This window comes from Spea bombifrons, chromosome 3 (genome assembly GCF_027358695.1).
Source record: "Spea bombifrons isolate aSpeBom1 chromosome 3, aSpeBom1.2.pri, whole genome shotgun sequence".
NCBI lineage: Eukaryota > Metazoa > Chordata > Amphibia > Anura > Pelobatidae > Spea > Spea bombifrons.
Genome location: NC_071089.1, coordinates 2,363,452 through 2,424,399, shown reverse-complemented (window position 1 = coordinate 2,424,399; position 60,948 = coordinate 2,363,452). Strand labels below are relative to the sequence as shown.

The 60,948-nt window shown below is 45.9% G+C and overlaps 19 non-coding genes across 19 annotated transcripts; all 19 read left to right on the top strand.

Annotated features, from left to right (window-relative positions):
- The first annotated feature begins 418 nt into the window (after window positions 1-418).
- LOC128488163 (U5 spliceosomal RNA) lies at window positions 419-533 on the top strand. The gene has a single exon (XR_008353599.1). It is a non-coding gene; the product is annotated as a U5 spliceosomal RNA (small nuclear RNA).
- Window positions 534-8,077: 7,544 nt separating this feature from the next.
- LOC128488246 (U5 spliceosomal RNA) lies at window positions 8,078-8,192 on the top strand. The gene has a single exon (XR_008353676.1). It is a non-coding gene; the product is annotated as a U5 spliceosomal RNA (small nuclear RNA).
- Window positions 8,193-9,816: 1,624 nt separating this feature from the next.
- Window positions 9,817-9,931, top strand: LOC128487896 (U5 spliceosomal RNA). The gene has a single exon (XR_008353342.1). It is a non-coding gene; the product is annotated as a U5 spliceosomal RNA (small nuclear RNA).
- A 1,623-nt stretch (window positions 9,932-11,554) lies between these two features.
- On the top strand, window positions 11,555-11,669 carry LOC128487895 (U5 spliceosomal RNA). Its single transcript, XR_008353341.1, has one exon. It is a non-coding gene; the product is annotated as a U5 spliceosomal RNA (small nuclear RNA).
- A 1,623-nt stretch (window positions 11,670-13,292) lies between these two features.
- LOC128488166 (U5 spliceosomal RNA) lies at window positions 13,293-13,407 on the top strand. The gene has a single exon (XR_008353602.1). It is a non-coding gene; the product is annotated as a U5 spliceosomal RNA (small nuclear RNA).
- Window positions 13,408-21,324: 7,917 nt separating this feature from the next.
- LOC128488181 (U5 spliceosomal RNA) lies at window positions 21,325-21,439 on the top strand. The gene has a single exon (XR_008353616.1). It is a non-coding gene; the product is annotated as a U5 spliceosomal RNA (small nuclear RNA).
- A 1,623-nt stretch (window positions 21,440-23,062) lies between these two features.
- LOC128487893 (U5 spliceosomal RNA) lies at window positions 23,063-23,177 on the top strand. Its single transcript, XR_008353340.1, has one exon. It is a non-coding gene; the product is annotated as a U5 spliceosomal RNA (small nuclear RNA).
- Window positions 23,178-24,800: 1,623 nt separating this feature from the next.
- LOC128488194 (U5 spliceosomal RNA) lies at window positions 24,801-24,915 on the top strand. Its single transcript, XR_008353627.1, has one exon. It is a non-coding gene; the product is annotated as a U5 spliceosomal RNA (small nuclear RNA).
- A 1,623-nt stretch (window positions 24,916-26,538) lies between these two features.
- Window positions 26,539-26,653, top strand: LOC128488192 (U5 spliceosomal RNA). Its single transcript, XR_008353625.1, has one exon. It is a non-coding gene; the product is annotated as a U5 spliceosomal RNA (small nuclear RNA).
- A 1,623-nt stretch (window positions 26,654-28,276) lies between these two features.
- Window positions 28,277-28,391, top strand: LOC128488179 (U5 spliceosomal RNA). Its single transcript, XR_008353614.1, has one exon. It is a non-coding gene; the product is annotated as a U5 spliceosomal RNA (small nuclear RNA).
- Window positions 28,392-30,014: 1,623 nt separating this feature from the next.
- Window positions 30,015-30,129, top strand: LOC128487892 (U5 spliceosomal RNA). Its single transcript, XR_008353339.1, has one exon. It is a non-coding gene; the product is annotated as a U5 spliceosomal RNA (small nuclear RNA).
- Window positions 30,130-31,752: 1,623 nt separating this feature from the next.
- On the top strand, window positions 31,753-31,867 carry LOC128488191 (U5 spliceosomal RNA). The gene has a single exon (XR_008353624.1). It is a non-coding gene; the product is annotated as a U5 spliceosomal RNA (small nuclear RNA).
- Window positions 31,868-33,490: 1,623 nt separating this feature from the next.
- LOC128488227 (U5 spliceosomal RNA) lies at window positions 33,491-33,605 on the top strand. Its single transcript, XR_008353658.1, has one exon. It is a non-coding gene; the product is annotated as a U5 spliceosomal RNA (small nuclear RNA).
- A 1,622-nt stretch (window positions 33,606-35,227) lies between these two features.
- LOC128487891 (U5 spliceosomal RNA) lies at window positions 35,228-35,342 on the top strand. Its single transcript, XR_008353338.1, has one exon. It is a non-coding gene; the product is annotated as a U5 spliceosomal RNA (small nuclear RNA).
- A 1,622-nt stretch (window positions 35,343-36,964) lies between these two features.
- LOC128488209 (U5 spliceosomal RNA) lies at window positions 36,965-37,079 on the top strand. The gene has a single exon (XR_008353641.1). It is a non-coding gene; the product is annotated as a U5 spliceosomal RNA (small nuclear RNA).
- A 1,623-nt stretch (window positions 37,080-38,702) lies between these two features.
- Window positions 38,703-38,817, top strand: LOC128487890 (U5 spliceosomal RNA). Its single transcript, XR_008353337.1, has one exon. It is a non-coding gene; the product is annotated as a U5 spliceosomal RNA (small nuclear RNA).
- Window positions 38,818-40,439: 1,622 nt separating this feature from the next.
- LOC128487889 (U5 spliceosomal RNA) lies at window positions 40,440-40,554 on the top strand. Its single transcript, XR_008353336.1, has one exon. It is a non-coding gene; the product is annotated as a U5 spliceosomal RNA (small nuclear RNA).
- Window positions 40,555-42,173: 1,619 nt separating this feature from the next.
- On the top strand, window positions 42,174-42,288 carry LOC128488110 (U5 spliceosomal RNA). Its single transcript, XR_008353547.1, has one exon. It is a non-coding gene; the product is annotated as a U5 spliceosomal RNA (small nuclear RNA).
- Window positions 42,289-43,910: 1,622 nt separating this feature from the next.
- Window positions 43,911-44,025, top strand: LOC128487888 (U5 spliceosomal RNA). The gene has a single exon (XR_008353334.1). It is a non-coding gene; the product is annotated as a U5 spliceosomal RNA (small nuclear RNA).
- The last annotated feature ends 16,923 nt before the right edge of the window (window positions 44,026-60,948 follow it).

Below are 60,948 nucleotides of genomic sequence, written 5' to 3'. Positions count from 1 at the left end.
CAGCCCAAAGAATGTGTGCCAGGAACTTCTGGTGGCTGCAGCAGAAGGGGAAGTTGCGGACCCCCGTAGGTAAGCGGTGGGGGAGTTACAATCTTCAGCTTTTCTTTTCTTAACGCAAACAACATTGTTTCAAAGAAGCAACCTCGTGCCCCAGTCACTAAGACTGCTGGAAGGTTTGTTTGAGCTGCCGCCTCATTTGAATACCCATGATGCACCGAGAAACGCCCCGCCTTATTGTTAGTTTAATAAGACTTTAAAACAGCCCAATATTAAATAGTTCCAATCCCTTTGCAATTGTGTTTTGCATGTGTTAAAGGTTCCAATGATCAGGCAAGAGCTGGGTGGGATTAATTAAACACACCTTAACCTCGAGGAGCACTGCCTGTGGCCGGGCCGTTGCCCTGCGGCATGCTTGGGTATACTCTGGTTTCTCTTCAAACCGAATAAATCTTTCGCCTTTTACTAAAGATTTCCGTGGGGAGGAACGACCATGAGTCTTAATCAATTGTTTGATGCCTGGCGTTTGCTGGGCTTCTTTGCTGTTGTTAACGATAGATCAAAAAGATTGCTTGCTTTAGTCGCAAGCTTTGTTCTGGCTAAGGGCTGCGTCGCATCCAGAAGCGCAAAATATCCTGCCTGTGTCATGCTATGTACTGTTTGGGGTTGTAGAAATGCTTTAACGAGGCAGAGTTAGACCACGCCCTCTAGGCTGTATGCAAATAAGCCTGTACATATGCTTTCAAGCATATTCCCAATTGTTCTTTATGATAATAAACAAACCAAAAAAAAAAAAACAACTGTCCTTAAATGTTTAACATTGAGATCTCTGTTCCTCACATGTGCAGTTGTATTATTCATTTCCTCAAATATCAATAGTGAAACATCTGGAAAAAGTACTCACCACACGCTTAAGGGGCCGGTTTTCAGCATGGAAAGGACTAATGCGCCCTCTGTACGTTCAGTGATCATAGCTTTTTTGCTATTTGTTTAAAAGCTTTCCGACACGAGTTGGGAAGCTCTATGCGTGTGGAAAGATCAGGTTGCAGACTTCATTTTTGGCAAAGTGTCTAGTCTGCCGTGTTTGGATTGACTTTTGCCGCTCCGATGCCGTGCTGCGCTCCTTCTTTGTGGCGGTGCTGGGGAGTCCGGTCGTCCGTGCGCTGCCGTTAGTGAGCCTTTTGCTCGTTCGTCGCAAGGCCGTATGGTGAACTGTCCGAGATTTTGTGCGTTTTCTTCCCGCCGCAGTTTTATTACAAAAACAATTTTGTTAGGTACTTTTTATAATCTTAGGTGCAAAATGTTGGCACTGGCGATGCTGCTTAAGACAAAAAGAAATTGAAGGAAATCAGGCTTTTTTGGTGTTTGTGAAAAGGATGGGCTAAACACGCCACAATGGGGAAGGATTCTAAGCCTTACCTAACCCTAAACTGTCAACCGTAAACCATTAACAGTACTCCGACGCTAACTGTAACTGGGCCTCTTCAAAGCCATGAGCTTAACCCGCCCCTAACCCAAGCTCCATCACCAAGCCTTTCCATGCTTAAACGTTTCTAACCGCTAACTTTGGAAAGGTGGTTTAATTAGAAAGATTGGATCTTCTCTTTTCCAGTTCTCTACGCTTTCCCAGCCAGACCCGACGAGGAGCGAAAATGGCAACCCAGACCTCTGAAGCCCAACAACCCAGCCAGGCCACCGGAAGCCGAGTCCAGCCTGCAGCGACCCCAGGGAGCCCACCTCCCCTGGAGACCTGGATGAGGCAGACGGTGGTCCTAAAGTTAAAGGAAGTGGAGGGCCGCACCCCTGACATGGATGTGGACACCTTCAGCAAGAAGGTAGTGCACGAGGGAGCAGGCTTCAGCCCAGCAGAAACCCTGAGCGTCCAGTCGTTTTTGAAGGGAATGTTCTACGTAACGTTCATTTCAGCGGCGGTCTGCAAAAGGTTCTGGGAAGCCTTCAGGTCGGCGAAACCGGATCAGGTCCTCTCCCGTTTCTACGGAAACAGCCCCATCCACAGGGAGGAGAGACCCGTGACGGTCTCGATGCGGAACCCCCACACCCCAGGAAAAGACGTGGCAACTTTTCTGGGAAGATACTGCCACATCGTGAAAGAACCGACCAAGATCCTCAACCAGTACGGCTTCTGGACAGGAAGATGGTCCCTCGTGATCCGTCTGAAGGCAGACTCCACCTCGCCGGACGGGCTCCAACACCTCCCGCAGAGCTTCGCCCTGGGGAATTCTACAGGCATGCTTTTCTACCCTGGTCAGCCCACAACCTGCAGACGATGCAGCCAACTGGGTCACAAGGCGGAGGAATGCCAACAGAAATCCTGCAGGCACTGCAGGGTGGTGGGGCACGAGACCAAAGACTGTCCACGAAAGAAGACCTGTAACCTGTGCGGCGATCCTGACCACATCTACAAGGATTGCCCCAAAAGATCAAGGTCATACGCAGCGGTAGCAGCAGCCAAGGCCCCGGCCAAGGTCCCCTCGTCGGCCCCGACCAAGGCTCCAGCCAAGGCGCCGGCACCGCAGACACCCTCTCTGGCAACCCCGAAAGCGAAACCCAGGAAAGGTAAGAAAGCAGCTCCCCCCCCTGCCGAGACTGCCGTGGCCCTGCCCACTGTCAAGGCTCCCCCTCCTCCCCCAGAGGCAGCGCCATCCCTCCCCTGCGCTGCCTCCGACCCTCCCTGCTTCACCCCCTTCTCCCTCCCCCCACTCCTCCCCCTCTCTGCAGCAGCTCTAACCCCGTCCCTAGCTGCTGCAGACCCCGACCCTTTCCCCCCTCTTGTTTCCGCTGCAGACAACCCCCTGGAGATGCCGCCAAAAGGAGCCGGAGCCAGAAAACGCAAACATAGCGGCAAGAAGGAGGAGGAGGACGAGGACAGCGAGACTGAGACGAGCCCCACCAGGATCTCTGTCCAGAAGAGGGCGCCACCACCAGCCCCCACCGTTCCCTCCCCCTCTCCTCCCGAGCCCGCAAATGACAACGACGACACGCTCGAAAAGATGGTCCAGGACCTGACCCCGTCGGATGAGCCAGCCACCGAGACCGAGGCTCTGATCCTCAACCAGCTGGACATCGACAACCAGGTCTCCCTCCTGGAACAGCTGCTAGACGAGGCGGTCTGGACCCCCGTGAACCCCATCGACCACGGCGGGGAAGATCCTCCCCCACCAGGGGGAGGAGGCGGTAACTAGTGCCTCTGTTTGAGCTGACCTTCTTTTTACTCCCAACTAATGGCGTCAATTTCTATTTTCTCCATTAATGTGAGGAGCATGAAGGACCAGTTCCGGAGGCGCGGTTTACTAACCTTCCTTTCTTCACAGCAGTGTGATGTATATATGTTGCAGGAATGCGCTTTACCCTTCTCTCGTTCTTATCGCCATCTATGCAGGGAATGGTCCCACGGCCCGTCCTTTTGGTCCGGTGGGAACGGCTGCAAGTCGGCGGGGGTTGCTATCCTGATCCGAGGAGGCAACTTCATGGTGGACGCTGTCCAGGAGATGGTCTGCGGCAGACTTCTGGTCGTGGACGGATCCTGGGCGGGGGAGCCTGTCAGGCTCATCACCGTGTACGCCTCCCCGGAGAAGAAGCAACGCCTGGAGCTTCTCCAGAACCTGCGGACCCAGCTGACTACCACCAGGGCCATAGTGATGGGCGGGGACTTCAACTGCCCGATCGAGGAAGGAGGGCGCACTTCCACCCACGCAACAAACCTGGACGTGACTTCGAAACTGCTCAGAGAGATTGTCACAGAGGCATCCTTAAAGGACGCTATGGGCTCCATCGGGACCGGCTCCGTGAACTATTCTTGGAGCCGGCCTGATGGCTCTGTGCGTTCCCGGATAGACTTTGTGTTCACCTCTCGAGCGGTAGAGCATCAGCAGTGCTCCATGGTGCCCTGCTACTTCTCAGACCACAGGGCTGTTCGGCTCCAGTGTGCCCTGGGCAAAGGGTTTCCTCCCGGTCCAGGCTCCTGGAAGCTGAACTGTGCCCTGTTAGAGAGGCAGGAAATCGTGGATGAGCTGCGTAATGTATATTCTGATTGTGTCAGTACCAAGTATCTGTTCCCCACTGTAGCCCAGTGGTGGGAGTTTACTAAAGTAAAGCTGCGCTCTTTCTTTCAGGCTAAAGGAAGACTCCAGGCGTGTGAGAGGAAGAGGAAATTCAGACGGCTGCAGCGCAAGCTGCAGTCCCTGTTGGACCTCCAACAGTGCGGATGGGACGTGGACGAGGAGCTGGAGGAGACCAAGGAGGGCCTGAAAAGGCACTTTGAGGAGGAATCCAAGCAAATCGTCTTCCGTTCCAAGGTGGAGAACCTGGAGAAGGGTGAGAAATGTAACTCTTTCTTTTTCAGGAAGCTCCACTCCGCCCACACGCCCCTGACGGAAATGAGAGACAGCGAAGGTGTGGTACGACAGGGGAAGGAGGAGGTCCAGAAAGTGGTCGTCGACTACTACCGGGATCTCTACTCCCCCAAAGACACAGACCCGGAGGCTGCTGAACGGTTCCTGTCAGGTATCACTAACACCATTGATCCCGCAGGTCGTGCAGCCACGGACGCCCCCTTGACGCTGGAGGAGCTGCACTCTGCCGCCAAATCCTTCAGGAAGGGCAGGACACCGGGCAGTGACGGCCTCCCAGCCGAGTTGTACACAACGCTGTGGGACCTCATTGGCCCGGACCTCCTCGACCTGTACGAGGAGATGGTGGTGGAGGGCAGGATGCCCCCCACGCTGAGAGAGGGAATGATCACGATCCTGTATAAGCGGAAGGGGGAGAGATGCGACCTGAAAAATTGGCGTCCCATCTCTCTCCTGAACGTGGACTACAAGATCCTCGCCAAGGTACTAGCCACCAGGTTGAAGAAAGTCATCGGGCAGATCGTCCACCCCGACCAGACCTGCGGCATCCCAGGGCGCCGGATCGCGGACAGCCTGGCCCTCATCAGGGACACGATCTACTACATCAAGGACCGCAACGTCCGTGCCGCTCTGGTCACCCTAGACCAAGAGAAGGCATTTGATCGGCTGTCTCATGGTTTTATGGGTCAGGTACTGTGGAGGTTTGGGCTGGGGGAGATGTTCTGTTCTTATGCTAACCTGATGTACCTTGATATCCGCAGCTCGGTGCTGGTGAACGGCTGGAAGACTGACCCCTTCCAGGTCCTCTCTGGGGTCAGACAAGGCTGCCCTCTTTCACCTCTTCTTTTTGTCTGTTGTATAGAGCTCTTCGCCGAGTGCATCAGACGGAATCCAGAGATCAGAGGGATCACCGCGCCGGGCAGAGACAAGAAAGAGATAAAGTGCTCGCTCTACATGGACGACGTGACCATCTTCTGCGCGGATCGCCGGTCGGTGAGAGCGCTCGTCCAGACGTGCGAGGACTTCAGCCGGGCTTCAGGCGCAAAGGTCAACTGCGGGAAGTCGGAGACCATGCTGTTCGGGCAGTGGGACCTGACTTCTGAGCCGATCCCGTTTCCCGTCAAAACCGACTTCCTAAAGATCCTGGGAGTCTGGTTCGGCAGAGACGGCGCGGCCCTGAAAAGCTGGGAGGAGAGACTCAACAAGGTAAAGCAGAAATTTGGGCTGTGGAGCCTCAGAGACCTTACCATCGAAGGGAAAGTGCTGGTGCTGCGCAACGAGATTCTTCCCGTGCTGCAGTACGTGGCTCAGGCGTGGCCCTTGCTGGTCACCATCCACCGAGCCATCAACCGAGCAGTTTTCCACTTCATCTGGGGCTCCAAAATGGACAGAGTAAAGCGCGCAGTGATGTACAAGGAACCCGGCAAGGGAGGCAAAGGAGTGCCTGACATCCCTACCATGCTGAGGACCTTCTTTGTGTGCAACTGCGTGCGCAGGACTCTCAGAGACGTAGTGAAAGGCTCTGCTGGAAACTCCATGTCTCGCTTCTTCCTGCTGCCCCTGTGGAGGCAGCTCAAGTGGGAAAAGTGGGACAGCTCCGTCCCTTACAATTGGACCATGCCCTGGTTCTACTCGGACGTGGGCAAATTTGTAAGGGAACACCAACTGGAGGGAGTTAAACCAGACCTGTGGCTACCCCGTGTGATCCACAAGTTCATCAGAGCCAAAGACACTATCGAGAACATCCCAGGGCTCCCCGACGCCACAGCCAAGACTGTCTGGGCTAACGTGTCGTCGAGCAGGCTAACCAACAGACATAAAGACATGGCATGGATGGCCATTCAGGGAGGCCTCCCCCTAAGGACATTTATGCATGCCAGGGGGCTGTGCAGATATAGACACTGCCCACAGTGCATTGTGGAGGAGGAGACTTCCCTCCACTTGTTCTGGCAGTGCCCGTTTGCACAGGCTTTGTTCAGAGCCCTGGAGCTGGATCTCAAGGACTCTATCGAGAGAAAGTACCTGTCCTACCATTCGGTACTTTACGGACTTTTCCCAGGGACACACACGGAGAGCGCCATTGAGGATGCTTGGCGCCTCATGTGCTGCGTAAAGGACGCTTTATGGTTTGCCAGGAACCGCCTGGTGCTGAGGAGGGAGCAGGTCACAGTCCGTGACTGCCGCAGGCTTATCCACAGCCTGCTGAGAGACTACTCTCTCAAGGACAGTCTAGAGGCTGAAGACTAGCCCCTTCTCCTCGGCCCCCTCTCCCCCCCATTTCCCCAGGTTATGTTCCACTAAGTGCTAACCATATGTGTCACGTCTGGGAATGTAATTGTACACTGCTTCTACTGAGCTTTCCGTAAACTGAAGTCGTACTGTAACGTGTATTGCCCTGCGCTGCGTCGCAGTACTGCTTATCGTCTATCTGTACCAATATTACTGACCTTTGTATTCCTGCTAAAACAGGGTGATGTCTGTTTTATCATAAGCAGTTTTGTATAATAAACTTAAATACAAAAAGCTTTTTTGCTGTTTGTTTAAAAGCTTTCCGACACGAGTTGGGAAGCTCTATGCGTGTGGAAAGATCAGGTTGCAGACTTCATTTTTGGCAAAGTGTCTAGTCTGCCGTGTTTGGATTGACTTTTGCCGCTCCGATGCCGTGCTGCGCTCCTTCTTTGTGGCGGTGCTGGGGAGTCCGGTCGTCCGTGCGCTGCCGTTAGTGAGCCTTTTGCTCGTTCGTCGCAAGGCCGTATGGTGAACTGTCCGAGATTTTGTGCGTTTTCTTCCCGCCGCAGTTTTAATACAAAAACAATTTTGTTAGGTACTTTTTATAATCTTAGGTGCAAAATGTTGGCACTGGCGATGCTGCTTAAGACAAAAAGAAATTGAAGGAAATCAGGCTTTTTTGGTGTTTGTGAAAAGGATGGGCTAAACACGCCACAATGGGGAAGGATTCTAAGCCTTACCTAACCCTAAACTGTCAACCGTAAACCATTAACAGTACTCCGACGCTAACTGTAACTGGGCCTCTTCAAAGCCATGAGCTTAACCCGCCCCTAACCCAAGCTCTATCACCAAACCTTTCCATGCTTAAACGTTTCTAACCGCTAACTTTGGAAAGGTGGTTTAATTAGAAAGATTGGATTTGTGGAAAAGATATATTTGCTTTCAAAGGAAACAGCATCAGGCAACTTGGTATTTGTGAAGCCGATGGGTTCAGCACGCCACGATTGGAAAAAAGAGTAGTAATCAGATTCCATCCCGAAGCCTTACCCCTAACCTTGTAACACAGCCCAAAGAATGTGTGCCAGGAACTTCTGGTGGCTGCAGCAGAAGGGGAAGTTGCGGACCCCCGTAGGTAAGCGGTGGGGGAGTTACAATCTTCAGCTTTTCTTTTCTTAACGCAAACAACATTGTTTCAAAGAAGCAACCTCGTGCCCCAGTCACTAAGACTGCTGGAAGGTTTGTTTGAGCTGCCGCCTCATTTGAATACCCATGATGCACCGAGAAACGCCCCGCCTTATTGTTAGTTTAATAAGACTTTAAAACAGCCCAATATTAAATAGTTCCAATCCCTTTGCAATTGTGTTTTGCATGTGTTAAAGGTTCCAATGATCAGGCAAGAGCTGGGTGGGATTAATTAAACACACCTTAACCTCGAGGAGCACTGCCTGTGGCCGGGCCGTTGCCCTGCGGCATGCTTGGGTATACTCTGGTTTCTCTTCAGACCGAATAAATCTTTTGCCTTTTACTAAAGATTTCTGTGGGGAGGAACGACCATGAGTCTTAATCAATTGTTTGATGCCTGGCGTTTGCTGGGCTTCTTTGCTGTTGTTAACGATAGATCAAAAAGATTGCTTGCTTTAGTCGCAAGCTTTGTTCTGGCTAAGGGCTGCGTCGCATCCAGAAGCGCAAAATATCCTGCCTGTGTCATGCTATGTACTGTTTGGGGTTGTAGAAATGCTTTAACGAGGCAGAGTTAGACCACGCCCTCCAGGCTGTATGCAAATAAGCCTGTACGTATGCTTTCAAGCATATTCCCAATTGTTCTTTATGATAATAAACAAACCAAAAAAAAAAAAACAACTGTCCTTAAATGTTTAACATTGAGATCTCTGTTCCTCACATGTGCAGTTGTATTATTCATTTCCTCAAATATCAATAGTGAAACATCTGAAAAAAGTACTCACCACACGCTTAAGGGGCCGGTTTTCAGCATGGAAAGGACTAATGCGCCCTCTGTACGTTCAGTGATCATAGCTTTTTTGCTATTTGTTTAAAAGCTTTCCGACACGAGTTGGGAAGCTCTATGCGTGTGGAAAGATCAGGTTGCAGACTTCATTTTTGGCAAAGTGTCTAGTCTGCCGTGTTTGGATTGACTTTTGCCGCTCCGATGCCGTGCTGCGATCCTTCTTTGTGGCGGTGCTGGGGAGTCCGGTCGTCCGTGCGCTGCCGTTAGTGAGCCTTTTGCTCGTTCGTCGCAAGGCCGTATGGTGAACTGTCCGAGATTTTGTGCGTTTTCTTCCCGCCGCAGTTTTATTACAAAAACAATTTTGTTAGGTACTTTTTATAATCTTAGGTGCAAAATGTTGGCACTGGCGATGCTGCTTAAGACAAAAAGAAATTGAAGGAAATCAGGCTTTTTTGGTGTTTGTGAAAAGGATGGGCTAAACACGCCACAATGGGGAAGGATTCTAAGCCTTACCTAACCCTAAACTGTCAACCGTAAACCATTAACAGTACTCCGACGCTAACTGTAACTGGGCCTCTTCAAAGCCATGAGCTTAACCCGCCCCTAACCCAAGCTCCATCACCAAGCCTTTCCATGCTTAAACGTTTCTAACCGCTAACTTTGGAAAGGTGGTTTAATTAGAAAGATTGGATTTGTGGAAAAGATATATTTGCTTTCAAAGGAAACAGCATCAGGCAACTTGGTATTTGTGAAGCCGATGGGTTCAGCACGCCACGATTGGAAAAAAGAGTAGTAATCAGATTCCATCCCGAAGCCTTACCCCTAACCTTGTAACACAGCCCAAAGAATGTGTGCCAGGAACTTCTGGTGGCTGCAGCAGAAGGGGAAGTTGCGGACCCCCGTAGGTAAGCGGTGGGGGAGTTACAATCTTCAGCTTTTCTTTTCTTAACGCAAACAACATTGTTTCAAAGAAGCAACCTCGCGCCCCAGTCACTAAGTCTGCTGGAAGGTTTGTTTGAGCTGCCGCCTCATTTGAATACCCATGATGCACCGAGAAACGCCCCGCCTTATTGTTAGTTTAATAAGACTTTAAAACAGCCCAATATTAAATAGTTCCAATCCCTTTGCAATTGTGTTTTGCATGTGTTAAAGGTTCCAATGATCAGGCAAGAGCTGGGTGGGATTAATTAAACACACCTTAACCTCGAGGAGCACTGCCTGTGGCCGGGCCGTTGCCCTGCGGCATGCTTGGGTATACTCTGGTTTCTCTTCAGACCGAATAAATCTTTCGCCTTTTACTAAAGATTTCCGTGGGGAGGAACGACCATGAGTCTTAATCAATTTTTTGATGCCTGGCGTTTGCTGGGCTTCTTTGCTGTTGTTAACGATAGATCAAAAAGATTGCTTGCTTTAGTCGCAAGCTTCGTCCTGGCTAAGGGCTGCGTCGCATCCAGAAGCGCAAAATATCCTGCCTGTGTCATGCTATGTACTGTTTGGGGTTGTAGAAATGCTTTAACGAGGCAGAGTTAGACCACGCCCTCCAGGCTGTATGCAAATAAGCCTGTACATATGCTTTCAAGCATATTCCCAATTGTTCTTTATGATAATAAACAAACCAAAAAAAAAAAACAACTGTCCTTAAATGTTTAACATTGAGATCTCTGTTCCTCACATGTGCAGTTGTATTATTCATTTCCTCAAATATCAATAGTGAAACATCTGGAAAAAGTACTCACCACACGCTTAAGGGGCCGGTTTTCAGCATGGAAAGGACTAATGCGCCCTCTGTACGTTCAGTGATCATAGCTTTTTTGCTATTTGTTTAAAAGCTTTCCGACACGAGTTGCGAAGCTCTATGCGTGTGGAAAGATCAGGTTGCAGACTTCATTTTTGGCAAAGTGTCTAGTCTGCCGTGTTTGGATTGACTTTTGCCGCTCCGATGCCGTGCTGCGCTCCTTCTTTGTGGCGGTGCTGGGGAGTCCGGTCGTCCGTGCGCTGCCGTTAGTGAGCCTATTGCTCGTTCGTCGCAAGGCCGTATGGTGAACTGTCCGAGATTTTGTGCGTTTTCTTCCCGCCGCGGTTTTAATACAAAAACAATTTTGTTAGGTACTTTTTATAATCTTAGGTGCAAAATGTTGGCACTGGCGATGCTGCTTAAGACAAAAAGAAATTGAAGGAAATCAGGCTTTTTTGGTGTTTGTGAAAAGGATGGGCTAAACACGCCACAATGGGGAAGGATTCTAAGCCTTACCTAACCCTAAACTGTCAACCGTAAACCATTAACAGTACTCCGACGCTAACTGTAACTGGGCCTCTTCAAAGCCATGAGCTTAACCCGCCCCTAACCCAAGCTCTATCACCAAACCTTTCCATGCTTAAACGTTTCTAACCGCTAACTTTGGAAAGGTGGTTTAATTAGAAAGATTGGATTTGTGGAAAAGATATATTTGCTTTCAAAGGAAACAGCATCAGGCAACTTGGTATTTGTGAAGCCGATGGGTTCAGCACGCCACGATTGGAAAAAAGAGTAGTAATCAGATTCCATCCCGAAGCCTTACCCCTAACCTTGTAACACAGCCCAAAGAATGTGTGCCAGGAACTTCTGGTGGCTGCAGCAGAAGGGGAAGTTGCGGACCCCCGTAGGTAAGCGGTGGGGGAGTTACAATCTTCAGCTTTTCTTTTCTTAACGCAGACAACATTGTTTCAAAGAAGCAACCTCGCGCCCCAGTCACTAAGACTGCTGGAAGGTTTGTTTGAGCTGCCGCCTCATTTGAATACCCATGATGCACCGAGAAACGCCCCGCCTTATTGTTAGTTTAATAAGACTTTAAAACAGCCCAATATTAAATAGTTCCAATCCCTTTGCAATTGTGTTTTGCATGTGTTAAAGGTTCCAATGATCAGGCAAGAGCTGGGTGGGATTAATTAAACACACCTTAACCTCGAGGAGCACTGCCTGTGGCCGGGCCGTTGCCCTGCGGCATGCTTGGGTATACTCTGGTTTCTCTTCAGACCGAATAAATCTTTCGCCTTTTACTAAAGATTTCCGTGGGGAGGAACGACCATGAGTCTTAATCAATTTTTTGATGCCTGGCGTTTGCTGGGCTTCTTTGCTGTTGTTAACGATAGATCAAAAAGATTGCTTGCTTTAGTCGCAAGCTTCGTCCTGGCTAAGGGCTGCGTCGCATCCAGAAGCGCAAAATATCCTGCCTGTGTCATGCTATGTACTGTTTGGGGTTGTAGAAATGCTTTAACGAGGCAGAGTTAGACCACGCCCTCCAGACTGTATGCAAATAAGCCTGTACATATGCTTTCAAGCATATTCCCAATTGTTCTTTATGATAATAAACAAACCAAAAAAAAAAAACAACTGTCCTTAAATGTTTAACATTGAGATCTCTGTTCCTCACATGTGCAGTTGTATTATTCATTTCCTCAAATATCAATAGTGAAACATCTGGAAAAAGTACTCACCACACGCTTAAGGGGCCGGTTTTCAGCATGGAAAGGACTAATGCGCCCTCTGTACGTTCAGTGATCATAGCTTTTTTGCTATTTGTTTAAAAGCTTTCCGACACGAGTTGGGAAGCTCTATGCGTGTGGAAAGATCAGGTTGCAGACTTCAGTTTTGGCAAAGTGTCTAGTCTGCCGTGTTTGGATTGACTTTTGCCGCTCCGATGCCGTGCTGCGCTCCTTCTTTGTGGCGGTGCTGGGGAGTCTGGTCGTCCGTGCGCTGCCGTTAGTGAGCCTTTTGCTCGTTCGTCGCAAGGCCGTATGGTGAACTGTCCGAGATTTTGTGCGTTTTCTTCCCGCCGCAGTTTTAATACAAAAACAATTTTGTTAGGTACTTTTTATAATCTTAGGTGCAAAATGTTGGCACTGGCGATGCTGCTTAAGACAAAAAGAAATTGAAGGAAATCAGGCTTTTTTGGTGTTTGTGAAAAGGATGGGCTAAACACGCCACAATGGGGAAGGATTCTAAGCCTTACCTAACCCTAAACTGTCAACCGTAAACCATTAACAGTACTCCGACGCTAACTGTAACTGGGCCTCTTCAAAGCCATGAGCTTAACCCGCCCCTAACCCAAGCTCTATCACCAAACCTTTCCATGCTTAAACGTTTCTAACCGCTAACTTTGGAAAGGTGGTTTAATAAGAAAGATTGGATTTGTGGAAAAGATATATTTGCTTTCAAAGGAAACAGCATCAGGCAACTTGGTATTTGTGAAGCCGATGGGTTCAGCACGCCACGATTGGAAAAAAGAGTAGTAATCAGATTCCATCCCGAAGCCTTACCCCTAACCTTGTAACGCAGCCCAAAGAATGTGTGCCAGGAACTTCTGGTGGCTGCAGCAGAAGGGGAAGTTGCGGACCCCCGTAGGTAAGCGGTGGGGGAGTTACAATCTTCAGCTTTTCTTTTCTTAACGCAAACAACATTGTTTCAAAGAAGCAACCTCGCGCCCCAGTCACTAAGACTGCTGGAAGGTTTGTTTGAGCTGCCGCCTCATTTGAATACCCATGATGCACCGAGAAACGCCCCGCCTTATTGTTAGTTTAATAAGACTTTAAAACAGCCCAATATTAAATAGTTCCAATCCCTTTGCAATTGTGTTTTGCATGTGTTAAAGGTTCCAATGATCAGGCAAGAGCTGGGTGGGATTAATTAAACACACCTTAACCTCGAGGAGCACTGCCTGTGGCCGGGCCGTTGCCCTGCGGCATGCTTGGGTATACTCTGTTTTCTCTTCAGACCGAATAAATCTTTCGCCTTTTACTAAAGATTTCCGTGGGGAGGAACGACCATGAGTCTTAATCAATTTTTTGATGCCTGGCGTTTGCTGGGCTTCTTTGCTGTTGTTAACGATAGATCAAAAAGATTGCTTGCTTTAGTCGCAAGCTTTGTCTTGGCTAAGGGCTGCTTCGCATCCAGAAGCGCAAAATATCCCGCCTGTGTCATGCTATGTACTGTTTGGGGTTGTAGAAATGCTTTAACGAGGCAGAGTTAGACCACGCCCTCCAGACTGTATGCAAATAAGCCTGTACATATGCTTTCAAGCATATTCCCAATTGTTCTTTATGATAATAAACAAACCAAAAAAAAAAAAACAACTGTCCTTAAATGTTTAACATTGAGATCTCTGTTCCTCACATGTGCAGTTGTATTATTCATTTCCTCAAATATCAATAGTGAAACATCTGGAAAAAGTACTCACCACACGCTTAAGGGGCCGGTTTTCAGCATGGAAAGGACTAATGCGCCCTCTGTACGTTCAGTGATCATAGATTTTTTGCTATTTGTTTAAAAGCTTTCCGACACGAGTTGGGAAGCTCTATGCGTGTGGAAAGATCAGGTTGCTGACTACGTTTTTGGCAAAGTGTCTAGTCTGCCGTGTTTGGATTGACTTTTGCCGCTCCGATGCCGTGCTGCGCTCCTTCTTTGTGGCGGTGCTGGGGAGTCCGGTCGTCCGTGCGCTGCCGTTAGTGAGCCTTTTGCTCGTTCGTCGCAAGGCCGTATGGTGAACTGTCCGAGATTTTGTGCGTTTTCTTCCCGCCGCAGTTTTAATACAAAAACAATTTTGTTAGGTACTTTTTATAATCTTAGGTGCAAAATGTTGGCACTGGCGATGCTGCTTAAGACAAAAAGAAATTGAAGGAAATCAGGCTTTTTTGGTGTTTGTGAAAAGGATGGGCTAAACACGCCACAATGGGGAAGGATTCTAAGCCTTACCTAACCCTAAACTGTCAACCGTAAACCATTAACAGTACTCCGACGCTAACTGTAACTGGGCCTCTTCAAAGCCATGAGCTTAACCCGCCCCTAACCCAAGCTCTATCACCAAACCTTTCCATGCTTAAACGTTTCTAACCGCTAACTTTGGAAAGGTGGTTTAATTAGAAAGATTGGATTTGTGGAAAAGATATATTTGCTTTCAAAGGAAACAGCATCAGGCAACTTGGTATTTGTGAAGCCGATGGGTTCAGCACGCCACGATTGGAAAAAAGAGTAGTAATCAGATTCCATCCCGAAGCCTTACCCCTAACCTTGTAACGCAGCCCAAAGAATGTGTGCCAGGAACTTCTGGTGGCTGCAGCAGAAGGGGAAGTTGCGGACCCCCGTAGGTAAGCGGTGGGGGAGTTACAATCTTCAGCTTTTCTTTTCTTAACGCAAACAACATTGTTTCAAAGAAGCAACCTCGCGCCCCAGTCACTAAGACTGCTGGAAGGTTTGTTTGAGCTGCCGCCTCATTTGAATACCCATGATGCACCGAGAAACGCCCCGCCTTATTGTTAGTTTAATAAGACTTTATTTTGAAATTAAAAGTTTTTATTATTCATCGGAAAACGGGTTACAAATAAGGAGTCGCGCAGGACCCAAGACAAATAACATCCGACACGCAGGACGGAACTTGTATCAGTCGGACCGCACGGCGATCTACAAGACAGATCATAAAATAGCAAGTAAAATAATGCGCAGAGGAACGACAGTTCACATCAGTCGGACTCATAACAGAAACCGATACCGATGAAGATTTTTCAGTTTTACTCAAAACATACAAGAACCATAACGTGGAAGCAACAAGACCACCTGCAATACAGTGTGATATAAATGGCGTATGATGAGTGGAGATGTATAGCGCAAGTGATCACAAAAGCAAAATAAATATAACATAAACAAACCAAAACAAAAACGAATCAGTGATACATCAGACGGCCGAGGCCGCAGAACAGCGGGCACAAAAATAGCACGCGACATCCTACCAAAACAACAGAGTGCCGGCCGGGTGTGGTCGAAGGCAAGCGATTAACAATAATCAGAGAGGACCTGGCTAGCAAGCCAGGGAGTCCAGACTTTCAAGTATAGATGAGACGTGCAAGACGAGTCATGGGACATTTTCTCCAAGACCCTATGCCTCTCAGTGGTGGAAACTATTTCATCGACGGTAGGAGGGAGAGGCGCTTTCCAGTGTCTGGCAATGCATAATTTAGTGGCAAGGAGAATGTGTATGAGAAGCTTACGTGTCGAGGAGGGGATAGGATCGGGGAACACATGTAGTAAAGCAAATTCCGGAGAAAAATCAAAAGGGCAGTGAAAAATGCGGCGGAGCAGGGCAAATATCTCCAACCAAAGCGGCTTCAGAACTGGACAGCTCCACCATATATGGAGCATAGAACCAGATCGGCCACAGCCCCTCCAGCAAAGTTTGGATTGGGATGGCCACATGCGAGAAAGACGAGCCGGGGTGAGATACCAGCGACAACTGAGCTTCTTTTGGAGCTCTATGTGATTGGTGCAATGGGTGACCCCCCGCATCGCCTCCTCCGCCTCCAGCCATGTATCTAGTGGGAATTCCTTTCCCAGCTCCCTCTCCCAGGCAAGCATATGAGGCAGCTTATGGGCAGAGAAACGGGACAGCAACACCGAGTACCAAATAGAGATACCCCCTGGAAACCTGGGAGCTGAGCCGCATAAGGCGGCCACCTGGCGGAGGAGCGGGGTAGAGTGACACACCGGCGAGGGCAAGGAGCCCAGGAGATGACGGACCTGAAGGTAGCGAAAGAAGTCGTGATGTGGAATATTGTGTGTAGATGTGAAGTGTGAAAAAGGGCGCAGAGTCCCGTCCTCGAAGAGATCCCCCAGGGAGGAGAGACCTGGGCGAACCCAATGGGAAATAGAAAAATCAGGAATGAGCAACTCCAAAACCCGTAAGGGAGCAATATGTGTAAGGCGATGTAGAGTAGGGAAACGTTTGGCCACCTTATCCCATATGTCAATAGTGTGCCTAGTAGTCGGGGGCAGAGGCAGAAGGCGCGGGCGTCTAGAGCGGGGCAGCCACAGGAGCTGGTCAACAGTAAGAGGAGAAATAACATTATTTTCTTGAGCCGTCCAAATAGGAGGGCGGATGGGCGAAAGAAAAGGGAGAGTTTGCGCCAGAACGCAAGCCTCATGATAAGATTCTATATGGGGAACACCCAAACCCCCCTGCAGCCGAGGCACAAACCGGGTACGATTCGCCACTCTAGACCTGCTTCTGATACACGTGAAGGAAACAAAAAATTTCTGAATAGAACCTAAGAGCCCCCGCGGGGGTCTAACCGGGACCGTCCGAAACACATATAACAGTTTCGGGAGGGCTGTCATTTTTAAGGCGTTAACCCTACCCAACCAAGAGAGCTCATAGCCCCGCCACCTAACGATGTCTCGCCTCACCGAGTCCCATACCCTCACAATGTTTAAGGCGTTTATATCGTGAAGTGACTTGGGCAATCGAATACCCAAGTAGGAGAGATGGGACGTCCTCCACTCAAATTTATAGATAGAGGAGAGACGAGCCCTACAACCCGGGTCCAGATGGAGACACATCGCCTGCGTTTTAGAGATGTTAATAGAATGATAAGAAACAGCAGAATAGCGAGAGAATTGAGCGAAAAGAGCAGGAAGAGAGCGCTCCGGGGAGGTAACCGACGCCAGAATGTCATCCGCGAATAGTCCAAGCTTGCTCTCATTTCCGTTGGGCAAGGGAAACCCAGAAATCATAGGATCCGCACGTATGTTAGCCGCTAAGGGTTCAAGCGCGAGCGTATAGAGTAAGGGGGAAAGGGGGCAACCCTGACGGGTGCCATTCGTGATGGAAAACGGGGAGGAAAGAAAACCCATCATGGAAATGCAAGCAGTGGGAGACGCATAGAGCGCCAGGACCCCCTGTATAAAGGGGGGGGGGAAATTAAATTTAAGAAGAACTCTCGACAAAAACACCCAGTGAAGTCTGTCGAACGCCTTTTCGGCGTCGAAAGAAATAAAAAGGCTGGGGCATTTACGCTTAGCTGCGTCCCAAAGGGAATTCAGAAACTTGCGGGTATTGTCGGAGGGCTGACGGCCCAAAACAAAGCCTACCTGATCAGGGTGGAGAAGGGAGGGTAGGAGCGGGGCAAGTCTATTCGCCAATATTTTCGCATAAATTTTCAGGTCGGTATTAAGAAGAGAAATGGGACGAAAGTTAGGACATACCGTGGGCGGCTTACCGGGTTTGGGCAAAGTGACTACATGCGCTCTAAGATTCTCAGAGGGGACGACGCCAGATGACATAAAGGAGCGGAAAAGAGAAAGCAGATGAGGTCCTAAAGTAGGTAAGAAAGAACGATAATATGCTGCAGTGAATCCATCCGGACCCGGGGCCGAGCCCTTTTTAAGATGACAGATGGCCCTCTCAATCTCCCTCAACTCTATTGGCGCGGCAAGTGACTCAGAAAGTTCAGGCGCGAGGGTAGGTAAGTGTGTAGACTCCAGATAGGTGGTAATGTCTGTGAGTGAGGGTTGAGAAATGGTGGTGTCGCGATGCAAGTTGTACAATTTGGAGTAATAAGCAGCGAAAACCTCTACCATCTGCGAAGGATTACGAATCTCACGACCCCCACTATCAATAATGTGAGAGGGACGGGATAGAGACACAGTTTGTTTAAGTTTTCTGGCCAGAAGGGAGTCAGCTTTATTGCCTTTCGCGTAGAACTTTTGTTTTAATTTCAACAGCATGTATGCTGTGGAACGGGCATTGATTTCCGCTAATTGGGATTTAATGTGTTTGATTTTGCGCAACAGGGAGTCAGATGGATGGCGTTTGTGGAGAGTTTCCGAGTCATAAAGTTGCAACAGCAGGGAGGATTTATCCGCCAAGTGTTGCTTCTTAAGGTGAGAAGCCAAACTGATAAGCCTGCCACGTATAACCGCCTTATGAGCGTTCCACACTGTCTCTGCAGAGAGATCAGGGGAAGAGTTGTCGTGAAAGTAATCAGTGAGATGCGCTTGAATTTGCTCTCTATGTGCGGGAGTCAACAACAAACTGTCGTTAAGGCGCCAACTGCCCCTGCCCGAGACCGGATAGGAGAGTGCAAGGGTAAGTATAACCGGGGCATGGTCGGACCAAGAGATGGACCCTATGGAGCACGATTTGGCCGATTGCAAAGTAAATTTGTCCAGAAAAAAGTAGTCTATACGGGAGTATGAAGTGTGTGGTGCAGAAAAATATGTGTAATCTCGCTCGGAAGGGTGTAGGACCCTCCAAGCGTCGAACAGTTGATTGGAGTGTAGCAAAGAGGACAACGTGGAGCCAAGCGTGCGTGTGCGAGAAGTGTGTGTGGAGGACCTATGACTGGAGCTGTCCAGCTCGGGGTATAAAGTCGCGTTCAAATCACCACATAAGATGACCTGACCCTGCCGTAGGGTATCCAATTTAGATAAAAACGAACTAAAAAATTGAGTGTGGGAGGTGTTGGGGGCATAAAAAGAGGCTATAGTGTAGCGAACGGAATTAATGTCGCAAACCAAAATGAGGAAGCGTCCCTGCGGGTCAGGGCATTTACGTATCAAAGAAAATGAAAGGGCATTAGAAAAGAGGAGCGAGACTCCCGCCTTTTTAGAGGTGGCCGTGGAGTGATACTGCCATGGAAAGCGTTTGGAAAATAAATTAATCTTGCTGGACTTTTTAAAGTGGGTTTCTTGAATGCAAACAATATTGGCTCTGTGTGACTGGACCTCAGACCACAAGGAGTTGCGTTTCTGAGGAGTATTAAGGCCCTTGGCGTTAATGGACAGGAGAACTAGATCAGCCATTTATATAACAATAAATAAAAAAAAAAGGGAAAAGAAAAGGGAAGAAGGACCCGCAGGGGAGCCAGTCCCCAAAGTGGAGTGAGTGGAGACAACGCATGAGCAACCACACCCGACCCGGCAGGACACGAGAATAAAAAGACATAATAAAATGTATCGGAGGAGCATCACTGATTACAAACAAAAAGAAAAGTACATATAAGGAACACAAACAATGGAGAACCAGGGCGGAATGCCCAAACATACTACGCAAAGAGCGTGCTAAAGATGTAAATAGCACTTGGGGGGCGAGAAAGAGTGAGTGAGAAGGACTCATCCGGCGGGAGACCGCGCAGCCTAAAAAAATGCGTGACAGCATCACGCGGCTGTAGATGAGGGCCCGAGAAAAATGTGTGTGTAAATAAAGAAAATAAAAAAGATAAATAACGTATGAAAATAAAAGTAATGTATGAAATAAGGTGTATGGTGCAGTGCAACGTATCCCTAGCGAGGGACAATATCTAATGCCCGCGAATGGGCTAAGCCAAAACTTGTGAGGGGCTCTGACCCAAATGCAGCCGGCGTAGCCGAAGTCGTGGGAGAAAATGGAGTGCAATTATGTAATGCGCTCTTGGTGTGTAAACAATAAAACTTAAATAAGGCGTAAATAAAAACGACGGCGGAAATAAAAACGACGGCGGAAAAAGGCGGCGAGACATAAGTAGAAAAATGAAAAAAAAAAAATAATAGAAAGTCCCTGTGTAGCATGCAAAATGTAGGCGACAGTCAAAGGCCCAATAGGCAAAAATGTACTGGTTACCATCCTGCAGACAAATGAAGGCCGTCAAGTCTTCGTGGACCAGTCCCTCTTCAATTTCTTCTGCGGGGAGACCTTGTCTTTCGTAGCGGAAGAAGGCAGCGGCGCAGGATCAGCAGCCGAGTCGAGACCCCATTTATGCAGGAGAGCCATGCCGTCCTCCGGGGTGAGGATAGAAGATGCGGAGCCATCCCTGATAACAATAAGCCTTATGGGGTAGCCCCATCTATAGGGGATATTGTGCGATCTCAGGAGGCTCGTCACCGGAGCGAAGGAACGACGTCGCTGGAGGGTAAGTTGAGAGAGGTCGGTTAAAAGCATGATGTTCTGGAAACGAGGAGGGAGATCAGGCTTGCGCCTGGCCGCTTGCATGATTTTTTCCTTGATGTCGTAAAAATGCACCCTAGTCAGAACGTCCCTAGGGGATTTTAAGGATAGCGCCTTGGGCCGCGCGGTACGATGTAATCGGTCGAGACGTATGTCAACGTTGTTACCTTCTCCCAGGAGATGCTTGAAAAGGTCAATCACGAAATCTTGCAGGGCCTCCTGGCCCATATCCTCCGGAATGCCCCGCAGGCGTATGTTGTTGCGTCGGGAGCGATCCTCCAGGTCCATCACTTTCTCCCTGAGATGCATCACCTCAGATTTGAGTGCAGTATGGTCATCCGCGAGGGTGTTGTGTGCGTCAGCGAACTCCTCCATGCGCCTCTCTAGATGATCTGTGCGATCCCCCAGGCCATCCAGGTCGCGACGGATAGAATTAGCGATATCTTGAAAGTCTTGGCGGAGCTGTTCCCGCATTTCGCGTAACAGAGACTTCATAGTGTGTGAGGTGAGTGCGTGCGTGTCTTGACCCGGGTCATCTCTTTGAATGTCGGATGGGGAGGGAGGCCGAGAGCGGGAAGACAAGGCAGGGCCTGTAGAAGTATCAGAGTCTTCCTCCTGGTCACGTGGTAGGCCCGACGTGCGAGATGAGTGCTTTTTCCGGCCCTTCGGCTCAAAAAAGTTTGGCATTTTCGCAGATTTCTTCGTGCGAGGACCCGACATAGACAGTAAGCAGACGGGAGGAGGCAAAACGGCGAAAACAGCCACCGATGGATGCGGATAAAATGCTGGTAAGGCTAGTTAAACGCGGAGCTCCCGCACCCTGCGTCCGTTCAGTACGCCATCCAGACCACGCCCCCAGTTTAATAAGACTTTAAAACAGCCCAATATTAAATAGTTCCAATCCCTTTGCAATTGTGTTTTGCATGTGTTAAAGGTTCCAATGATCAGGCAAGAGCTGGGTGGGATTAATTAAACACACCTTAACCTCGAGGAGCACTGCCTGTGGCCGCGCCGTTGCCCTGCGGCATGCTTGGGTATACTCTGGTTTCTCTTCAGACCGAATAAATCTTTCGCCTTTTACTAAAGATTTTCGTGGGGAGGAACGACCATGAGTCTTAATCAATTTTTTGATGCCTGGCGTTTGCTGGGCTTCTTTGCTGTTGTTAACGATAGATCAAAAAGATTGCTTGCTTTAGTCGCAAGCTTCGTCCTGGCTAAGGGCTGCGTCGCATCCAGAAGCGCAAAATATCCTGCCTGTGTCATGCTATGTACTGTTTGGGGTTGTAGAAATGCTTTAACGAGGCAGAGTTAGACCATGCCCTCCAGACTGTATGCAAATAAGCCTGTACATATGCTGTCAAGCATATTCCCAATTGTTCTTTATGATAATAAACAAACCAAAAAAAAAAAACAACTGTCCTTAAATGTTTAACATTGAGATCTCTGTTCCTCACATGTGCAGTTGTATTATTCATTTCCTCAAATATCAATAGTGAAACATCTGGAAAAAGTACTCACCACACGCTTAAGGGGCCGGTTTTCAGCATGGAAAGGACTAATGCGCCCTCCGTACGTTCAGTGATCATAGCTTTTTTGCTATTTGTTTAAAAGCTTTCCGACACGAGTTGGGAAGCTCTATGCGTGTGGAAAGATCAGGTTGCAGACTTCATTTTTGGCAAAGTGTCTAGTCTGCCGTGTTTGGATTGACTTTTGCCGCTCCGATGCCGTGCTGCGCTCCTTCTTTGTGGCGGTGCTGGGGAGTCCGGTCGTCCGTGCGCTGCCGTTAGTGAGCCTTTTGCTCGTTCGTCGCAAGGCCGTATGGTGAACTGTCCGAGATTTTGTGCGTTTTCTTCCCGCCGCGGTTTTAATACAAAAACAATTTTGTTAGGTACTTTTTATAATCTTAGGTGCAAAATGTTGGCACTGGCGATGCTGCTTAAGACAAAAAGAAATTGAAGGAAATCAGGCTTTTTTGGTGTTTGTGAAAAGGATGGGCTAAACACGCCACAATGGGGAAGGATTCTAAGCCTTACCTAACCCTAAACTGTCAACCGTAAACCATTAACAGTACTCCGACGCTAACTGTAACTGGGCCTCTTCAAAGCCATGAGCTTAACCCGCCCCTAACCCAAGCTCTATCACCAAACCTTTCCATGCTTAAACGTTTCTAACCGCTAACTTTGGAAAGGTGGTTTAATTAGAAAGATTGGATTTGTGGAAAAGATATATTTGCTTTCAAAGGAAACAGCATCAGGCAACTTGGTATTTGTGAAGCCGATGGGTTCAGCACGCCACGATTGGAAAAAAGAGTAATAATCAGATTCCATCCCGAAGCCTTACCCCTAACCTTGTAACACAGCCCAAAGAATGTGTGCCAGGAACTTCTGGTGGCTGCAGCAGAAGGGGAAGTTGCGGACCCCCGTAGGTAAGCGGTGGGGGAGTTACAATCTTCAGCTTTTCTTTTCTTAACGCAAACAACATTGTTTCAAAGAAGCAACCTCGCGCCCCAGTCACTAAGACTGCTGGAAGGTTTGTTTGAGCTGCTGCCTCATTTGAATACCCATGATGCACCGAGAAACGCCCCGCCTTATTGTTAGTTTAATAAGACTTTAAAACAGCCCAATATTAAATAGTTCCAATCCCTTTGCAATTGTGTTTTGCATGTGTTAAAGGTTCCAATGATCAGGCAAGAGCTGGGTGGGATTAATTAAACACACCTTAACCTCGAGGAGCACTGCCTGTGGCCGGGCCGTTGCCCTGCGGCATGCTTGGGTATACTCTGGTTTCTCTTCAGACCGAATAAATCTTTCGCCTTTTACTAAAGATTTCCGTGGGGAGGAACGACCATGAGTCTTAATCAATTTTTTGATGCCTGGCGTTTGCTGGGCTTCTTTGCTGTTGTTAACGATAGATCAAAAAGATTGCTTGCTTTAGTCGCAAGCTTCGTCCTGGCTAAGGGCTGCGTCGCATCCAGAAGCGCAAAATATCCTGCCTGTGTCATGCTATGTACTGTTTGGGGTTGTAGAAATGCTTTAACGAGGCAGAGTTAGACCACGCCCTCCAGACTGTATGCAAATAAGCCTGTACATATGCTGTCAAGCATATTCCCAATTGTTCTTTATGATAATAAACAAACCAAAAAAAAAAAACAACTGTCCTTAAATGTTTAACATTGAGATCTCTGTTCCTCACATGTGCAGTTGTATTATTCATTTCCTCAAATATCATTAGTGAAACATCTGGAAAAAGTACTCACCACACGCTTAAGGGGCCGGTTTTCAGCATGGAAAGGACTAATGCGCCCTCTGTACGTTCAGTGATCATAGCTTTTTTGCTATTTGTTTAAAAGCTTTCCGACACGAGTTGGGAAGCTCTATGCGTGTGGAAAGATCAGGTTGCAGACTTCATTTTTGGCAAAGTGTCTAGTCTGCCGTGTTTGGATTGACTTTTGCCGCTCCGATGCCGTGCTGCGCTCCTTCTTTGTGGCGGTGCTGGGGAGTCCGGTCGTCCGTGCGCTGCCGTTAGTGAGCCTTTTGCTCGTTCGTCGCAAGGCCGTATGGTGAACTGTCCGAGATTTTGTGCGTTTTCTTCCCGCCGCGGTTTTAATACAAAAACAATTTTGTTAGGTACTTTTTATAATCTTAGGTGCAAAATGTTGGCACTGGCGATGCTGCTTAAGACAAAAAGAAATTGAAGGAAATCAGGCTTTTTTGGTGTTTGTGAAAAGGATGGGCTAAACACGCCACAATGGGGAAGGATTCTAAGCCTTACCTAACCCTAAACTGTCAACCGTAAACCATTAACAGTACTCCGACGCTAACTGTAACTGGGCCTCTTCAAAGCCATGAGCTTAACCCGCCCCTAACCCAAGCTCCATCACCAAACCTTTCCATGCTTAAACGTTTCTAACCGCTAACTTTGGAAAGGTGGTTTAATTAGAAAGATTGGATTTGTGGAAAAGATATATTTGCTTTCAAAGGAAACAGCATCAGGCAACTTGGTATTTGTGAAGCCGATGGGTTCAGCACGCCACGATTGGAAAAAAGAGTAGTAATCAGATTCCATCCCGAAGCCTTACCCCTAACCTTGTAACGCAGCCCAAAGAATGTGTGCCAGGAACTTCTGGTGGCTGCAGCAGAAGGGGAAGTTGCGGACCCCCGTAGGTAAGCGGTGGGGGAGTTACAATCTTCAGCTTTTCTTTTCTTAACGCAAACAACATTGTTTCAAAGAAGCAACCTCGCGCCCCAGTCACTAAGACTGCTGGAAGGTTTGTTTGAGCTGCCGCCTCATTTGAATACCCATGATGCACCGAGAAACGCCCCGCCTTATTGTTAGTTTAATAAGACTTTAAAACAGCCCAATATTAAATAGTTCCAATCCCTTTGCAATTGTGTTTTGCATGTGTTAAAGGTTCCAATGATCAGGCAAGAGCTGGGTGGGATTAATTAAACACACCTTAACCTCGAGGAGCACTGCCTGTGGCCGGGCCGTTGCCCTGCGGCATGCTTGGGTATACTCTGGTTTCTCTTCAGACCGAATAAATCTTTCGCCTTTTACTAAAGATTTCCGTGGGGGGGAACGACCATGAGTCTTAATCGATTTTTTGATGCCTGGCGTTTGCTGGGCTTCTTTGCTGTTGTTAACGATAGATCAAAAAGATTGCTTGCTTTAGTCGCAAGCTTTGTCTTGGCTAAGGGCTGCTTCGCATCCAGAAGCGCAAAATATCCCGCCTGTGTCATGCTATGTACTGTTTGGGGTTGTAGAAATGCTTTAACGAGGCAGAGTTAGACCACGCCCTCCAGACTGTATGCAAATAAGCCTGTACATATGCTTTCAAGCATATTCCCAATTGTTCTTTATGATAATAAACAAACCAAAAAAAAAAAACAACTGTCCTTAAATGTTTAACATTGAGATCTCTGTTCCTCACATGTGCAGTTGTATTATTCATTTCCTCAAATATCAATAGTGAAACATCTGGAAAAAGTACTCACCACACGCTTAAGGGGCCGGTTTTCAGCATGGAAAGGACTAATGCGCCCTCCGTACGTTCAGTGATCATAGCTTTTTTGCTATTTGTTTAAAAGCTTTCCGACACGAGTTGGGAAGCTCTATGCGTGTGGAAAGATCAGGTTGCAGACTTCATTTTTGGCAAAGTGTCTAGTCTGCCGTGTTTGGATTGACTTTTGCCGCTCCGATGCCGTGCTGCGCTCCTTCTTTGTGGCGGTGCTGGGGAGTCCGGTCGTCCGTGCGCTGCCGTTAGTGAGCCTTTTGCTCGTTCGTCGCAAGGCCGTATGGTGAACTGTCCGAGATTTTGTGCGTTTTCTTCCCGCCGCGGTTTTAATACAAAAACAATTTTGTTAGGTACTTTTTATAATCTTAGGTGCAAAATGTTGGCACTGGCGATGCTGCTTAAGACAAAAAGAAATTGAAGGAAATCAGGCTTTTTTGGTGTTTGTGAAAAGGATGGGCTAAACACGCCACAATGGGGAAGGATTCTAAGCCTTACCTAACCCTAAACTGTCAACCGTAAACCATTAACAGTACTCCGACGCTAACTGTAACTGGGCCTCTTCAAAGCCATGAGCTTAACCCGCCCCTAACCCAAGCTCTATCACCAAACCTTTCCATGCTTAAACGTTTCTAACCGCTAACTTTGGAAAGGTGGTTTAATTAGAAAGATTGGATTTGTGGAAAAGATATATTTGCTTTCAAAGGAAACAGCATCAGGCAACTTGGTATTTGTGAAGCCGATGGGTTCAGCACGCCACGATTGGAAAAAAGAGTAGTAATCAGATTCCATCCCGAAGCCTTACCCCTAACCTTGTAACACAGCCCAAAGAATGTGTGCCAGGAACTTCTGGTGGCTGCAGCAGAAGGGGAAGTTGCGGACCCCCGTAGGTAAGCGGTGGGGGAGTTACAATCTTCAGCTTTTCTTTTCTTAACGCAAACAACATTGTTTCAAAGAAGCAACCTCGCGCCCCAGTCACTAAGACTGCTGGAAGGTTTGTTTGAGCTGCCGCCTCATTTGAATACCCATGATGCACCGAGAAACGCCCCGCCTTATTGTTAGTTTAATAAGACTTTAAAACAGCCCAATATTAAATAGTTCCAATCCCTTTGCAATTGTGTTTTGCATGTGTTAAAGGTTCCAATGATCAGGCAAGAGCTGGGTGGGATTAATTAAACACACCTTAACCTCGAGGAGCACTGCCTGTGGCCGGGCCGTTGCCCTGCGGCATGCTTGGGTATACTCTGGTTTCTCTTCAGACCGAATAAATCTTTCGCCTTTTACTAAAGATTTCCGTGGGGGGGAACGACCATGAGTCTTAATCGATTTTTTGATGCCTGGCGTTTGCTGGGCTTCTTTGCTGTTGTTAACGATAGATCAAAAAGATTGCTTGCTTTAGTCGCAAGCTTTGTCTTGGCTAAGGGCTGCTTCGCATCCAGAAGCGCAAAATATCCCGCCTGTGTCATGCTATGTACTGTTTGGGGTTGTAGAAATGCTTTAACGAGGCAGAGTTAGACCACGCCCTCCAGACTGTATGCAAATAAGCCTGTACATATGCTTTCAAGCATATTCCCAATTGTTCTTTATGATAATAAAGAAACCAAAAAAAAAAAACAACTGTCCTTAAATGTTTAACATTGAGATCTCTGTTCCTCACATGTGCAGTTGTATTATTCATTTCCTCAAATATCAATAGTGAAACATCTGGAAAAAGTACTCACCACACGCTTAAGGGGCCGGTTTTCAGCATGGAAAGGACTAATGCGCCCTCTGTACGTTCAGTGATCATAGATTTTTTGCTATTTGTTTAAAAGCTTTCCGACACGAGTTGGGAAGCTCTATGCGTGTGGAAAGATCAGGTTGCAGACTTCATTTTTGGCAAAGTGTCTAGTCTGCCGTGTTTGGATTGACTTTTGCCGCTCCGATGCCGTGCTGCGCTCCTTCTTTGTGGCGGTGCTGGGGAGTCCGGTCGTCCGTGCGCTGCCGTTAGTGAGCCTTTTGCTCGTTCGTCGCAAGGCCGTATGGTGAACTGTCCGAGATTTTGTGCGTTTTCTTCCCGCCGCAGTTTTAATACAAAAACAATTTTGTTAGGTACTTTTTATAATCTTAGGTGCAAAATGTTGGCACTGGCGATGCTGCTTAAGACAAAAAGAAATTGAAGGAAATCAGGCTTTTTTGGTGTTTGTGAAAAGGATGGGCTAAACACGCCACAATGGGGAAGGATTCTAAGCCTTACCTAACCCTAAACTGTCAACCGTAAACCATTAACAGTACTCCGACGCTAACTGTAACTGGGCCTCTTCAAAGCCATGAGCTTAACCCGCCCCTAACCCAAGCTCTATCACCAAACCTTTCCATGCTTAAACGTTTCTAACCGCTAACTTTGGAAAGGTGGTTTAATTAGAAAGATTGGATTTGTGGAAAAGATATATTTGCTTTCAAAGGAAACAGCATCAGGCAACTTGGTATTTGTGAAGCCGATGGGTTCAGCACGCCACGATTGGAAAAAAGAGTAGTAATCAGATTCCATCCCGAAGCCTTACCCCTAACCTTGTAACACAGCCCAAAGAATGTGTGCCAGGAACTTCTGGTGGCTGCAGCAGAAGGGGAAGTTGCGGACCCCCGTTGGTAAGCGGTGGGGGAGTTAAAATCTTCAGCTTTTCTTTTCTTAACGCAAACAACATTGTTTCAAAGAAGCAACCTCGCGCCCCAGTCACTAAGACTGCTGGAAGGTTTGTTTGAGCTGCCGCCTCATTTGAATACCCATGATGCACCGAGAAACGCCCCGCCTTATTGTTAGTTTAATAAGACTTTAAAACAGCCCAATATTAAATAGTTCCAATCCCTTTGCAATTGTGTTTTGCATGTGTTAAAGGTTCCAATGATCAGGCAAGAGCTGGGTGGGATTAATTAAACACACCTTAACCTCGAGGAGCACTGCCTGTGGCCGCGCCGTTGCCCTGCGGCATGCTTGGGTATACTCTGGTTTCTCTTCAGACCGAATAAATCTTTCGCCTTTTACTAAAGATTTTCGTGGGGAGGAACGACCATGAGTCTTAATCAATTTTTTGATGCCTGGCGTTTGCTGGGCTTCTTTGCTGTTGTTAACGATAGATCAAAAAGATTGCTTGCTTTAGTCGCAAGCTTCGTCCTGGCTAAGGGCTGCGTCGCATCCAGAAGCGCAAAATATCCTGCCTGTGTCATGCTATGTACTGTTTGGGGTTGTAGAAATGCTTTAACGAGGCAGAGTTAGACCATGCCCTCCAGACTGTATGCAAATAAGCCTGTACATATGCTGTCAAGCATATTCCCAATTGTTCTTTATGATAATAAACAAACCAAAAAAAAAAAACAACTGTCCTTAAATGTTTAACATTGAGATCTCTGTTCCTCACATGTGCAGTTGTATTATTCATTTCCTCAAATATCAATAGTGAAACATCTGGAAAAAGTACTCACCACACGCTTAAGGGGCCGGTTTTCAGCATGGAAAGGACTAATGCGCCCTCCGTACGTTCAGTGATCATAGCTTTTTTGCTATTTGTTTAAAAGCTTTCCGACACGAGTTGGGAAGCTCTATGCGTGTGGAAAGATCAGGTTGCAGACTTCATTTTTGGCAAAGTGTCTAGTCTGCCGTGTTTGGATTGACTTTTGCCGCTCCGATGCCGTGCTGCGCTCCTTCTTTGTGGCGGTGCTGGGGAGTCCGGTCGTCCGTGCGCTGCCGTTAGTGAGCCTTTTGCTCGTTCGTCGCAAGGCCGTATGGTGAACTGTCCGAGATTTTGTGCGTTTTCTTCCCGCCGCGGTTTTAATACAAAAACAATTTTGTTAGGTACTTTTTATAATCTTAGGTGCAAAATGTTGGCACTGGCGATGCTGCTTAAGACAAAAAGAAATTGAAGGAAATCAGGCTTTTTTGGTGTTTGTGAAAAGGATGGGCTAAACACGCCACAATGGGGAAGGATTCTAAGCCTTACCTAACCCTAAACTGTCAACCGTAAACCATTAACAGTACTCCGACGCTAACTGTAACTGGGCCTCTTCAAAGCCATGAGCTTAACCCGCCCCTAACCCAAGCTCTATCACCAAACCTTTCCATGCTTAAACGTTTCTAACCGCTAACTTTGGAAAGGTGGTTTAATTAGAAAGATTGGATTTGTGGAAAAGATATATTTGCTTTCAAAGGAAACAGCATCAGGCAACTTGGTATTTGTGAAGCCGATGGGTTCAGCACGCCACGATTGGAAAAAAGAGTAGTAATCAGATTCCATCCCGAAGCCTTACCCCTAACCTTGTAACACAGCCCAAAGAATGTGTGCCAGGAACTTCTGGTGGCTGCAGCAGAAGGGGAAGTTGCGGACCCCCGTAGGTAAGCGGTGGGGGAGTTACAATCTTCAGCTTTTCTTTTCTTAACGCAAACAACATTGTTTCAAAGAAGCAACCTCGCGCCCCAGTCACTAAGACTGCTGGAAGGTTTGTTTGAGCTGCTGCCTCATTTGAATACCCATGATGCACCGAGAAACGCCCCGCCTTATTGTTAGTTTAATAAGACTTTAAAACAGCCCAATATTAAATAGTTCCAATCCCTTTGCAATTGTGTTTTGCATGTGTTAAAGGTTCCAATGATCAGGCAAGAGCTGGGTGGGATTAATTAAACACACCTTAACCTCGAGGAGCACTGCCTGTGGCCGGGCCGTTGCCCTGCGGCATGCTTGGGTATACTCTGGTTTCTCTTCAGACCGAATAAATCTTTCGCCTTTTACTAAAGATTTCCGTGGGGAGGAACGACCATGAGTCTTAATCAATTTTTTGATGCCTGGCGTTTGCTGGGCTTCTTTGCTGTTGTTAACGATAGATCAAAAAGATTGCTTGCTTTAGTCGCAAGCTTCGTCCTGGCTAAGGGCTGCGTCGCATCCAGAAGCGCAAAATATCCTGCCTGTGTCATGCTATGTACTGTTTGGGGTTGTAGAAATGCTTTAACGAGGCAGAGTTAGACCACGCCCTCCAGACTGTATGCAAATAAGCCTGTACATATGCTGTCAAGCATATTCCCAATTGTTCTTTATGATAATAAACAAACCAAAAAAAAAAAACAACTGTCCTTAAATGTTTAACATTGAGATCTCTGTTCCTCACATGTGCAGTTGTATTATTCATTTCCTCAAATATCATTAGTGAAACATCTGGAAAAAGTACTCACCACACGCTTAAGGGGCCGGTTTTCAGCATGGAAAGGACTAATGCGCCCTCTGTACGTTCAGTGATCATAGCTTTTTTGCTATTTGTTTAAAAGCTTTCCGACACGAGTTGGGAAGCTCTATGCGTGTGGAAAGATCAGGTTGCAGACTTCATTTTTGGCAAAGTGTCTAGTCTGCCGTGTTTGGATTGACTTTTGCCGCTCCGATGCCGTGCTGCGCTCCTTCTTTGTGGCGGTGCTGGGGAGTCCGGTCGTCCGTGCGCTGCCGTTAGTGAGCCTTTTGCTCGTTCGTCGCAAGGCCGTATGGTGAACTGTCCGAGATTTTGTGCGTTTTCTTCCCGCCGCGGTTTTAATACAAAAACAATTTTGTTAGGTACTTTTTATAATCTTAGGTGCAAAATGTTGGCACTGGCGATGCTGCTTAAGACAAAAAGAAATTGAAGGAAATCAGGCTTTTTTGGTGTTTGTGAAAAGGATGGGCTAAACACGCCACAATGGGGAAGGATTCTAAGCCTTACCTAACCCTAAACTGTCAACCGTAAACCATTAACAGTACTCCGACGCTAACTGTAACTGGGCCTCTTCAAAGCCATGAGCTTAACCCGCCCCTAACCCAAGCTCCATCACCAAACCTTTCCATGCTTAAACGTTTCTAACCGCTAACTTTGGAAAGGTGGTTTAATTAGAAAGATTGGATTTGTGGAAAAGATATATTTGCTTTCAAAGGAAACAGCATCAGGCAACTTGGTATTTGTGAAGCCGATGGGTTCAGCACGCCACGATTGGAAAAAAGAGTAGTAATCAGATTCCATCCCGAAGCCTTACCCCTAACCTTGTAACGCAGCCCAAAGAATGTGTGCCAGGAACTTCTGGTGGCTGCAGCAGAAGGGGAAGTTGCGGACCCCCGTAGGTAAGCGGTGGGGGAGTTACAATCTTCAGCTTTTCTTTTCTTAACGCAAACAACATTGTTTCAAAGAAGCAACCTCGCGCCCCAGTCACTAAGACTGCTGGAAGGTTTGTTTGAGCTGCCGCCTCATTTGAATACCCATGATGCACCGAGAAACGCCCCGCCTTATTGTTAGTTTAATAAGACTTTAAAACAGCCCAATATTAAATAGTTCCAATCCCTTTGCAATTGTGTTTTGCATGTGTTAAAGGTTCCAATGATCAGGCAAGAGCTGGGTGGGATTAATTAAACACACCTTAACCTCGAGGAGCACTGCCTGTGGCCGGGCCGTTGCCCTGCGGCATGCTTGGGTATACTCTGGTTTCTCTTCAGACCGAATAAATCTTTCGCCTTTTACTAAAGATTTCCGTGGGGGGGAACGACCATGAGTCTTAATCGATTTTTTGATGCCTGGCGTTTGCTGGGCTTCTTTGCTGTTGTTAACGATAGATCAAAAAGATTGCTTGCTTTAGTCGCAAGCTTTGTCTTGGCTAAGGGCTGCTTCGCATCCAGAAGCGCAAAATATCCCGCCTGTGTCATGCTATGTACTGTTTGGGGTTGTAGAAATGCTTTAACGAGGCAGAGTTAGACCACGCCCTCCAGACTGTATGCAAATAAGCCTGTACATATGCTTTCAAGCATATTCCCAATTGTTCTTTATGATAATAAACAAACCAAAAAAAAAAAACAACTGTCCTTAAATGTTTAACATTGAGATCTCTGTTCCTCACATGTGCAGTTGTATTATTCATTTCCTCAAATATCAATAGTGAAACATCTGGAAAAAGTACTCACCACACGCTTAAGGGGCCGGTTTTCAGCATGGAAAGGACTAATGCGCCCTCCGTACGTTCAGTGATCATAGCTTTTTTGCTATTTGTTTAAAAGCTTTCCGACACGAGTTGGGAAGCTCTATGCGTGTGGAAAGATCAGGTTGCAGACTTCATTTTTGGCAAAGTGTCTAGTCTGCCGTGTTTGGATTGACTTTTGCCGCTCCGATGCCGTGCTGCGCTCCTTCTTTGTGGCGGTGCTGGGGAGTCCGGTCGTCCGTGCGCTGCCGTTAGTGAGCCTTTTGCTCGTTCGTCGCAAGGCCGTATGGTGAACTGTCCGAGATTTTGTGCGTTTTCTTCCCGCCGCGGTTTTAATACAAAAACAATTTTGTTAGGTACTTTTTATAATCTTAGGTGCAAAATGTTGGCACTGGCGATGCTGCTTAAGACAAAAAGAAATTGAAGGAAATCAGGCTTTTTTGGTGTTTGTGAAAAGGATGGGCTAAACACGCCACAATGGGGAAGGATTCTAAGCCTTACCTAACCCTAAACTGTCAACCGTAAACCATTAACAGTACTCCGACGCTAACTGTAACTGGGCCTCTTCAAAGCCATGAGCTTAACCCGCCCCTAACCCAAGCTCTATCACCAAACCTTTCCATGCTTAAACGTTTCTAACCGCTAACTTTGGAAAGGTGGTTTAATTAGAAAGATTGGATTTGTGGAAAAGATATATTTGCTTTCAAAGGAAACAGCATCAGGCAACTTGGTATTTGTGAAGCCGATGGGTTCAGCACGCCACGATTGGAAAAAAGAGTAGTAATCAGATTCCATCCCGAAGCCTTACCCCTAACCTTGTAACACAGCCCAAAGAATGTGTGCCAGGAACTTCTGGTGGCTGCAGCAGAAGGGGAAGTTGCGGACCCCCGTAGGTAAGCGGTGGGGGAGTTACAATCTTCAGCTTTTCTTTTCTTAACGCAAACAACATTGTTTCAAAGAAGCAACCTCGCGCCCCAGTCACTAAGACTGCTGGAAGGTTTGTTTGAGCTGCCGCCTCATTTGAATACCCATGATGCACCGAGAAACGCCCCGCCTTATTGTTAGTTTAATAAGACTTTAAAACAGCCCAATATTAAATAGTTCCAATCCCTTTGCAATTGTGTTTTGCATGTGTTAAAGGTTCCAATGATCAGGCAAGAGCTGGGTGGGATTAATTAAACACACCTTAACCTCGAGGAGCACTGCCTGTGGCCGGGCCGTTGCCCTGCGGCATGCTTGGGTATATTCTGGTTTCCCTTCAGACCGAATAAATCTTTCGCCTTTTACTAAAGATTTCCGTGGGGAGGAACGACCATGAGTCTTAATCAATTTTTTGATGCCTGGCGTTTGCTGGGCTTCTTTGCTGTTGTTAACGATAGATCAAAAAGATTGCTTGCTTTAGTCGCAAGCTTCGTCCTGGCTAAGGGCTGCGTTGCATCCAGAAGCGCAAAATATCCTGCCTGTGTCATGCTATGTACTGTTTGGGGTTGTAGAAATGCTTTAACGAGGCAGAGTTAGACCACGCCCTCCAGACTGTATGCAAATAAGCCTGTACATATGCTTTCAAGCATATTCCCAATTGTTCTTTATGATAATAAACAAACCAAAAAAAAAAACAACTGTCCTTAAATGTTTAACATTGAGTTCTCTGTTCCTCACATGTGCAGTTGTATTATTCATTTCCTCAAATATCAATAGTGAAACATCTGGAAAAAGTACTCACCACACGCTTAAGGGGCCGGTTTTCAGCATGGAAAGGACTAATGCGCCCTCTGTACGTTCAGTGATCATAGCTTTTTTGCTATTTGTTTAAAAGCTTTCCGACACGAGTTGGGAAGCTCTATGCGTGTGGAAAGATCAGGTTGCAGACTTCATTTTTGGCAAAGTGTCTAGTCTGCCGTGTTTGGATTGACTTTTGCCGCTCCGATGCCGTGCTGCGCTCCTTCTTTGTGGCGGTGCTGGGGAGTCCGGTCGTCCGTGCGCTGCCGTTAGTGAGCCTTTTGCTCGTTCGTCGCAAGGCCGTATGGTGAACTGTCCGAGATTTTGTGCGTTTTCTTCCCGCCGCGGTTTTAATACAAAAACAATTTTGTTAGGTACTTTTTATAATCTTAGGTGCAAAATGTTGGCACTGGCGATGCTGCTTAAGACAAAAAGAAATTGAAGGAAATCAGGCTTTTTTGGTGTTTGTGAAAAGGATGGGCTAAACACGCCACAATGGGGAAGGATTCTAAGCCTTACCTAACCCTAAACTGTCAACCGTAAACCATTAACAGTACTCCGACGCTAACTGTAACTGGGCCTCTTCAAAGCCATGAGCTTAACCCGCCCCTAACCCAAGCTCTATCACCAAACCTTTCCATGCTTAAACGTTTCTAACCGCTAACTTTGGAAAGGTGGTTTAATTAGAAAGATTGGATTTGTGGAAAAGATATATTTGCTTTCAAAGGAAACAGCATCAGGCAACTTGGTATTTGTGAAGCCGATGGGTTCAGCACGCCACGATTGGAAAAAAGAGTAGTAATCAGATTCCATCCCGAAGCCTTACCCCTAACCTTGTAACACAGCCCAAAGAATGTGTGCCAGGAACTTCTGGTGGCTGCAGCAGAAGGGGAAGTTGCGGACCCCCGTAGGTAAGCGGTGGGGGAGTTACAATCTTCAGCTTTTCTTTTCTTAACGCAAACAACATTGTTTCAAAGAAGCAACCTCGCGCCCCAGTCACTAAGACTGCTGGAAGGTTTGTTTGAGCTGCCGCCTCATTTGAATACCCATGATGCACCGAGAAACGCCCCGCCTTATTGTTAGTTTAATAAGACTTTAAAACAGCCCAATATTAAATAGTTCCAATCCCTTTGCAATTGTGTTTTGCATGTGTTAAAGGTTCCAATGATCAGGCAAGAGCTGGGTGGGATTAATTAAACACACCTTAACCTCGAGGAGCACTGCCTGTGGCCGGGCCGTTGCCCTGCGGCATGCTTGGGTATACTCTGGTTTCTCTTCAGACCGAATAAATCTTTCGCCTTTTACTAAAGATTTCCGTGGGGAGGAACGACCATGAGTCTTAATCAATTTTTTGATGCCTGGCGTTTGCTGGGCTTCTTTGCTGTTGTTAACGATAGATCAAAAAGATTGCTTGCTTTAGTCGCAAGCTTCGTCCTGGCTAAGGGCTGCGTCGCATCCAGAAGCGTAAAATATCCTGCCTGTGTCATGCTATGTACTGTTTGGGGTTGTAGAAATGCTTTAACGAGGCAGAGTTAGACCACGCCCTCCAGACTGTATGCAAATAAGCCTGTACATATGCTTTCAAGCATATTCCCAATTGTTCTTTATGATAATAAACAAACCAAAAAAAAAAACAACTGTCCTTAAATGTTTAACATTGAGTTCTCTGTTCCTCACATGTGCAGTTGTATTATTCATTTCCTCAAATATCAATAGTGAAACATCTGGAAAAAGTACTCACCACACGCTTAAGGGGCCGGTTTTCAGCATGGAAAGGACTAATGCGCCCTCTGTACGTTCAGTGATCATAGCTTTTTTGCTATTTGTTTAAAAGCTTTCCGACACGAGTTGGGAAGCTCTATGCGTGTGGAAAGATCAGGTTGCAGACTTCATTTTTGGCAAAGTGTCTAGTCTGCCGTGTTTGGATTGACTTTTGCCGCTCCGATGCCGTGCTGCGCTCCTTCTTTGTGGCGGTGCTGGGGAGTCCGGTCGTCCGTGCGCTGCCGTTAGTGAGCCTTTTGCTCGTTCGTCGCAAGGCCGTATGGTGAACTGTCCGAGATTTTGTGCGTTTTCTTCCCGCCGCGGTTTTAATACAAAAACAATTTTGTTAGGTACTTTTTATAATCTTAGGTGCAAAATGTTGGCACTGGCGATGCTGCTTAAGACAAAAAGAAATTGAAGGAAATCAGGCTTTTTTGGTGTTTGTGAAAAGGATGGGCTAAACACGCCACAATGGGGAAGGATTCTAAGCCTTACCTAACCCTAAACTGTCAACCGTAAACCATTAACAGTACTCCGACGCTAACTGTAACTGGGCCTCTTCAAAGCCATGAGCTTAACCCGCCCCTAACCCAAGCTCTATCACCAAACCTTTCCATGCTTAAACGTTTCTAACCGCTAACTTTGGAAAGGTGGTTTAATTAGAAAGATTGGATTTGTGGAAAAGATATATTTGCTTTCAAAGGAAACAGCATCAGGCAACTTGGTATTTGTGAAGCCGATGGGTTCAGCACGCCACGATTGGAAAAAAGAGTAGTAATCAGATTCCATCCCGAAGCCTTACCCCTAACCTTGTAACACAGCCCAAAGAATGTGTGCCAGGAACTTCTGGTGGCTGCAGCAGAAGGGGAAGTTGCGGACCCCCGTAGGTAAGCGGTGGGGGAGTTACAATCTTCAGCTTTTCTTTTCTTAACGCAAACAACATTGTTTCAAAGAAGCAACCTCGCGCCCCAGTCACTAAGACTGCTGGAAGGTTTGTTTGAGCTGCCGCCTCATTTGAATACCCATGATGCACCGAGAAACGCCCCGCCTTATTGTTAGTTTAATAAGACTTTAAAACAGCCCAATATTAAATAGTTCCAATCCCTTTGCAATTGTGTTTTGCATGTGTTAAAGGTTCCAATGATCAGGCAAGAGCTGGGTGGGATTAATTAAACACACCTTAACCTCGAGGAGCACTGCCTGTGGCCGGGCCGTTGCCCTGCGGCATGCTTGGGTATATTCTGGTTTCTCTTCAGACCGAATAAATCTTTCGCCTTTTACTAAAGATTTCCGTGGGGAGGAATGACCATGAGTCTTAATCAATTTTTTGATGCCTGGCGTTTGCTGGGCTTCTTTGCTGTTGTTAACGATAGATCAAAGGATTGCTTGCTTTAGTTGCAAGCTTCGTCCTGGCTAAGGGCTGCGTTGCATCCAGAAGCGCAAAATATCCTGCCTGTGTCATGCTATGTACTGTTTGGGGTTGTAGAAATGCTTTAACGAGGCAGAGTTAGACCACGCCCTCCAGACTGTATGCAAATAAGCCTGTACATATGCTGTCAAGCATATTCCCAATTGTTCTTTATGATAATAAACAAACCAAAAAAAAAAAAACAACTGTCCTTAAATGTTTAACATTGAGTTCTCTGTTCCTCACATGTGCAGTTGTATTATTCATTTCCTCAAATATCAATAGTGAAACATCTGGAAAAAGTACTCACCACACGCTTAAGGGGCCGGTTTTCAGCATGGAAAGGACTAATGCGCCCTCTGTACGTTCAGTGATCATAGCTTTTTTGCTATTTGTTTAAAAGCTTTCCGACACGAGTTGGGAAGCTCTACGCGTGTGGAAAGATCAGGTTGCAGACTTCATTTTTGGCAAAGTGTCTAGTCTGCCGTGTTTGGATTGACTTTTGCCGCTCCGATGCCGTGCTGCGCTCCTTCTTTGTGGCGGTGCTGGGGAGTCCGGTCGTCCGTGCGCTGCCGTTAGTGAGCCTTTTGCTCGTTCGTCGCAAGGCCGTATGGTGAACTGTCCGAGATTTTGTGCGTTTTCTTCCCGCCGCAGTTTTAATACAAAAACAATTTTGTTAGGTACTTTTTATAATCTTAGGTGCAAAATGTTGGCACTGGCGATGCTGCTTAAGACAAAAAGAAATTGAAGGAAATCAGGCTTTTTTGGTGTTTGTGAAAAGGATGGGCTAAACACGCCACAATGGGGAAGGATTCTAAGCCTTACCTAACCCTAAACTGTCAACCGTAAACCATTAACAGTACTCCGACGCTAACTGTAACTGGGCCTCTTCAAAGCCATGAGCTTAACCCGCCTCTAACCCAAGCTCTATCACCAAACCTTTCCATGCTTAAACGTTTCTAACCGCTAACTTTGGAAAGGTGGTTTAATTAGAAAGATTGGATTTGTGGAAAAGATATATTTGCTTTCAAAGGAAACAGCATCAGGCAACTTGGTATTTGTGAAGCCGATGGGTTCAGCACGCCACGATTGGAAAAAAGAGTAGTAATCAGATTCCATCCCGAAGCCTTACCCCTAACCTTGTAACGCAGCCCAAAGAATGTGTGCCAGGAACTTCTGGTGGCTGCAGCAGAAGGGGAAGTTGCGGACCCCCGTAGGTAAGCGGTGGGGGAGTTACAATCTTCAGCTTTTCTTTTCTTAACGCAAACAACATTGTTTCAAAGAAGCAACCTCGCGCCCCAGTCACTAAGACTGCTGGAAGGTTTGTTTGAGCTGCCGCCTCATTTGAATACCCATGATGCACCGAGAAACGCCCCGCCTTATTGTTAGTTTAATAAGACTTTAAAACAGCCCAATATTAAATAGTTCCAATCCCTTTGCAATTGTGTTTTGCATGTGTTAAAGGTTCCAATGATCAGGCAAGAGCTGGGTGGGATTAATTAAACACACCTTAACCTCGAGGAGCACTGCCTGTGGCCGGGCCGTTGCCCTGCGGCATGCTTGGGTATACTCTGGTTTCTCTTCAGACCGAATAAATCTTTCGCCTTTTACTAAAGATTTCCGTGGGGAGGAACGACCATGAGTCTTAATCAATTTTTTGATGCCTGGCGTTTGCTGGGCTTCTTTGCTGTTGTTAACGATAGATCAAAAAGATTGCTTGCTTTAGTCGCAAGCTTCGTCCTGGCTAAGGGCTGCGTCGCATCCAGAAGCGTAAAATATCCTGCCTGTGTCATGCTATGTACTGTTTGGGGTTGTAGAAATGCTTTAACGAGGCAGAGTTAGACCACGCCCTCCAGACTGTATGCAAATAAGCCTGTACATATGCTTTCAAGCATATTCCCAATTGTTCTTTATGATAATAAACAAACCAAAAAAAAAAACAACTGTCCTTAAATGTTTAACATTGAGTTCTCTGTTCCTCACATGTGCAGTTGTATTATTCATTTCCTCAAATATCAATAGTGAAACATCTGGAAAAAGTACTCACCACACGCTTAAGGGGCCGGTTTTCAGCATGGAAAGGACTAATGCGCCCTCTGTACGTTCAGTGATCATAGCTTTTTTGCTATTTGTTTAAAAGCTTTCCGACACGAGTTGGGAAGCTCTATGCGTGTGGAAAGATCAGGTTGCAGACTACATTTTTGGCAAAGTGTCTAGTCTGCCGTGTTTGGATTGACTTTTGCCGCTCCGATGCCGTGCTGCGCTCCTTCTTTGTGGCGGTGCTGGGGAGTCCGGTCGTCCGTGCGCTGCCGTTAGTGAGCCTTTTGCTCGTTCGTCGCAAGGCCGTATGGTGAACTGTCCGAGATTTTGTGCGTTTTCTTCCCGCCGCAGTTTTAATACAAAAACAATTTTGTTAGGTACTTTTTATAATCTTAGGTGCAAAATGTTGGCACTGGCGATGCTGCTTAAGACAAAAAGAAATTGAAGGAAATCAGGCTTTTTTGGTGTTTGTGAAAAGGATGGGCTAAACACGCCACAATGGGGAAGGATTCTAAGCCTTACCTAACCCTAAACTGTCAACCGTAAACCATTAACAGTACTCCGACGCTAACTGTAACTGGGCCTCTTCAAAGCCATGAGCTTAACCCGCCCCTAACCCAAGCTCTATCACCAAACCTTTCCATGCTTAAACGTTTCTAACCGCTAACTTTGGAAAGGTGGTTTAATTAGAAAGATTGGATTTGTGGAAAAGATATATTTGCTTTCAAAGGAAACAGCATCAGGCAACTTGGTATTTGTGAAGCCGATGGGTTCAGCACGCCACGATTGGAAAAAAGAGTAGTAATCAGATTCCATCCCGAAGCCTTACCCCTAACCTTGTAACGCAGCCCAAAGAATGTGTGCCAGGAACTTCTGGTGGCTGCAGCAGAAGGGGAAGTTGCGGACCCCCGTAGGTAAGCGGTGGGGGAGTTACAATCTTCAGCTTTTCTTTTCTTAACGCAAACAACATTGTTTCAAAGAAGCAACCTCGCGCCCCAGTCACTAAGACTGCTGGAAGGTTTGTTTGAGCTGCCGCCTCATTTGAATACCCATGATGCACCGAGAAACGCCCCGCCTTATTGTTAGTTTAATAAGACTTTAAAACAGCCCAATATTAAATAGTTCCAATCCCTTTGCAATTGTGTTTTGCATGTGTTAAAGGTTCCAATGATCAGGCAAGAGCTGGGTGGGATTAATTAAACACACCTTAACCTCGAGGAGCACTGCCTGTGGCCGGGCCGTTGCCCTGCGGCATGCTTGGGTATACTCTGGTTTCTCTTCAGACCGAATAAATCTTTCGCCTTTTACTAAAGATTTCCGTGGGGAGGAACGACCATGAGTCTTAATCAATTTTTTGATGCCTGGCGTTTGCTGGGCTTCTTTGCTGTTGTTAACGATAGATCAAAAAGATTGCTTGCTTTAGTCGCAAGCTTTGTCTTGGCTAAGGGCTGCTTCGCATCCAGAAGCGCAAAATATCCCGCCTGTGTCATGCTATGTACTGTTTGGGGTTGTAGAAATGCTTTAACGAGGCAGAGTTAGACCACGCCCTCCAGACTGTATGCAAATAAGCCTGTACATATGCTTTCAAGCATATTCCCAATTGTTCTTTATGATAATAAGCAAACCAAAAAAAACAAACAACTGTCCTTAAATGTTTAACATTGAGATCTCTGTTCCTCACATGTGCAGTTGTATTATTCATTTCCTCAAATATCAATAGTGAAACATCTGGAAAAAGTACTCACCACACGCTTAAGGGGCCGGTTTTCAGCATGGAAAGGACTAATGCGCCCTCTGTACGTTCAGTGATCATAGCTTTTTTGCTATTTGTTTAAAAGCTTTCCGACACGAGTTGGGAAGCTCTATGCGTGTGGAAAGATCAGGTTGCAGACTTCATTTTTGGCAAAGTGTCTAGTCTGCCGTGTTTGGATTGACTTTTGCCGCTCCGATGCCGTGCTGCGCTCCTTCTTTGTGGCGGTGCTGGGGAGTCCGGTCGTCCGTGCGCTGCCGTTAGTGAGCCTTTTGCTCGTTCGTCGCAAGGCCGTATGGTGAACTGTCCGAGATTTTGTGCGTTTTCTTCCCGCCGCGGTTTTAATACAAAAACAATTTTGTTAGGTACTTTTTATAATCTTAGGTGCAAAATGTTGGCACTGGCGATGCTGCTTAAGACAAAAAGAAATTGAAGGAAATCAGGCTTTTTTGGTGTTTGTGAAAAGGATGGGCTAAACACGCCACAATGGGGAAGGATTCTAAGCCTTACCTAACCCTAAACTGTCAACCGTAAACCATTAACAGTACTCCGACGCTAACTGTAACTGGGCCTCTTCAAAGCCATGAGCTTAACCCGCCCCTAACCCAAGCTCTATCACCAAACCTTTCCATGCTTAAACGTTTCTAACCGCTAACTTTGGAAAGGTGGTTTAATTAGAAAGATTGGATTTGTGGAAAAGATATATTTGCTTTCAAAGGAAACAGCATCAGGCAACTTGGTATTTGTGAAGCCGATGGGTTCAGCACGCCACGATTGGAAAAAAGAGTAGTAATCAGATTCCATCCCGAAGCCTTACCCCTAACCTTGTAACGCAGCCCAAAGAATGTGTGCCAGGAACTTCTGGTGGCTGCAGCAGAAGGGGAAGTTGCGGACCCCCGTAGGTAAGCGGTGGGGGAGTTACAATCTTCAGCTTTTCTTTTCTTAACGCAAACAACATTGTTTCAAAGAAGCAACCTCGCGCCCCAGTCACTAAGACTGCTGGAAGGTTTGAGCTGCCGCCTCATTTGAATACCCATGATGCACCGAGAAACGCCCCGCCTTATTGTTAGTTTAATAAGACTTTAAAACAGCCCAATATTAAATAGTTCCAATCCCTTTGCAATTGTGTTTTGCATGTGTTAAAGGTTCCAATGATCAGGCAAGAGCTGGGTGGGATTAATTAAACACACCTTAACCTCGAGGAGCACTGCCTGTGGCCGGGCCGTTGCCCTGCGGCATGCTTGGGTATACTCTGGTTTCTCTTCAGACTGAATAAATCTTTCGCCTTTTACTAAAGATTTCCGTGGGGAGGAACGACCATGAGTCTTAATCAATTTTTTGATGCCTGGCATTTGCTGGGCTTCTTTGCTGTTGTTAACGATAGATCAAAAAGATTGCTTGCTTTAGTCGCAAGCTTCGTCCTGGCTAAGGGCTGCGTCGCACCAGAAGCGCAAAATATCCTGCCTGTGTCATGCTATGTACTGTTTGGGGTTGTAGAAATGCTTTAACGAGGCAGAGTAAGACCACGCCCTCCAGACTGTATGCAAATAAGCCTGCACATATGCTGTCAAGCATATTCCCAATTGTTCTTTATGATAATAAACAAACCAAAAAAAAAAAACAACTGTCCTTAAATGTTTAACATTGAGATCTCTGTTCCTCACATGTGCAGTTGTATTATTCATTTCCTCAAATATCAATAGTGAAACATCTGGAAAAAGTACTCACCACACGCTTAAGGGGCCGGTTTTCAGCATGGAAAGGACTAATGCGCCCTCCGTACGTTCAGTGATCATAGCTTTTTTGCTATTTGTTTAAAAGCTTTCCGACACGAGTTGGGAAGCTCTATGCGTGTGGAAAGATCAGGTTGCAGACTTCATTTTTGGCAAAGTGTCTAGTCTGCCGTGTTTGGATTGACTTTTGCCGCTCCGATGCCGTGCTGCGCTCCTTCTTTGTGGCGGTGCTGGGGAGTCCGGTCGTCCGTGCGCTGCCGTTAGTGAGCCTTTTGCTCGTTCGTCGCAAGGCCGTATGGTGAACTGTCCGAGATTTTGTGTGTTTTCTTCCCGCCGCGGTTTTAATACAAAAACAATTTTGTTAGGTACTTTTTATAATCTTAGGTGCAAAATGTTGGCACTGGCGATGCTGCTTAAGACAAAAAGAAATTGAAGGAAATCAGGCTTTTTTGGTGTTTGTGAAAAGGATGGGCTAAACACGCCACAATGGGGAAGGATTCTAAGCCTTACCTAACCCTAAACTGTCAACCGTAAACCATTAACAGTACTCCGACGCTAACTGTAACTGGGCCTCTTCAAAGCCATGAGCTTAACCCGCCCCTAACCCAAGCTCTATCACCAAACCTTTCCATGCTTAAACGTTTCTAACCGCTAACTTTGGAAAGGTGGTTTAATTAGAAAGATTGGATTTGTGGAAAAGATATATTTGCTTTCAAAGGAAACAGCATCAGGCAACTTGGTATTTGTGAAGCCGATGGGTTCAGCACGCCACGATTGGAAAAAAGAGTAGTAATCGGATTCCATCCCGAAGCCTTACCCCTAACCTTGTAACGCAGCCCAAAGAATGTGTGCCAGGAACTTCTGGTGGCTGCAGCAGAAGGGGAAGTTGCGGACCCCCGTAGGTAAGCGGTGGGGGAGTTACAATCTTCAGCTTTTCTTTTCTTAACGCAAACAACATTGTTTCAAAGAAGCAACCTCGCGCCCCGGTCACTAAGACTGCTGGAAGGTTTGTTTGAGCTGCCGCCTCATTTGAATACCCATGATGCACCGAGAAACGCCCCGCCTTATTGTTAGTTTAATAAGACTTTAAAACAGCCCAATATTAAATAGTTCCAATCCCTTTGCAATTGTGTTTTGCATGTGTTAAAGGTTCCAATGATCAGGCAAGAGCTGGGTGGGATTAATTAAACACACCTTAACCTCGAGGAGCACTGCCTGTGGCCGGGCCGTTGCCCTGCGGCATGCTTGGGTATACTCTGGTTTCTCTTCAGACCGAATAAATCTTTCGCCTTTTACTAAAGATTTCCGTGGGGAGGAACGACCATGAGTCTTAATCAATTTTTTGATGCCTGGCGTTTGCTGGGCTTCTTTGCTGTTGTTAACGATAGATCAAAAAGATTGCTTGCTTTAGTCGCAAGCTTCGTCCTGGCTAAGGGCTGCGTCACATCCAGAAGTGCAAAATATCCTGCCTGTGTCATGCTATGTACTGTTTGGGGTTGTAGAAATGCTTTAACGAGGCAGAGTTAGACCATGCCCTCCAGACTGTATGCAAATAAGCCTGTACATATGCTGTCAAGCATATTCCCAATTGTTCTTTATGATAATAAACAAACCAAAAAAAAAAAACAACTGTCCTTAAATGTTTAACATTGAGATCTCTGTTCCTCACATGTGCAGTTGTATTATTCATTTCCTCAAATATCAATAGTGAAACATCTGGAAAAAGTACTCACCACACGCTTAAGGGGCCGGTTTTCAGCATGGAAAGGACTAATGCGCCCTTTGTACGTTCAGTGATCATAGCTTTTTTGCTATTTGTTTAAAAGCTTTCCGACACGAGTTGGGAAGCTCTATGCGTGTGGAAAGATCAGGTTGCAGACTTCATTTTTGGCAAAGTGTCTAGTCTGCCGTGTTTGGATTGACTTTTGCCGCTCCGATGCCGTGCTGCGCTCCTTCTTTGTGGCGGTGCTGGGGAGTCCGGTCGTCCGTGCGCTGCCGTTAGTGAGCCTTTTGCTCGTTCGTCGCAAGGCCGTATGGTGAACTGTCCGAGATTTTGTGCGTTTTCTTCCCGCCGCGGTTTTAATACAAAAACAATTTTGTTAGGTACTTTTTATAATCTTAGGTGCAAAATGTTGGCACTGGCGATGCTGCTTAAGACAAAAAGAAATTGAAGGAAATCAGGCTTTTTTGGTGTTTGTGAAAAGGATGGGCTAAACACGCCACAATGGGGAAGGATTCTAAGCCTTACCTAACCCTAAACTGTCAACCGTAAACCATTAACAGTACTCCGACGCTAACTGTAACTGGGCCTCTTCAAAGCCATGAGCTTAACCCGCCCCTAACCCAAGCTCTATCACCAAACCTTTCCATGCTTAAACGTTTCTAACCGCTAACTTTGGAAAGGTACACTGATCCTCTGGCCTTAGGGCTGGGAAAGCAATGGAGCCTGAGGTGCTGATTTGCCCCAGCAGAAATGCTGGAGTCATCGTGTGCGGTATTGTACGCCACTACAAACATTGATTGCACGATCTCACTGGCGGCCTTCCTGCACTACCTTTTCCCCTCGTACCATTAGGTCCTGGGATTAAGATGATTTATTTTTTAACCTGGCAGGCCAGCAATGGTCTGTCCCTAAATTATTTTTCTTTAATTTATACATCACTTCGTTTTCACGCGTGCCTATTAATTTCCCCTTATCCGATTTCACGTTTTTTTGAATTCACGGCAAGCCCCTCACTATGATTTGGCACACGTTTTTGTCACCGTTGTTTTGGACACCGTTTTCTTTTTAGAGGCAGTGAATCCTGGACTTTGCTGGAGGAGGATTGGGAGCCTTCTAGCCACTTTTTCTCTTCAAAGACGACCAGCAAGGAGTCTCACCCCGAAGGTGAGATCCGACCCTCCCATGGGGGGGATTTGTCTGGGGTCCTGTGAGGGACCTCAGTATCGTAGTCTTGCTTCTGCTGCCTTTGGCACAGTTGCGGCACGCAGGAGCACGTACCTCGGGCTCCACAAAAAAAAAAACAAAAAAAAAAAAAAACAATTAGACAGGAGATCTTGGCCAGGAGGTCCTGGTGTCTGGCGGAGTATGGCCCTCGGCCTCCCAGCATCGGCCCCTTAAGTGGGGTCTTAAGCCGGGTGCTGCTATTGGAGGGCCCGTCGGCGCTGACACCAGGAACGAGGAGGGATCATGGCGGACGTCTTTGGAGAGCCTCAAGTGGCAAACACAGTTCGGCTGGTGATTGTGGATCAGAAGAAACGAGAGGAAAGCACTCTTCAGTTCATCGTGGAGAAGATAGTGGTAGAGTTGTTGGAGCTTCCAACGGAGGAAATTTTTTGTCTTCAAGATTACCCCAGTCAAGGTATTTATGACTGTACAATGAAACAATTTGGCGCTGTATCCTTTTTGGTGGATAACTTCTTTAAGAAGGCGGATGACCCATCGTTGAAAGGGATTTTGTGCTACCAGACGGCTAGGTATTACAATTCACATGTACAATCCGTTTGTGCCAGATGAAGTACTGCATGCCTTTCTCAGAAGGTATGCGGTAGATATCACTGGGCCGGAAAAATTGACCAATCCCTTGGGGATTTATAATGGAAAGCGGAAGTTTTGGGTCGTGCTACGGGCAGACCCTAGAGGAAATGGAGGAGTTATGCATCCCCCCCAGAATTTTTCTGGGGGGGGTAGGGGCTACCTTTTCTACTCTGGGCAACCCTTTTATTGTAAAAAATGTGATGCTATTGGATATTTAGAGAAGGAATGCAAGATAGAAACCCCGATTATTAGATGTAGGGTCTGCAATAAAGAAGGGCATAAGGCGGCTGAATGCAAGGAGCCACGGAAATGTGATTTGTGTGAGGCCATTTTGAATGGAATTGCCCGATGGTGTTAAAGAGTAGACATTTAATGAATACCAGTGATAAAGCACCAGGTTCCCGGGGTAGGCCTGTGTCCGGAGTATCTGTCGGTAGCGTACTGGAAGGTCAAGTGGCTCCTGTGAAGTCTTACAGCGAGGTGCTGGAAGATGGGCTGGTGAGAGCAGAGGCTAAAGAGAGTGAGTGCTCCCCCGGAAGTGAAGGAGCCTATGACCCTGCAGGAGGTTATGCCTCCTGTAGTCAGTCAAAAGGTCTCTGGAACTGAAGAGGTATCAGTAATACCAGACATCGGGAGACTGGAGCAGGAGCCTGGACTGGATGTTGCAGAATCAGTAGAGGATATAGTGATGGAAGGAAGGTAGCTCCGGAGCCTCCATACATTTATGATAGTAGCAGAAGTGATAGTGGAGCCTTTCCGGTTTCTATCATTTCGGAAGATCTGAGTTTTGCTAGAAGAGTGGCGGATGCTGCTAGGAGTGTGACTGATGTAGAGACCAGCAAATCATCCGAAAAAAAGCTAGGACTGGGACTTGAGAGCATGTGATGAGGTTATTTTTTTCCTCTGATGTTACTGACAGTATCATCACTTAATGTTCATAATATCAAGAGTGATGCCCGAAGGGTGATGGTATTTCAGGCATTGACAGCATTAAATGCTGATATTTATTGTTTACAAGAATGTCATCTTACCGAACAATCGAAAAACGATTATTGGTCAGTAGGACCATCGGTGTTTTCAGTGAGCGGGAGAAGGCGCTGTGGGGTGGCGGTATTATTTAGGAGTTTTGATTTTCAAATTATTAGGGTGGAGGAAATAGAGTGTGGTAGGGCGGTGGTGTTTAGATATGGGGGTGGGATTTTTAAAATCATTAATGTCTATGCTCTGGTGGGGAGTGTGGAGAGGGTTGGTTTTTTTAAAAAAAAAAAAAAAATTAAGTTATTTATACCAGGGAGGGAATTTTTGGTTTTGGTGGGGGATTTTAATTGTATAATAAGAAGGGAAGACAGACTGAGTGGAAGCCATGGTGCGAGTTTGGATGGTTCGAGTAGAGAGTTGGTGCAAATGGTTGAAGATTTTAGGTTGATTGATTCGGTGGTGTTGAATAAGTTGTCTGATTCCTTTTTTTCTTTTTTTAGCGAGGATGGAAAAGTAAGATCGAGAATTGATTATATTTTTTTTCCCCAAAGGATGACAGGTGTTAAGATGAAAGGGGCGAGTATGGTGTTCACGGATCATGTGTGTCTTATGTGTACGGTGGATGTAGTAAGTTCGGCCGTGGTCAGTGGAAATTGAACGCATCTTTGTTAGAGAATGAGTGGGTGGTGAAGTGTTTTTCAGATTTTGTTGAAAGATTAAGGAGAAAGAAAAGGTGTTTTGGTAGTATGGTGTGTTGGTGGGAGTTTGTTAAAGTGGAAGAGTTTTTTTTTTTTTTTTTTTTTTGGGAGAATGGGTAAATGTGTGGCAAGGAAGGAAAGAAGTGAATGGAATGTATGGCAGAAACGATTTGAATTTTTACACAGTAAGAGAGTGGGGGTGGGATGTGAAAGAGGAATTGATGGATGCAAGGGAGAAACTGAATGATTTTATGGAGAGGAAAGGGAAGAAAATAATGTATAAAAGTAAGGTAAGAGTGATGGAGGACGATGAAAAACGCACAAGATTTTTTTTCAAAAAAGTGTATGGAAGGAAAGAAATGATGGAGGAGGTGTTGGATAAGAATGGAAGAGGTGTTGGATAAGAATGGAAGAGGTGTGGGAGGTGCTGAAATGATGAAAGTTGTGGTGGATTTTTATCGAGATCTGTATGCAGAGAAAGGGAGGGATGTGTTGGTGGAATGAGAGATTTTGAATGGGATAGAGGTTATGGTAGATAGAATGGATGGATTGGATTTAGAAAGAGAAATAGAGAAGGTTGAGGTTGAAGGAGTTGTGAAGAGTATGAAGAAGGGGAAGACGCCTGGTTGCGATGGTTTGCCTGTTGAGTTTTTTTGTAAATTTTGGGATGTAATTGGTGAGGATTTTGTGGGTGTGTGCAAGGAGGTGTTAAGGGAGAATAAATTGGCTGATTCTATTAAAGAGGGTGTGATTGTATTACTGTTTAAGAAAGGAATGAAAAAGGATTTGAAAGATTGGAGACCTATCACTTTATTAAATGTAGATTATAAAATAATTGCGAAGGTTTTGGCAAATAGATTACGGGAGATTATAGAGAGAATGGTGGGTGAGGAGCAAGTGTGTGCAGTGCCTGGGAGATAGATTGGGCATAGTTTGATTGTTTTAAGAGATGTGCTGTGGTTTTGTATGGAAAGAAAGCTGGAGGTGGCAGTGGCATCAACTGATTTTGAGAAGGCGTACGATAGGGTAGCGCATGGTTTTTTGTTTAAAGTGTTACGGCATTTGGGTGTACCAAGGAGAATGTACGAAGGGATTGGAAGTAGAGTGTTAGTTAATGGGTGCTTGTCAGAAAGGTTTTGGATTAGATCAGGTGTAAGGCAGGGATGTCTGTTGTCGCCTATTTTGTTTATTTGTGCGATTGAGCCGTTGTTAAGAATGATTAGGAAGGAGAAAGTGGTGAGAGGAGTTGACGTGCCTGGGAGTAACGGAAGAGTTTTAAAAGTATTGGGTTATATGGATGATGTGACTGTGGTTTGTAGGACGCAGGCGGGATTGAGAAGGGTGAAGTTGTTGGTGGAGTGTTTTTGTGCTGGAAGTGGGTTTTGTGTGAATTGGCAGAAGTGTATGTGTAAGGCTTTTGGCGGGTGGAGAGAGTTAGAATTGTGTGGTTGGCCGGTAACGGGAAGTGCGATTGAAGTTTTGGGCTTGAGGTTTGATGAAAAGTTGGATGGGAGTGAGAGTTGGGAGAAAGTAGCGGGGAGGGTGGGACAAAAATTAGGTTTTTGGTCTATGAGGACTTTGTCATTCACGGGAAGAGTGTTGGTTGTGAAAGCTGTGATTCTCCCATTATTGTTGTATTTGAATGCTGTGTTTCCGATAAATGATAGAGTGTTGCGTAAGTTTGTTAGGCGGTTTTTATTTTTTTGGAATTCACGAATGGAAAAATTGAAGAGAGAAGGTGTGTTTGAAGAGAGAGAATGGGGGTATGGATATGCCTGATGTGGAACGGTTTTTGAACGTGCAGTAAATAAGAATGTATGTTCGATTGAGTAAGAAGGAGACGATGGTAGGATGTATGATGAGGTACGTGGCAGATGGGTTGTTACGGAAGTATGGATTGTATGAGATAGATAGAAACCTGTATGTTTTAGTGTACGATGGTTCTATGAAAGGATAGAGAAAGGTTTGAAAAAATATGAATTGGGGAAGGGGAGTGTAGGTATGTGGGGTGAAAGAAGACGGGTGATGCAGATGATTAGAGAACAGGAGTTGATGGTGCGAATAGGTGGGTTATCTGAAGGTCAGAGCAAGTGGGTGTGGAAGATGTTAATGGACACAGAAATTGTGAATAGGCAGAAGGATGTTGGATGGATGGCGGTGCATGGATGTTTGCTGACGACAGAGTTTGAGAGTGAGGAAATTATGTGTCAGAGAGGTGTCCGAGAGATAGATGTGGTGCGGTGGAAAATGTGGTGCATGTTTTTTGGAGTTGTGAGTATGCAGTAAGAGTGTGGTATAAGATGGGTAGAATGAATGAATTGGTGGGCGTGAATGATTTGAGGTTTGAAGGGGTGTTTTATGGTTTATGTGGGTTGAACAAGAGAGAAATGAGTTTGTTTTGGATGGTGATAAATTGCGTGAGAGAATCTTTGTGGGATGTTAGGAATGTGTTGATTTTTAAGAAAGCTGATGTTGATGTGGAAGGATGCGTGGACGGATGTATGTATATTTTTTGAGAGATTTGAAGAGAATGGGTGAGGTTGATGCGGAAGGGCTATGGAAGGTTAAGAAGTGGAAGAAATGGTGTGTGGGTTAAGTGTTGAGGGGTTTTGGGGGGTTAATGTTGGTGTGGTATGGGTAAAGTTTTGTTTTGGGTTGATTATGGGAGGGCATGCTGGTTTGTGTGGGAGGTGGGTGGTTATGTGTTTTATATTTTGTGTCTTGTTTTTCTAGGGAGAGAGTGAGGGAGAGTAATAGGGACAGTATTGTAGGGATAGTGTTAGGGCTTAGTGGGTGTGGTGAAGGTTAGAGATAGGGTTTAGGTGTGAGGGTGAGTTGTAGGGTGGTGGTTTTAGGGTTTGGTTAGGGATAGTGTTTTTCTGTGCATTTTGTTTTTTCTTGAATGTGAATATTGCAGTTATTGGTATGTATATATGTAAATATTTTTAATCTATTTTTTCACTTTGGGTGTGTAAAAAGAAAATTACCATGAGGATGTTGTTTATTGCCATCCAGTATTTCATCTTGTGGGTGTGCATTTGACTGAGTGCTATGCGGGAGAAAAAAAAAGTGGGGTCTTAAGCCGGGTTCTGCTATTGGGGGTCCTGTCAGAGCTGGCATCAGGAATGGGAAGTGATCGACAGGATGGCGATACTGAATTTCCCAAATACGGTGCGGATGTGCATTGAAGACGAGGAGCGTCGCAGGTTCATTTCGTTACAAGAAGTGCAGGTGGAGATCATTGAAGGTTTGTTGAAGATGCCCCGGGAAGATATTTTTTTTGTTTGCAAGACGTTGGTTATAGAGGTTTTTTGATATTACCTTCACGACGGTTTGGGGTGCGCGGAATATCATGGAACGCTGTATGTCGCATGCGGATCATCCTTTGTTGCGAGGAATTGTTTTCCGGCCGTCGGTTGCAATAAGAAAAGTTTGTATTACGGTGCATGTTTATATTCCGTTTGTGCCGGATGAGGCTATCTGCACATTTCTTAGTCGGTATGCATCAAATGTGGAGAATCCTGAGTATGTGCGAAACCCTTTTGGTGTTTATAATGGACGGCGGAGGTTTTGGGTGACCTTAAAACCCGATGAGAAAGGCTTTGGAGGCATGATGCATCCGCCACAAAATTTTTCTATAGGGGGGAATCAGGGGTATCTCTTTTACCCGAATAGTCCTATGTATTGCCGTAAGTGTTTCCGCTTTGGGCACACTAGTGATCATTGTATTGAGGAGCAGAAATTTTGCAGGAATTATGGTCAAAAGGGACATGTGGCCTTTGAGTGTCCTAAGCCCCGTAAATGTGATTTATGCGGAGACGTGGGTCTCTGTGCTGAAGGAACAGAGGAAGATGGCAGCTGATAGAAAGATGGCAGCTGATAAGAGGATGGAAGCCAATAGAAAAGCCCAAGCGGATAGGTTAGTGGGACAAGGAGCTCCTGTGTCCGGAGTATCTGTCTGGCCGTCGCCTGAGGAAAGGCCCTTGGTTCCTGTAGTGAGTAGTAAGTTAGGTGATGACATTATAGTGGGTCCGGTGCACAGTGGACCTACCGTGGATGGTTGTGTACCTTTGAAATCTAAAGGGGAAACCGTGGAGCAGGTAGAAGTTTCATTGGCGGAGGCACAGAAGGATCCCTTGGACACCGAGGAGAAGGTGTCAGAAGTACTGGACACTGGGAGTATGGAACAGGAACCAGGGAGGGCGGAATTGGCATCTGTAGAAGATGTGATGATGGATACAGGGGAAGGTGGGAGTGTGGAGAAAAGAGTTCGAGAGGAGGAGAGTGGTTCCCTGTCAGATTCCCCCCGGGTATGCGAGTTGGTGGAGAACGAAGGGAGTTTTTCCCCGCTCTCAGTGTGCCCCGAAGACTTGTGTTCGCAAAGTGGCGTTTTTAGCCGACGGGTCGCGGAGCCCGTGAAGAGTTTGTCGGGATTATTGGAGGAGACACCAGTGGAGAAAGGGGCGAAGAAATTTCGATCTGGGACGTGATGTCTGTGGTGGTGAGGGTGCTGATGATTTTTAGCTATGAGGTCCCTCTGTGTTGCGTACCTTAATGTGAGAAGCATTAAAGGGGTGGCAAGGCGAGTGGTGGTTTTTCAGACTCTGGCTGCACAGAAGGCAGATGTTTTTTGTCTGCAAGAGTAATTTGTCTGAGCCAGTAAAGAGTCAGACTTGGACCTTGGGTCCTTCTGTATTCTCCTTTTGTGCTAGAAGAAACTGTGGGGTAGAGGTTCTGTTTCAGAACTTCAACTTTCATGTAGTTAGGGTGGTTGAGATAGAGTGTGGAAGGGTGGTGGTGGTCTTTTATGTATGGGGGGTTGGATTTAAGTTGATTAACGTATACGCACCTGTTGATAGGAAGGAGAGGATAACTTTATTTCAACATATTAAATTGTGGTTACCGGGGAGGGAATTTTTGTTTTTGGTGGGTGATTTCAATTGTGTGATTAAAAATGAGGATAGGGTGGGTGGTAGAAGAGGTGCTAATATGGATGGGTCTAGTAGAGAGTTGGTGAGCATGGTGGAAGATTTTGGCCTGATCGATTCAGTTATGTTTAATAAGTCGTCTGAGAAGTTTTTTTTCCTTTTTTAGTGAAGAGGGGAGTGTGTGTTCGAGAATTGATTTTATTTTCTTTTCGAAAAATATGAAAGGGGTGGAGATGACAGATGTGCTGCCTTTTACTGATCATGTTTGTGTATTGTGTACGGTGGAGTTTGTGGTGGAAGTTGTGATAGGACGTGGTCAATGGAAATTAAATGTGTTGTTGATGGATGATGAATGGGTGGCCAAGTGTTTTGAGAGATTCTTCCTGGGACTGCAGAGAAAGAAACGTTTTATGACGATTGGTAAGTGGTGGGAGTTTGTCAAGGTACAAGTGAAGCTGTTTTTTGTGAGAATAGGGAAAGCAGGGGCTAAGAATGAAAGGAAAGAATGGATGTTATGGCAAAAGCGATTGGAGTATTTGAGGAAACTGAGGGGGTTTGGTTTAGATATGAAGAATGATTTGATTGAAGCAAGACAACAAGTGAATCAGTGTGTGGAGAGGAAAGGTAAGAAAATAATGTTTCAGGCGAGGTTGAAAGTATTAGGGGAAGATGAGAAATGTACAAGATTTTTTTTCAAGAAAGCGTTTGGTTGTAAGAGTTTGATGGAAAGTGTGTTGAATAAGGATAGGGTGGTTGTGCAGGGGTCAGGAGTGTTGGATGTTATGTTGGATTTTTATAGGGATTTGTATGTAGAGAAAGCAAGAGTTTGGAAGGTGGAAGAGGAGATTTTGGATGGTGTGGAAGTGGTTGTGGATAGTGTGGATGCAGAGGATTTGGCGAGGGAAGTGACAAAAGATGAGTTGGAAAGGTTGGTGAAAAGAATGTCTAAAGGTAAGACGCCAGGGTGTGATGGTTTGCCTGTTGAGTTTTATTGTGAGTTCTGGGATTTGATTGGAGATGATTTTACGGAGGTTTGTGTGGAGGTGTGGCGTAAGAATGAGTTGATTGGTTCTATGAAAGAGGGTGTGATTGTGTTGTTTAAGAAAGGTGACAAAAAAGATCTGAAGAATTGAAGGCTGATAACGTTACTGAATGTGGATTATAAAGTGATAGCGAAAGTGTTGGCGAATCGGTTGAGGTTGATTGTACATAGTTTGGTTGGGGAAGAACAAGTGTGTGCTGTTCTTGGTAGGCAGATTGGTGACAGTTTACTTGTGTTGCGTTGTGGTATTGTATGGATAGAAAGTTGGAAGTGGCGATTGCAACAATTGACTTTGAGAAAGTGTATGATAGGGTGGCGCATGGTTTTATGTTTAGGGTTTTAGAGAAGTTGGGGATACCTGTGGGGATGTTGACGTGGTTGAGGATTCTGTATGAAGGGATTAGTAGTAGAGTGATGCTGAATGGTTGTTTGACCGAGAGCTTTTGTATAAGGTCGGGAATGAGACAAGGATGTCCGTTGTCACCGATTTTGTTTATATGTGTGATAGAACCTTTGTTACGGATGATTAGGTGTGATAAAGTAGTGAGAGGAGTGGAGATACCAGGAAGCGGTGGTAGGAGTTTGAAAGTGTTAGGTTATATGGATGATGTGCCGGTGGTGTGTAGAACGCAAGCTGGGTTAAGGAGCGTGAAGTTGTTGGTCGATGGATTTTGTATGGGGAGTGGTTTTAGAGTGAATTGGGGTAAATGTGCTTGTAAAGCTTTTGGTGCTTGGAGAGCATTAGAGTTGTGTGGATGGCCAGTTAGAAGTGAAGCGCCTGAGGTGTTGGGGGTTAAATTTGATGAGAAATTGGATGGATGTCATAGTTGGGATAAGGTGGTAGGAAAGGTGAATCAGAAGTTGGGGTTTTGGTCTTCTAGGACTTTGTCCTTTCCTGGAAGGGTGTTGATTGTGAAGGTTGTGATTATTCCTTTATTACTGTATTTGAATGTGGTTTTTCCTGTAAGCGTGCGAGTGATTAGGGTATTAGGTGGTGATAGGGAGAGGTGAGGGGTAAGGCTTGTGGATTTTGTGGGGTGTTAGTGTGAGGGGCTAGTGGGTGGGGTGATAAGTTAGAGTTAGGTGTGGGGTAAGGATTAGTGGTGAGGGTTTGAGATAGGGTTGCAGAGGGATGATTTTGGTGTTTTGGGCTTTAGTTGAGTTGGTGCGTATTTTGGTGGGTGGTTTTGTGTATATTTGTATATATGATTTTATGGTTCACTATGTGGCGTGGGATTATGAGGAGAAAATGTGCCATGAGGATGTTATATATAATGCCATCCGGATTGTCATCTTGAGGATGTGCGATATACATAGTGGTAAAATACAAGAAAAAAAAAATAAATATATATATATATATATATATATATATAGGAGATCTTGGTCAGGAGGTCCTGGTGTCTGGCGGAGTACGGCCCTTGGCCTTCCGGCATCGGCCTCTTAAGTGGGGTCTTAAGCCGGGTGCTGCTATTGGGGGTCCCATCGGAGCTGACACCAGGAACGGGAAGGGATAATGGAGGGCGCCTTTTGGGAGCTTAGAATAGCGAACACAGTTCGGCTGCTGGTTGCTGACAAGGAGTGGCGGGAGGAGATGACATTGCAGTACATTGTGGTGAAGTTGTTGGGGCTACCTAAAGAAGAAATTTTTTGCTTACAAACCATCCGCAGCTTGGAATTTACAACTTTACCATGAAGCAATATGGAGCAGTTACCTTCTTGGCAGAGAATTTTAGGAAGCAGGTCGGAAACCCTTTGCTTTAAGGTATCGAATGTTTTTCAACTAGTAAAAAGAGGCGTGTGGGAATTACCATACACATCTATAACCCCTTTGTGCCAGATGATGTGCTGTATGCCTTTCTCAGTAGGCATTGTGGCAAGGTAATGGAGTCTGTGTATGTCAGTAGCAGGTTAGAACGCTCATTATTCCCAGCATGAAGGGATTAATTGCTGGGAGGTCAGCAGGTGGGACCAATTAACTTGCATTGAGGTGTTTAAAGGGCAGTCGTTAAAGGCATTAGTTGTCTGGAAACAGGGAGAGAGGCAGTCAAGCCAGAGGCCCTCAGACTTTATAAAGGTACGGTCCAAAAACACTGTGTTGTGCTACTACTACTTTTATGACTGGGACTGGATTAGCTGGCCGGTTAGTTAGTGAGGTAAGAACCTTGTATAGTTAGTCTCCAAGATGGAGTAGGATTTGTTTTTTTGTTTTGGTTTGTTTATGTATCCTGTGAAGTGCAACACTGTGGACCATACAGCAAGCTGCAATAAATTACATTTTGCTTTTATTCCGCCGGTGTTTGGAGTGTTTTGCAATAGGTCACTTGGTCAAAGACTGTAAAGTGGAAGTCCCAATAAAGACATGTAGAAATTGTCAAAAGGAAGGACACTTGGTGGCCGAATGTAAGGAGTCGCAAAAATGTGATCTCTGTGGGGCTGAGAGCCACTTTGCTCTACAATGTCCTTTGGTACTCGAAGGAAGACATTTAATGAATATAAGTGAGAAAGCACCAGGGGCCCAGGGTAGGTCTGTATCTGGAACATCTGTCGGTAGGATACCCGAGGGTCATGTGGCTTCTATGGTCCAAAAGTCCTATAGTGAGGTGGTGACGAATGGGTTGACAAGCGCAGAAATCGCTCCCCTGGAAGCAACGGAGCATAGGGCGCTGCAGGAGGTTATGGCTCCTGTAGGCGGTCCAAGTGGCTCTGAAGTGGAAGGGGTGTCAACCCTGCCAGATATAGGAAGACTGGAGCTGGAGCCTGGACCAAGTGCCATAGATACCGTAGAGGATGTGGTGATGGATACAGGGGAAGGTAAGCTCCTTAAAAAGGAGTGTGGGATGAAGGAAGTGTATCCCCGCCTGAATCTCCTGACATTGCCATAGGTAGTGGAAGTGAAGGAGGTGCATCCCCAGCTTCAATAATATTGGAGGATGTAAGTCCACAAGACTATGGGTTTACTAGGAAGGTGGCAGATACTGCAAGGAATGTGACTGAAGCTAGTCTGAAGAAAGCTGCCAAAGGTAGTACAAAGAGGGCAAAGCCTGGGACCTGAATGCATGTGATGAGGTCAATTAATTACCTCTGATGTATCTAACTATTGTATCACTAAATGTGAGAAGTATTAGGGCCAATGCTCGAAGAATGATGATCTTTAAGGCATTGGAAGGATTAAAAAGCAGACATTTTGTGTTTAGAAGAATGTAATCTTGTAGAACGTTTAAAAAATAATCAATGGGGATGGATTGGGTCCAACTGTATGTTCGGTGAGTGGGAGGAGGAATTGTGGGGTGGTGGTTTTGTTTAAAAGTTTTAGCTTTCAAATACTCAAGGTGGAGGAAATAGAGGGTGGTCGTGCGGCGATGGTGGTTTTTAGATACAGGGGTGGGTTGTTCAAAATGATTAATGTTTATGCGCCGGTTGGGAGGGGGGGGAGAGGGTTGTGTTTGTTGCAAAAAAAAAAATCAGTTGTTTCTACCGGGGAGGGAATTGGTGTTTCCGGTGTGGGATTTTAATTGTATCATTAGACGTAAAGATAGAGTGGGTGAGAGGCAGGGTGTGTTTGGGAGTGCAGATGATTGGGGATTTTGGATTGTGTGATTCTGTAGAGGTATATAAGGAGTCTGAGTGTTTTTTAGTGAGAATGTGAAGGTAAAGTCGCAAATTGATTTTATCTTTTTCTCTAAAAGGATGTCAGGTATAAGAATGGAGGGGGTGAGAATGCAGTTCACGGATCATGTGTGTCTTATATGTACGCTGGAGGTAGCGAACACGCCGAGTTTTGGACATGGATTGTGGAAATTGAATGTATCATTATTAGAGGATGACAGGGTGGTGAAGTGTTTTATTTTCAAAGATTGAGGAGAGAAAAGGTGTTTTAGTAGTTTGGTGTGTTGGTGGGAATTTGTAAAAGTGAAAGTTTTTTTTTTTTTTTAGGAGAATGGGTAGAAGTGTGGATAGGAGAGAAAGGAGTGAATGGAATGCATGGAAAAAAAGGTTTGAATTTTTATATAGAGCGAAAGAGTGGGGATGGGATGCGAAAGAGGATTTAAGCAACAGAGAGGTTGAATGATTATATGGAAAGGAAAGGGAAGAAGATTATGTTTAAAAGTAAGTTGAGAGTGATGGAAGAGGATGAAAAGTGTACTAGGTTTTTTTTTTTAAGAAAGTGTTTGGAACGAAAGAGGTGATGGAGGAAGTTTTGGATAAGAATGGAAGAGGTGTGGGAGGTGTGGATATGTTGAAGACTGTGGTAGAATTTTATAGTGATCTGTATGCTGATAAAGTGAGGGATATGTTGGTGGAACGTGAGATTTTGAATGGGATTGAAGTTATGGTAGATAGAATGAGAAATAGAAAAGGGAGAGATTGAAGAAGTAGTAAAGAGTATGAAGAAAGGAAAGACGCCTGGTTGTGATGGTTTGCCTGTAGAGTTTTTTTTGTAAATTTTGGAATGTGATTGGTGAGGATTTTGTGGAGGTATGTAAGGAGGTGTCTAGGAAGAATGAATTGTCTGATTCAATGAAAGAAGGTGTTTGAGGTTTTGAAGCATTTGGGAGTATCGGGGAGAATGATGGGATGGCTGAAAATGTTGTATGAGGGGATTGGAAGTAGGGTATTAGTTCATGGATGTTTGTCGGAAAGGTTTTGGGTCAGATCAGGTGTTAGACAGGGGTGTCCGTTGTCGCCAATTTTTTTTATCTGCGTGATTAAGCCATTGTTAAGGATGATTAGTATGGATAATGTGGTGAGAGGGGTGGAGGTGCCTGGGAGTAATGGTAGGAGTTTGAAAGTACTGGGCTAAATGGATGATGTGACTGTGGTTTGTAGAACGCAGGCAGGATTGAGAAGGGCGAAGTTGTTGGAGTGTTTTTGTGCTGGAAGTGGGTTTCAGGTGAATTGGCAGAAGTGTGTGTGTAAGGCTTTTGGGGAATGAAGAGAGTTGAAACTGTGTGGTTGGCCTGTAACGGAGAGTGCGATTGAAGTTTCGGGTGTTAAATTTGATGAAACGTTGGATGGGAGTGAGAGTTGGGAGAAAGTAGTGGGGAGAGTAGGACAAAAAATAGGGTTATGGTTAATGAGGACTTTGTCGTTTACAGGAAGAGTGTTGGTTGTGAAAGCTGTAATTCTGCCATTACTGTTATATTTGAATGCGGTGTTTCCGATAAATGATAGAGTGTTGCGCAAGCTTGTGAGGTGGTTGTTTTTGTTCTTTTGGAATTCACGAATGGAGAAATTAAAGAGAGAAGGTTTGCATGAAGAGAGAGAATGGGGGTATGGATATGCCTGATGTGGAACGGTTTTTGAATGTGCAGTAAATAAGAATGTATGTTCGATTGAGTAGGAAAGAGACAGTAGGTTGTATGGTGAGGTATGCGGCAGGTGGTTTGTTACGGAAGTATGGATTGTATGAGAAAGATAGATAGAAACCTGTATGTTTTAGTGTACGATGGTTCTATGAAAGGATAGAGAAAGGTTTGATAAAATATGAATTGGAGTAGGTGAGTGTAGGTATGTGGAGTGAGAGGAGACGAGTGATGCAGATGATTAGAGAGCGTGAATTGATAGTACAAATAGGTGGGTCGTCTGTAGATCAGAGTAGATTGGTGTGGAAGATGTTGGCTGATAAGGAAATTGTGAATAGGCAGAAGGATGTTGGATGGATGGCGGTGCATGGATGTTTGCCGACGAGAGAGTTTCAGAGAGTGAGGAAATTGTGTGTCAGAGAGGTGTCCGAGAGATAGATGTGGTGCGGTGGAAAATGTGGTGCATGTTTTTTGGAGTTGTGAGTATGCAGTAAGAGTGTGGTATAAGATGGGTAGAATTTTGAAGGGATTGGTGGGCGTGAATGATTTGAGGTTTGAAGGGGTGTTTTATGGTTTATGTGGGTTGAATAAGAGAGAAATACGTTTGTTTTGGATGGTGATAAATTGCGTGAGAGAATCTTTGTGGGATGTTTATTGATTTTTAAGAAAGCTGATGATGTGGAAGGATGTGCGAGGATGATCCGTGGACGGATGTATGTATATTTTTTGAAAGATTTGAAGCGAGTGGGTGAGGTTGATGCGGAAGGGGCATGGAAGGTGAAGAAGTGGAAGAAATGGTGTGCAGGTTAAGGTTCGAGGGGTTGAGGGTTAATGTTGGTGTGGGATAGATAACGTTTGTTTTGGGTTGATTATGGGAGGGCATGTTGGTTTGTGTGGGAGGTGGGTGGTTATGCGTTTTATATTTTTATCTCTTGTTTTTCTAGGGAGAGGGAGAGTGTTGAGGGAGAGTAATAGGGACAGTATTGTAGGGGTAGTGTTAGGGCTTAGTGGGTGTGGTGAAGGTTAGAGATAGGGTTTAGGTGTGAGGGTGAGGTGTAGGGTTTTGTTAGGGATAGTGTTTTTCTGTGTATTTTTGTTTTTTCTTGGATGTGAGTATTGCAGTTATTGGTATGTATATATGTAAATATTTTTTAATCCTTTTTTTCACTATGGGTGTTTAGAAAGAAAGTTACCATGAGGATGTTGTTCATTGCCATCCAGTATTCCATCTTGAGGAGCTAAACTGAGACCTGTAGGTCTCTGCTTCAGGCGGAATTCAGCCTTCTTGTATCGTCATCCTCGGATGTCTTAAGATGCTGCTATAGGGGGTGTGACAGAATGAGCTGTCATACAGGGGCCCAAGGTACTCAGAGATGGCTCCAGCCTGGCTGCCAAACAGGCAGGAACTCCATTGTTTAATTAATCCCATCAATAGGATTGCTGACTGGGGATTAAAGGTTGGGTTGAATACATGTATCTGTTAATTTATGTTAATGAAGTTCTGTGGCTATATCAGTCTATGTTTTACTACAATAAACTGTTCATTCTTGCTGTACTCAGATCAAGGTAGTTGTGTCTACTTATTGGGTACACATAGCAGGGTTCCAAGGTGCGCATGCTGACTGGTGCTGGAAGTGATTCCGGGGACAACAGGAGGATACATGTGGGTGATCTCTGGGAGTTACTACAGCTCTCTTGGTGAACCCGTTACAGGGGGTCCCGATAGAGCCTGTTGGAGACTGGGTCTTGGTACCAAGGCAAGGTAGAATGCCAGCGACCATCAAGTTTCCTTCCATGAAGGA